Raw genomic sequence first — 72,089 nt, 5'->3', positions numbered from 1 at the left:
TTTTAGTAAAAGTATGTTGTTTATTAACAATCGGTATTCGAAACGATAAAGTTATTGTAAGCTTAACAATATAATCAATAATATAATACAAAGACCTGAATCGAAGTTTGTCGTTTGTGACCAGACCAGTTGCACTAGGCGTCAGCGACTCGTGAAAGGAATCTGAGTATTATCAATAGAAGAATTTTTAAGTTGAACAACGTACTTGGATTGAAATTTAATTGTTAAAGTATGAGAAGAGGTGTGCAGGGTGTACAACTAAATGGCTCGGGGGTTCATGGGTATAAGCTAAAGAAAAATAATAATTCTAATGTAAATTCTAAGTGTCCACAGAAACTTGGCTCATGCCGACACTTGGCTTTAAGGAAAATTCGTGTCAACGAGAACCTTGGCTCAAGTCTACACTTTGTTCTAAGGAAAATTCTAAGTGTCGACAGGAACCTTAGCTTATATCAGCACTTTGCTCTTAGGCAAATTTTATTTGTCAACAGGAACCTTGTCTTATGTCAACACTTAGCTTTTGTCAACACATGGAATGGGAGCCAAAAATGTTTCCAAGGCAAAATCCAAAACTTATGTCAATACTTATAATCCTCTGCATCAACTTTATTGATTATATTAGTTTGTTTTACTTGGCTCTCAATTGGCCACATATCTCTAATTTAATTTGAAGTCTATACATAGCAACAGAAGCAATCAGTTGTTCTGTTTTTCATCTTTTCCAACGATGTTTCGAAGAAAAATATATATGTTGCCCAATAAAGATACAATTGTATAAATGTTTCGAATAAGTAATAAAATATAACAGCTTTTTATATTTCTGATAAAAACTGTTACAAAATCCACTCAAGAAATACTGATGTTCTTGAGAGCTGCTAGGTCGAATGATCCTCGAGTGTTTTTTACTAAGTGATGACCTAAACTGTGTTTATATACTATACAGCTACAAAAAATTAATTTAAGATATGCATTATCAAAAACTAACTGAAATTGATACTTATCTTAAACTAAGCAGATAAAGTCCTATTACTCAGACGTAACAGATATATGCTCCACATTATAAGGAACATAACAAATCCTCTAATGCTGACTGTCTTCAAATACTGATGACATGCCAAATCCTGACGGTACATCAGATCCTGATGGCATCCGAACAACCAGATCCTGAGCTTCTTCTGATAATTAAGAATTCAATATGTAACAATCTCCCCCAATTTATGCATAATGCAATGAAGCATAAATTCTGATCTCAATGATGCCAAAACCAATCTACAAAATGTAGAATGAGTAAAGCTTACTTCGGTATCTTCAGATAACTGATAGTTGTTCCAAGAAAGTTCTTCAATCTTTCTTCCTCCTTGTCTCGTAGGACTTTAACAAGCTTTTTCTTCAACTCTCTCTTCTCTTTAGTGTCTTCTCCAAGCTGATAGATAGCTGATCTTAACTTAGAAATTGAGATTTTACTTATTTTAAGATCACCAATCAACATGACGCTCAAACTTACATCTTCATGATCGGGACTGAAGGATAACTGAGGACTGTTGAGAAAAACTTGTAGCATAATCACCTTTTGTCATGACTCTTCTTCTGATTATCATAGAAGACCAGTTTCTGGTGACTTTGTTCTCAACTCTAAGAAGATAGTGAATATATTTCAATTCTGTCACAATCTTCATTAAGAGTTGCTGCAATATAAAGCTTTTTACTTTACCATTCCTGAAAAAGTACAAAATCTCTTCTCTGACATCATTATCATTTATCTTTCTATGAACAATCTTCACAGCTTCAACTTTCTCAAGGTGTGAAGGAGAAATTCTTTCACCAAGATTTTCTGTCAGAGTATCTGTATCTAACAGATCAGATTCTAAGATCTCCATATTGGAATGACTAATGCCTCCTCTGGTTCGAGATTTGAAAAATTTTAGTTTTTCATTGTATACCACCCAAGAAGGCTTCTTGATGGACTTATCAACATCTTCCTGTTCTGAGATAGAATCTCCTAACCCACCTGACATAAATTCAACATGCTTGAACCCTTTAGAATAATTGAATACATGGATGTCTTTCCATCTTCTATTCTTCTTGCCGAGAGGAGCATAGTTTGAAGAAAAATCATCAGTCTTCCCTTTTGCTTTATGCCAGAGCTCCCTCTTTGATTTTAAACTCTCTGCAAATATTCTTTGCATGCTTGATCAGTTTTCCTTCTATCAATCTTTTTTCTTTCATCAGCCTCTAAAATATGATGAGTGATTACCAGAGAAGGAGCTGACTCATTTAATGCTTTTATCACTTTTTCATCAGAGTTAAAATCAGTTATCAGGTTCACAACATCATGATCTGCTTTTACCTCAGGATTTGTGTCTGCATCAGGAGTTACATTCTGATTTGCTGTATCAGCTTGATCAATGTCAGTGGCTGATCTTTTCTTTCTTGGTATAATCAACTCTTTTGGAATCTGAACTTCTTTATCTTCCTCATTTCCTTGTACAGGAACATAACCTTCTCTGGATAAAAAATTCAGAAAAGTAGAGTTGAATGCAGTCACTTGACTTGATTTAGAAGTTCTTCCTCCTCTTCCTCTTCCTCTTCCTCTTCCTCTTACAGCATAATTGCTTCTTCAGGTGTTAGATCAGGAAATTCTTCAGTTATATACCCAAGAGCACTCCTAGCATTCTTTTGCTCAAACTTCTTATCTTTGTAATACAAGACAATCTCTTCACATGTTTCCTTATGCCTATAAGGAAAGAACAACCCTTTAGCATCTGCTAAATTAGAGATTGTAATGTCATCATCCTCAAGAGCACCAGCAGTAGTCTTGTGCTTGGCTTTATAAGCACCAGTAGACTTCCTTTGTCCTGAAGGATCATTCTTCTTGGAATGTTGAAGTTGTTGAGCAGCAGAAGCAATTTGAACATCTGTAACTGGATTATTCTTATCATCATCATCATCATCAATATCTTTATCCTTTGTCTGAATAGAATCTGGTGTACATTTTGTAGCAACTATCTTCTCCCCCTTTTTGGCATCAATATTTGAAAGAAGAGAAAACAGAGCATCCAGTTTGTCACCTAAAGAAGAAACCTTGTCTTCTAAGGAGGAAAGTCTAGAGGCCATGCTGTCTTGAGATTTAACAACATCTATGATGGTATTTTTCACACTTTTGATTTCAGCTGAGTTAGGTGTGTGAAGTAAAATTTCATCAATTTTCTCCTTGACATTAGCATGAGACTCCTTCATTTCATCAAGATCAGAGTGAATGCCTTTAACAGAATTAGTTGTAGCCTTAAGATGCATCAATTGCATACTTAAGCTGAGCTGAATCAGAATCGTCGTCATCACTATCATTATCAGAATCAGACAAACCATCAGAAAAATGTGCAGAATCAGGCAGAATTGCCTTGCCTTTATTCAGATTCTTTGCAAGAGATGCCTATGACTGATGATATCCTGAAACAGAAACAAGGTAACACCTAAATCTCTTTGTTCTTTTCAAGTGATCTCATCACTTCTCACACAATGTATTACTTTTAAGAGTAATATTATTTTCACAGAAGAACCTTTATAATTAAAGAAAACTTATAAGATTCTTGTCTCAAAGCTACCTCTCCTTTTACCAGTACAAGAGACTGCCACTCAAATTTTTAATATGATATTTTCACACACTCTCACGAAAGGCTCAATCACACATTTAGCAAAGAAATAAGAGATGGATGAGAAGAGTTGTATGCTTGTCATATAAATAGAGATGACCTCAAATTAGAGACTATTTATAATCATACAAACATGAGAATATATGAGAAGTTAGCAATACCTGAAGGTGAGTCCTCAAGTGGAAGTGATGAAAGTAGAGGAACAAACAACACATCAGGATGCTTTTTCAAACTAGCAACCAGTAATGGATCATCAATTGTAGCTAGTATAGTTGAATGATGATTCTCAGTAGGAGCTGTTGCAATATCGGGATTTGATCTGTCAAGAGAATGTGAAAGACCATAATCAGTAATTTGAACTAATGGTTCTTGTGGAGTCTGAGACATGTGAGCTGCTTCAGTAATGCTTGGTGAAGGTTATTGTGTGATCTTCTTAAAAATAGGATCATTTATGATTGCATCCACCTTTGACAGTATCTCCTGATGAGTTTGCTTTTCCTGTAGTAGTTGAATAGAGGTAGCAAAAAGGCCACTCTGAGCAATATTAACAATAATCTGTGCAGCCTTATTGTCTGCATCTTCCCTTTGAGAAGATGGTTCTTGTGTGACTGGATGTGTTGTAGTTGCTAAATCCCTTTGAGACATAGGTTCTTGTGTACTAACATCCTTGTCAATAGGCTGAGTCTTCTTCTTCTTTCTGATGTATCCAACTACTTCTGCACTTTTTCTTTTCAACTGGCTCTTTGCAGTTTTCTTGTGTTCAGCAGTTGCTTCAATTACTGGAAGCTTGTCAAGTACAGCACTAGCATCAGTAGTTGACTCCTTGGTTCCAGTAGTGTCAATCAATTCATCAGGATTTTGATCAATGGACTTCTTGATTTTTGACAGGGACCCTATTGGCATCTGATCATCTGATTCAGAATCTTCTTGTATGATCAGTCTTTTTTTCCTGATTGGAAAGCAGTCTTCTTCTTTCTTCTCACTCTCACTCAGTGAGACTTGTTTAGCTTTCTGTCCAGATGTGACAGATTTCTTAAACAGCCTTTTCTTTGTTACAACCGATGTCTTTTGAGAGACAGCAGGGGAGGCTAATTTAGAGGCTTGTTGTGTTTGTTGTTTGGAAGAAGAAATGCTTGGGTTAGAAACAAGATGGGTGATTTCTTGAGTCTTAGCATCAGGAACTGTGACAGAGGTTCCAGCATTAAGATTTGCAGGCACTTGTGTAGGAGTAGGTCTATTTCTTAACAGAAATTGCCTGACCTCTCTAGGAAGAAAGGGTGGTCCTGAAAATTTGTTATTTTCATCCCTTTTAATTTGATTAGTGATTGCTTTTTCAGAAATTTGAGAAACATGGAGTAATTCATCATCATCAAATATAGCATTAGGGCATAGAAAATTGAAAATCAGTTGCAAAAACCTAGTATACCCTATTACTCCTGATGCATCTGCTCTCCTAGAAATTATGAACTGTAATATAGTATTACCATAATCAAAATTACCAGAGTTAAGAAGAGAGTACCCAATTCTCAGGGAAGTGGATGGAAGAACATCAAAGTTTGTTGTCTTATTCAAGAAACACCTACTGATGCAGTCAAAGAAAAAGTTCCACTCTCTTTTAAGTTTAGTTCTAACCAGTTTTCCAATGGTTGTGATTTCTCCTTGATAGCCTAAAGTCCTTAGCATATCAAACAGCTGCTCGTTGATATGAGTATCAGGATCACCATCAAGAGCATGCAATCTCAAGGCTTGAAGTAATATGTCAGCATCAACTTCATATCTTTGGTCCTTATACTCAAAGGAAAAGCCAATATGTGTTGAATTTACCACAGCTGTGTTCCAGACCTGCATGACAACCCTATATGACACCTGAACAGGATTTGTGAGAGCATACCCAATTGGACATAGAATGAGAAAATCCTGAATATCATGAAAAGATGATGGTAGCTGCTGATGTATAAGCAGAGCTAAGTAATTGTTAGTGCCAAATGTATTTCCATGAATGATTGTGGTTTGACTGAAGAGTGGTGAAACTTTATACATTGTCATGATGTGAATAGCTTGTGAGAGAGAGTAAGTGTGAGATGTGCACGGTGAAACTATGTGTATGATGAATTGTGTCATAGAATTTCTTCTTGTTTTAAAACTTCACTATTCAGAAATAGGTATAACACACTTGTATGAAGAAGGTAACTTAGCGAATTTGACTTTGAACAGGAAATAATTACTGAGTAATTGAGTTTGACGGTGGAGTAAATTGCGGAAGTAAATACAAAATACATACAGTTATATCAAGACACAACCGTAGAAATTTGTTTATCTGATAATCCACCATTAATCATTAATTAAGTGAGACACTTAATTGCAACAGTAAAACTTACTCAGAGATTGATTAACACTAATAATCTGAATTAGAACGTGATGACCTGTCGTCAGGATTTGAGACCTTTCTTTTGTCAGGATTTGACTAACTTAGGATATGTCGATTCAAATTCAACATTTGTTTGTCAGAGCATCACAAATTATTAGCAACCATAATTTTAATCAAAACATTCATCAAGAAATACAATTCAAGTAGATGAAGTAAAAATTAACAGGCTTCAACAAGAACATTCACAAGCATATAATACGAGATAAGCATAGACTAAATCTTGCAATCAAAAGAAATTTTATTGATATATCAAAAGAGTACATTTCATGAAATTCATAGATTACATGTAAAAGATTACAAGATAATCCTAGTCTAAGATAGTGAATATCAACATCCTTGGTCTAAGAAGGAAGGCTATCGATTAGTTCCTCCTGCTGTTGAGAACTAGCACTACAAGACGGATGATCCGTTCTTGCTGAAGAAGAGCCTCTCTCCGTTCTTCTTCCAAGCGATCAAGATGGAGTTGATAGTCCATCTCAAAGAACAAGAGATTTGTCTGAATCTCTTGTGGAACCAAGTTCCATATCTCATCGGGAATGGCAGTGACGTGCCATTCCTGCTCCCAGTCATTACAACTGAACTCGATGTTGAAGTTTTCATAGTTCATAAACATGTTTACAAGAACCATTTTTTCGAAGGAAGAAAATAGTGAGGAATAAGAGAGAGATAATAGTTTTGTGTGAGAATTGAAGATGATATGACTGAGATGAAATGACGGTTAAATAGCCAAAGGAATATCAAGGGACTAGAGGACTGATTAATTATTAAGTGTAGAGTCAACTTAATGATTTAACCAAAAGATTTCTTTTTTTAAAAGGCGCGTCTCCTTAGACTGATGTGTAATGATGACAGTGATATATTTATTCGGACATGCACAATTAGTAAATAAATTCACTTAATTTATCATGCATATAAAATAGAATACATCAAATATTTCTGGCTTAATATCTAAAAACACAGCATTTAGGACATATCAGGATTTGATCAATATACATCAGGATTTGATCAAATATAAATTGAAATAAAAATTTACTTGTCCCAATTAACCATACCAAGTTCATTCACAAGCTTTGTAAATGTTGCTTCAGGTAATGGCTTTGTGAAGATATCAGCCAGCTGCTGATCAGTGGGAACAAAATGAAGCTCTATGGTTCCTTCAATGACATGCTCTCTTATGAAGTGATATCTGATACTGATGTGCTTTGTAAGAGAGTGTTGAACCAGATTTCCTGTCATAGAAATAGCACTTTGATTATCACGATAGATAGGAATTTTTGAGAATGATAATCCATAGTCCATGAGTTGATTTCTCATTCATAACAACTGAGCACAGCAACACCCAGCTGCAATATATTTAGCCTCAGCAGTTGAAGTAAAAATAAATTTCTGCTTCTTGCTGAACCATGAGACTAATCTGCCTCCCAAGAACTGACATCTTCCTGATGTACTATTCCTGTCTATTTTGCATCCAGCAAAATCAGCATATGAATAACCACATAATGCAAAAACAGCTTCCCTTGCATACCAAAGTCCAAGTGAAACAGTACCCTTGAGGTATCTAAAAATTTTCTTTATTGCAATCAGATGTGGCTCCATTGGTTTTTCCTGAAATCTTGCACACAAACAAGTGGCAAATATAATGTCTAGCTTGCTAGCAGTTAGGTATAATAGAGCACCAATCATACCTCTGTAAGATGTGACATCAACTGCTGTACCTTCATTTGGATCAAGTTTTGTAGCAGTTGCCATAGGAGTACTTGCAGTTGCACTTTACTGCATATTAAACCTCTTCAGTAGATTTCTTGTGTACTTGGACTGATTGATATAGATGCCATTACCAGTCTGTTTAATCTGCAAGCCTAGGAAGTAGCTCATCTCTCCCATCATACTCATTTGATAACTTGATTGCATCAACTTTGAAAACTTATCACACCGTGTTTGATTAGTTGATCCAAAAATGATATCATCCACATAAATTTAAACTAAAAGCAAATCTTTACCTTTATTCAGATAAAATAGAGTCTTATCTATTGTACCTCTTTTGAATCCACTTTCAAGTAAAAACTGAGCAAGGGTTTCATACCATGCTCTAGGTGCTTGCTTCAGTCTATAGAGTGCTTTATCAAGTCTGTAAACATAGTCAGGATGTTTGGGATCCAAAAATGCTAGTGGTTGTTCAATATAGACTTCTTCTTCAAGCTCTCCATTGAGAAATGCACTATAGACATCCATCTGGAATACCTTGAACTTCTTGTAAGCAGCATATGCCAAGAAGATTCTGATTGCTTCCAACCTAGCAACAGGAGAAAATGTCTCATCATAGTCAATACCTTCCTATTGGGAATATCCTTTAGCCACCAACCTTGCTTTATTTCTGATGATTGTTCCATCAGAATCAGTCTTGTTTCTAAAGACCCACTTTGTGCCCACAATTGACCTGTTCTTAGGTCTAGGCACCAGCTTCCACACTTCATTTCTTTCAAATTCATTCAATTCTTCTTGCATAGCCATGACCCAATCTGCATCCTTGAGTGCATCTTCTACCTTCTTTGGCTCTTCTTTTGAAAGTAGATTGTGATATAAACATTCATTCTGAGTTGCACTTCTTGTCTTTACACCATCATCAAGATTTCCAATGATCAGATCAGGAGTATGATCTTTAGTCCATTTTATGGCACTGGGAAGTGTCCTTCTAGATGCTCCCCCTGAATTGTATGCCTCTTCAAATGCATTTAAGGCTCCCCCTAAATCTGTTATGTTATCTCCTGATGAGATATTGGGACTTGAATCATTTCCATCTGATGTTGAATCAACATTGGATTCTGAGATATTAGATTGAGAAGATTCTTGAGATGATTCTTCAGTGTTAGTACCATCAGCTGACCCTTGTTGTTGCTCCCCCTCAATATGTGCAGGATCATTAGTACAGTGATTATCTTCAGAATCTGAAGGAGTGTCAGGATTTGGATCATCAGGATTTGACAGTTTATTAGAGTTTGATCCAGATTCCAACAATGCATTTTCATTTGCAAAGATTAAGCTTTCATGAGTGTCTTTTTCAAAACCAGGAATCTTCTTATCATCGAAAGATACATTTATGGAGACTACTACAGTGTATGTTCTCAGATTGAACACTCTGTATACTTTTGATGGTGAGTATCCAACAAAGATTCATTCATCAGCCTTTAATTCAAACTTTCCAAGCTGATCAGTATGAGTTCTCAAAATAAAGCACTTACATCCAAATGCATGAAGATGTTTGAGACTGGGCTTTTTTTCTTTTAGCATTTGATAAGGAGTAACACCATGTCTGTTTATCAGAGTGATATTCTGAGTATAACATGTTATGTTTACTGCTTCAGCCCAAAAGTAAGTGGGTAGTTTAGCTTCTTCTAGCAGAGTTCAGCCAGCTTCAATCAAGGTTCTGTTCTTCCTCTCAACAACACCATTTAGCTGAGGTGTACCAGGAGTTGAGAATTGTTGCTCTATGCCTTTGTACTTGCATAATTCCTCCATCTTTGAGTTCTTGAATTCAGTACCATTATCACTTCTCAGGATTTTCACTTTGTAAGTAGATCAATTTTCAATTTGCCTTATGTGGTCCAGAAGAATTTCTGGAGTTTCATCCTTCCTGTGTAGAAAATATACCCATGTATATCTAGTGAAATCATCAACAATTACAAGTGTGTACCTTTCTTGTTGATGGACATTATGTTTACTGGTCCAAAAAGGTCCAGGTGCAGTATGTGATATGGCTCAGAGATAGAGAATTCTGTTTTGCTTTTGAAAGATACTCTTCTTTGTTTAGGACCGCGCAATTACCTTGCAGAACTATTTTTTGCAAGCATCACAAAGTCCATCACTTAAGTATAGCATGTTTGGAAATCCTCTTACAAGCTCCTTCTTGTCAAGTTCATTGATTGAATTGAAGTTGAGATGTGAGAGCTTCTTATGCCAGTTCCAGCTCTTATCTACTGATGCCTTAGAGATAAGGCAAGTAGCTTCCTTTTCAAGACTTTGATGTAGCCTTGCTTCATAAATGTTACCATGTCTGTATCCTATCAAGACAATTTTCTTTGACTTGTTATGAACAACTTCACAGTGTGAGTCATAGAATACCACATGATAACCTATGTCAGTGATTTGACTGATGCTCAGAAGATTATGCTTCAGTCCATCCACCAGAGCTACATTCTCTATTGCTACCTTTCCAATTACCAAGTTGCCATATCCCAGAGTATGTCCTACATTTTCATCTCCATAAGATACATCTGGGCCAGCCTTCTTCTCAAATTCTGACAACAGGGATTTATTTCCAATCATGTGTCATGAACATCCACTATCCAAGACAAGTGTATTTTTCTTGTTACCCTGCAATCAGAAGAATAATTAATTAGAAGGATTTTTAAGGACCCATACTTGTTGGGCCCTTTTTTTGGACAACTTAAGACTTTGTGTGTCAGGAGTACTTTTGACGGTTTTTCCCTTGTCAGTATTTGTCTTGTCAGAAGCAAATTTAGTAAAACCAACAGAATTAAGCACACAAGCAATTTTATTAAACTTAGGCAAAAGTTCATAGTAATTGTGATACAACTTGTGATAAGAACTACAAGTTTAAATCGAATGCCAACTACTACCACAATGAAAATAAGGATTTTGTGGTTTATAAAATACTGATCTACCCCTAACATCAGACTCAGGAATAACAGTTTTCTTTTTCTTATTCCTCCTGCAATCAATAGCAAGATGATTAGTCCTAGGAGGATTGGGAACAACCTTATAATTTGAATCCTTAGAAATACCTTGCTTACCATTCCTGTTTCTTTAGGACTTTTTGCTTGAGGTTTATCAGTAGCCTCAGATATTTTCTTTTTCAATTGTCTTGCTGCCAAAAGTCCTATGTTATTTTCCTTCTTAACAGACATAATGGTTTCCTTGATTTCCTTTCTTAGAGTTTTATCACTTACCATTTTTTCTTGTGATACAGATGTTGAACCCTTTTTAAAAGTGGATTTGGATTCATTAGCTTCTGAAGAGATAAACTTAACAGGAGTTTTAAGAGTGATTTTATTTTCAGTCTCAACATCCTTAACTCCATTTTTTAGCCTAAGCATTCTTTCCAGTTTTTCTTTGAGATTATCTCATGAACCTTTTTGCCTGAAACAGTCCAGGATTTAAGAGTTTTTCTCTCATTTTCTAGATCCTTTTCTAACATACTGTATCTAGCCTCAAGAATCTTAACTGAATGTTTAGCTCTCTCACATTCTTTCTTCAAATCTATCTGATTTATTAAGTCAGACTCTAACTGTTCATTCCTAGACTTCAGGATCTCAATTTCAGTTATAAGTCTATCATTTTCTAGAGTATTATTCTTAAAATTACCATGCAAAGATTTAAGAATAGATTTCAATTCAGATATGTTTTCAGTATCAAAAGAGAAGAAATGAGTTTGTACCTTAGGCTCAGATGCAGCAGGATCATCAAGACTGGCCATCAATGCATAGCATGTGTCTTCATCTTCAGAATCAGAGGATTCCACCCAATTCTTCCTTGATGTGATCAGGGCTTTGTTCTTCCCTTTATCATGCTTTGTTTTCTTGCACTCTGAGGCAAAGTGACCAGGTTTATCACAGTTGTATCACTTGATCTTTGTCATGTCTACCTTCCCAGCTTTAGAGTCTTTTCCATCTTTTCTCCCAGTTGACTTCCTTTCACCTCCAGTGAACTTTTTCCTGAAGCTTTTGTTGTTCCTAGACTTCCTGAATTGCATTCTCTTGAAGCCCTTAACCAGCAATGTGGCCATTTGCATGACATCAGAATTTGTCATGTTCTCATCAGTTCCAGAATCAGTATTATCATCAGGATTTGATGATGAATCATCAGTATCTGATTATGGCAAATTGTTCTTCTTTTTTGTAGCTCCAGTAGACTTTTCTCTTGAAGCTTTATCATTCACTTTCAAAGCAACAGATTTCCCTTTGTTGCTTTTCCTCTCTCTCCTTTGCTGAACTTCCAAATCATGAGTTTTCAGCATGCCATAGAATTCATCTAGAGTAATTACTTCCAGATCATACTGATGTCGTATGATTGAAGTCTGAGTCTCTCATTCTTCACTCAAGGCTCTTAGAAACTTAGTGTTTGAATCCTCTCGATCATACACCTTTCCCACCAAAGACAGATTGTTTAGCAGGGTCAAAAATTTGTCATATATGTCAGTGAGTCTTTTATCAGGCTTGGCCTCAAAGTGTTCATATTCTTGAATCAGAACAGCCCTTCTGTTCTTCTTGATGGCCATGGTTCCTTGACATTGAGTTTCAAGAGCATCCCAGATCTATTTGGCAGTCTTGTAGGCTATAACCCTGTTTGACATCATAGAATCAAGGCTGTTATGCAAAATGTTTCTTACCTTTGCATATTTCTGCACAACTACTTTCTCTTCTGGTGTCCATTATGTCTTCTCCTTCAGTTGATAATGTTCAGCAACCGTAGGAGTTGCAGGCACCAGTTTTGTTGGCATGAAGGGTCCATCATTGATTACGTCTAGATAATCTGGATCTGTAGCTTCCAGGTACATGAGCATCTTCACCTTCCATGTTAGATATTCAGTCTTTTTGAGAATGGGAAGTTTAATGCTTTCATACTTGTTCAGAGACATGTTTAGATCGTTTCTGATTATAAATTTATCAGTGTGCTCTGATACCAATTGTTTCCCAGTAAAGATACAATTGTTTAAGGGGGGTTGGATATAATTGTATAAATGTTTCAAATAATTAATAAAATATAACAGCTTTTTATATTTCTGATAAAAACTGTTACAAAATCCTCTCAAGAAATACTGATGTTCTTGAGAGCTGCTAGGTCGAATGATCCTCGAGTGTTTTTTACTAAGTGATGACCTAAACTGTGTTTATATACTACACAGCTACAACAAATTAAATTTAAGATATGCATTATCAAAAACTAACTGAAAATGATACATATCTTAAAGTAAACAGATAAAGTCCTATAACTCAGACGTAACATGAAAAGGAATATGTCCTAAGTCCAATCATGTATAAGGATTTAGGAATAACTTTTATGTAATCTGTTTTGATTTCATTGATATTAATAAAAGACTTGTTTTGTTTTTATTACGGGCTTTATCTATTTAAGTGTTTAAATAAGATATACCATAGTTTAGAGTAAAGCTTTTTATGGATTATGATGAGATCATAATAGTGAGACCTAAAAAGATGATAACTCTAAACTTAAATAGTTCCTGGTCATAGGATTACTAACTGGTAATTAATAATCCGCAAAGATCGGTACATACTATGCTTGCTTCATTATGAAGGATGTCTGTTCTCATAGACATTTGTGTGGTGACACTATAGCTAGTATGTAGGTGCTTATTATAGAATAAGTTCACTGAACATGACTCGCTCAGCTGAACAACTGATGGAGTTCACTCACGTGTCAGCAGTTGTTCGCTTAGTGATAGTTGTACAAGTATCCTTAGACTTGAGGTCATCATAGTCATCTTGTGTACACTGAACTATGCTTTGGTTTAGTTCTTAGTTTCCGGGGACAATTATTAGGGCTCTTCTGGGTATAGGAATTTGTACACGAAGATAGTATATAATCAATAAAGGATCTACCCCTTCCAGTGAAGGAAGCGAATGTTCAAGGCTGATCCACTTATGCTAGTTCAGAAATCTCTGGCCAGAGTGAATGAAATTAGAAAGGAGTTTCTAATTTGCATAGAACTACGCATAATAAATGGTAAGCAAGTGATTGAATTAGATAGGCTTGACACGAGATCCATGCCTTGTATTTAATCGGGACATTGTAGGGTAGAAGGAGTTTATTGTACGGTAACTATTCACTGACAGGTTCTTGGTATTCTAAGCAGTGAATTTATATTATCCGGATAGTCGCGATATGTTGAGAAGCATCACTCACGATGTAGAATAAATGTGATTAATTAATTAATCATATTTAATAAATTAGAGAATTTATATAAATAATGATAAAATAGTTTTATTATTATTTATTTCTACTACCGGCTTAATATTGAACCTACAGGGTCACACCATAAAAAGAGAATGATTTAATGGTGGAGGAATTAATTAATAATGGCTAATAATTATTTATTTATGAAATAAATAATTAATTGACAAATTTAATAATTGATTAAATGAGATTTAATTGATTATAAATTAATTAAGAAAAGTTCTTAATATTATTAATTAAAGGATTTAATTTTTGGAAATTAAATCGAGAGAGAGAATTATTTCTAAAGTGTTTAGAAAAAGGATTAATGATTAAAAGGTGTTTTAATTATTAATGAGAATAATAAATGGGATAATAATAATAATAATAATATTTATGGGAAAATTTCAGCTGAAAATTTTGCCTATAAATACACTATTATAGACCCTATTTTATTCTAACCCACATCGAACCCGAAAACCCAAAAAGTTTGGAAAACTCAATTCTCTCCACCTTCTTCCTCCTCCTTAACATCGTTTTCTTGGTGGATACCGGTGGAGTGCTTCAGACTTGAGGAGCAACTGCTAAGGATCTCTGATCGTTGTCTCCGAATTATTTTAAAAGGTTAGATTCGATCCCTCAAATTTTTATTCACGATTTATATGCTTTTATTTGGATTTTGTGTGTGTAAAAGTGTTTTGCCACGCCCCGCTGCGATTAAAAATCCAACATAACAAATATCTGCTCCATATTATAAGGAACAGAACAAATCCTCTAATGCTGACTGTCTTCAAATACTGATGACATGCGAAATCCTGACGGTACATCAGATCCTGATGATATCCGAACAGCAAGATCTTGAGCTTCTTCTGATCATTAAAGATTCAATATGTAACAATATAGAGCAACAAAGGGGTTTAAACTCATTGTTTTATCCATTAACTTCTCACTAGAGAAGCGTCATAATGCCCGATTTAAATCTTGTATATTCTTAAGGGCGTTATAGTCATTATCCGGTAGTTAAATCCTTACGCAAACAAAAGCTAAATCTTTGTATATGATTTAATTTGTTGATCTTTGTAGTATCCTAAGAACTTTTTGGTTCTTGGATTGTAGCCGGTCGATTTATTCACCGGATTGTAGCAACCCCTCGAGGATTTATATATATATATATATATATATATATATATATATATATATATATATATATATTTCCACGAAATCTTGTGTTCTTCATTTAATGTTCTAAACACTATTCACCTCAAGAATACAGAACCACTAACTGAACACTAAATCATTTACCCGCAAAAGATTTGAAATAATTTTGTAAATTAGTGAGTATCGTATTCAACCTTGATAGGGAATAAAATAAGGCCTGAGTACAACCAGACCCATTTGAGAGGGCCCAAAACCCTGAATATTAATTAATTTCATAATTAATTAATAAGGGATAAGTCAACTGATAAGATGAGTCCTAGAGGGGAAATAAATCCTTGTAGATTGGCCTCCAAGGAACCTCGTGGGATAAGGAATCACCTTCCTACCTCTTAGGACTCCAAAGTCCATTCTAATTCTGAGAGTTGCCCACCAAGTCTCCTAACCCAAGTCCAATTCAAGGACTCCCAACATCTATATAAGGGGCCTCACCCCACAAATCAGAACTACGTTTTTGACTTGATCATTGGCATACAGCAAGGTACGTAGGCATCTTGTTAAGGCTGATCGAGTCACGAAACACAAGAGCAGTAAATCGAGCCTCGAAGTTCAGGTTCCCTAGTAATAAATACAACAATTATTATACCCTAGTTTTTGATCCATAACATTTGGCGCCGTCTGTGAGAAAGCACAACAACAACCATGGCGAGAACACGGAGAGGAAGTAGCGCCCTTGAAGGAGGAACACCAACGGGGACAACCCAAACGATTTCCTCAACCGTGGAGGTACCTCCGCATTCAACCTATACCGCCACCCAAGGAGAAGCCCGGGTAGGGGCAACTGAACCTCAACCTCAAGGGACGATTCCCCCGGCTCCTCAAGGGACGAATCCCCAACTTCAACAGCTACATACACCTGTGAATTCTCGACCCGTTGGGTATGAGTATTCAACTATTGTGACCACTAACCCCCCTTACGGGATGCCCCTTTACCCTGAGGTTTGAGGAAGTGGACATACTGCACGGAGTGAAGCACGGGGGCAAACACCCCCTACATACAAGGTTTGGCTCCTATCCCGGAGGATCAGGAATTTTTTGGTTCTTATACTGAGAGGGACTCCGAATCTTCGGATGATGAAGTGGCCCCAAGAAGGAGACGTGCTGGCAAAGAGCCGATGCCTGATGGTAAATAATGTCCCAGGAGCACCCGAGGGACGAATCTGCAAGAAGTGCAGGAGAGAATCAGGGCTCACGAGGCTGAGATTCAAAGGCTGAAGCGCGACTTGAAGGCGCACTAGGCTCCCAGACCCCCACTACCACCTAGGGGGAGGAATCCTCCTCCAATCATAGACCTGGATGGTCCATCACAAAGAAGGACCGTAGTCCCAAGAGCTAATCCAAGCAACCTTCTCCCCCTTGGAGATCCTGATGATCCTACTCCAACATTCACCGAAGAGATAATGAATGCCCATATCTCAAGGAAGTTCAAGATGCCCACTATCAAAGCTTATGATGGCACTGGAGATCCCGCTAATCATGTCAGGACATTCTCTAATGCACTGTTATTGCAGCCCATGAATGACGCTATTAAGTGTCGGGCCTTTCCTCAAACCCTGTCGGGAATGGCTCAAAGATGGTATAGTCGTTTTCCCCCCGAACTCTATTGGGTCCTTCCGAGAATTAAGTCAGGCTTTTATTAAGCAGTTCATCAGCGGGAGAGTGCATAAGAAAAGTTCAGCATCCCTCATGAGCATTGTGCAGGGAGCGAAGGAATCCTTGAGAGACTACCTGAATCGTTTCACAAAGGAAGCTTAAAATGTCCCGGACCTTTATGACAAGGTAGCTACGATAGCCCTGCAACAGGGAACTAGGGATGAGTTCTTTAAGATGTCCTTGGCCAAGCGCCCCCCCCTGAAAGCATGTTGCAGCTCCAAGATAGGGCCGGGAAGTACATCAAAGTGGAGGAGAGCATGAGGAAGACAATAGTAAGTAACGAGCCCACTGAAGGCAAGAAGCGGAAAACTGATCTGGAATATATCGCTAAGGACAAGTATCCCAGAACTGAGCAAAACCCTGATTCAACCCCAAAGAAGGGAGGACCTGGGAAAAAGTTCACTGAATACGCTAAGCTGAATACTCCTAGAAGCCAGATCTTGATGGAAATCTAGAAAGATCAAGATATTCATTGGCCTAAACCCTTGAAGGCTGATCTTGCCAAGCTAGATAAGAGCAAATATTGTAGATTTCACAAAGATGTTGGTCATGACACCGATGAGTGTAGGCAACTGAAAGATGAAATAGAATTCCTCATTCGGAAAGGAAGATTGAACAAGTACACTGGGGAAGGAAGAGATATGAATAACACTGGGAGAAAGAATTTTGAAGATCGTAGGAGAGACCAAGATGATCAAGGCAAAATCCCCAGCCTAGGGGACCGGTTATAAATACAATCTTTGGAGGACCGCGACCCTGAGGGCTTGTGATAAACACAATATTTGGAGGACCAAGTACTGCTGGATTATCCAGGAACTCCAGGAAAGCATATACCAGAGAGGTTATGCATATTGTTGGGGAAGCCCCGAAGAGGGCCAGGACAGGAGTAACAATGACATTTGATGATTCTGACTTAGAGGGTATAAAATTTCCTCATGATGACCCGCTGGTCATAACACCAATAATAGGGAACAGCCCGTTAAAGAGGGTCCTTGTAGATAATGTTGCTTCAGTGGATATCTTGCTCTATGACACCTTTTTAAGGATGGGTTATAATGATTCTCCATTAATCCCGACCGATATGCCGATATATGGATTTGCGGGAGTGGAGTGCCCCGTGGGAGGGATAATCAAGTTGCCAACAATCATAGGTCAGGAACCAAGACAAGCAACACAAATGTTGGACTTTGTGGTGGTGAAGGATAGTTCAACTTACAACGCTATCACGGGAAGAACGGGGATAAGTGCCTTCAAGGCAGTCCCTTCTTCCTACCATTCAGTTATGAAGTTTCCCACCCGGAATGGGATTGGAGAAGAGAGAGGAGATCAAAAAATGGCTAGAAGTTGTTATGTGGCCTCTCTGAGGGAAGATGGAGTTGGGGGGCAGGTTCTGCCTATTGAAGATCCGGATATCCGAGAGAATGATAAGAAAAGAGGGAAGCTAGAAAAAGACTTGGTTTCGGTTCCTTTAGCCTCCAAGGATCCTGAGAAAGTGACCTTTGTTGGAGCCACACTAGAGGAGCCCCTTAGAGGGAAGTTGGTGAAATTTTTGTAAGAAAATAGTGATGTGTTTGCATGGTCGGCAGCTGATATGCCAGGTATAGACCCAGAACTGATCACTCACAAGCTGAATGTGGATCCAAATCGGAAGACAGGGAAATAAAAGAAAAGAAGTTTTGCTCCAGAGAGGCAGGAAGCTAAAAAACAAGAAGTAGAGAAGCTCTTAGAGGCTGGTTTCATCGAGGAGATAAAATTTCCCGAATGGTTAGCAAACCCTGTGATGGTAAAGAAAGCTAATGGGAAATGGAGGATGTGTGTGGATTTCACTGATTTGAATGATGCATGCCCCAAGGATTGTTTCTCGCTGCCAAGGATAGATACATTGATAGATGCTACCGCTGGACATGAGATGCTGAGCTTCATGGATGAATTCAGTGGATACAATCAGATCAAGATGCACGTACAAGAACAACATCCCAAAGGTATCATTCATCACTGACTTTGGTGTTTATTGTTATCTTGTTATGGAATTTGGTCTCAAGAATGCAGGAGCCACCTATCAAAGGTTGGTGAATAAGATTTTTAAGGATCTTATTGGCAAGACCATGGAAGTTTATATCGATGACATGTTAGTCAAGAGTCTAGTAAAGACTGACCATATAACCCATTTGAGGGAAGCTTTTGAGGTCCTGAGATACCACAAGATGATGTTAAATCCTGCAAAGTGTGCTTTCGGAGTAGGATCTGGAAAGTTTTTAGGATTGATGGTCTCCAAGAGAAGAATCGAGGCCAATCTCGATAAAATAAAGGCAATCCTGGATATGGAGCCACCAAAAACTATTAAAGATGTTCAAAAGCTCACTAGAAGGGTTGTTGCATTGGGGCGATTCATCTCAAAGTCTGGGTACAAGTGTTTGTCGTTCTTCAAGTCCTTGAAGAAGGTTAAGGATTTTGTATGGAGTGAGGAAAGCCAGAAGGCATTCGAGGAATTAAAGAAATATATGGCCCAGGCCCCATTGTTGGCCATGCCAGCTCTGAATGAAGTTTTATATTTGTACTTGGCCATTTCAGAGAGTGCCTTGAGCGCTGTATTGGTTAAGGAGGAACTTAACCAAAATTATTTAATTCCTTGGTAAAATTCTGAGAAGTTTGCTTTAGCCTTGGTAATGGCATCAAGAAAGTTGTGTCCTTACTTTCAGGCTCATCAAGTTAAGGTGCTAACAAATCAGCCCCTGAGAAATATTATTCATAGTCCCCAAGCTAGTGGGAGGCTGATCAAGTGGGAAATAGAGTTGGGAGAATTTGACAACAAGTACAAGCCGCGACGGCTATAAAAGCCCAGGCGTTGGCTGACTTCGTGGTGGAATGTACCATACCCAACCAAGAAGTCAGGGGCAGGAAGATACTATACCTCAAGACAAGGAAGTTGATAAGGGGGACAAAGAAAAGGATGATAAGGAGAAGGAGTATTGGGTTCTCTATTTTGATGGAGCATCAAAAACAAATTCAAGTGGAGCAGGGCTAGTTTTACAAAGCCCCAATAAGTTCTTGATTGAATATGCTATAAAGTTAGACTTTTCAACCACAAACAATGAGGCAGAATATGAAGCTCTAATAGCTGGCCTCGGCCTAGCAGTGACACTAAGAGTCAAGAACTTGAAGGTCTGTGGAGACTAAAAGTTGGTCATATCCCAGGTGAAGGGAGAGTTTGAGGCAAGGGATGATATGATGGCTAAGTATGTCCGCCTAGTAAGAGCTGTGATGACTCAATTCGATGAGTGCCATGTTTAGCACATCCCAAAGGAGGAAAATGCTAAGGCGGATGCATTTTCGAAGTTTGCTTCATCTGAGATAGAGGAAAGTTTAGGATGTGTATACTTCCGCGTTCTGAAGACACGGAGCATTGATGTTAAGCTCGTAGCTCCTATAGGGCCAGGGACATCATGGATAGATCCCATTAAGGCCCACATTCAAACTGGTTGGATGCCAAACGACGTGATTGAAGCACGGAAGCTGGCTGTTCGAGCACTGAGATACTCCTTGATAGACGGGATTTTGTATAAAAGATCTTATGTAGTCCCTTACTTAAGATGTCTCAGATCGATGAGGCATGACTGGCTCTTGAAGAAGTACATGAAGGTATCTGTGGGCAACACTTAGGGGGCAGAGCACTAGCTCATAAGATAACCCATTTAGGATTCTATTGGCCAGAAATGATGGCCGATGCTAAAGAGTATGTGAAGAAGTCTGATCGCTATCAGAAGCATGCACCTGTCATTCGACAACCCCTCGAGATGCTGACCTCCATCAACTCTCCCATCCCCTTTGCCATGTGGGGAATGGATATACTTGGACCTTTCCCTATGGCCACGGCACAAAATAAGTTCCCGATTGTAGCAATTGATTATTTTACTAAGTTGATTGAAGCCAAGCCTTTGGCCAAGATCACTGAAGGGTTTTTAGCACATAAACGCAACGAAAACGTAAATTTAAATCTTAAAAAAAAACCGAAACCCTCCGCAGGATCCATGCGAAAAATAATATTTAATTCGTAGTTCAGTATGTTTACCTTAAGAAGCTTTACGTTAATGGAAAGATGGAAGTCTTTAATAGCGATCCAAGAACGATGAACGAAAATCCCTAGCAGCTGCTTCTCAAGTGTGAAGGACTCCACCGGTATCCACCAAGAGTACAATGTGATGGAGGAGGATGAGGTTGAGAGAATTAGTTGCCTCCCTCTTGTTCTACTTTAGAATTAGGGTTAATTATTTGGGTTTGAGGCAAATAGGGTTTATAATAGTATATTTATAGGCAAAATTTTCAGCTGAAAATTTTCCATAAAATATTATTATTATTAACCCTTTAATTGATTATTCTTATTAACCAATTAACTAATAATTAAAACACCTTTTAATCATTAATCCCTTTTCTAAACACTTTAGAAAAATAATTCTCTCACTTGATTTAATTTCCAAAATTAAATTCTTAATTAATAATATTAAGAATTAATTAAATCTCATTTAATCAATTATTAAATCTGCTAATTAATTATTTATTTCACAAATAAATAATTACCATCCATTATTAATTAATTCCTCCACCATTAAATCATTCTCTTTTATGGTGTGACCCTGTAGGTTCAATATTAAGTCGATAGTAGAAATAAATAATAATAAAACTATTTTATCATTATTTATATAAATTCTCTAATTCATTAAATATGATTAATTAATAAATTAATCATATTTATTCTACATCGTGAGGGATACTTCTCAGCATATCGCGACTATCCGGATAATACGAATTCACTGCTTAGAATACCAAGAACCTATTCAGTGAGTAGTTACCGTACAATCAATTCCTTCTACCCTGCAATGTCAGGATTAAATACAAGGCATGGAACTTGTGTCAAGCCTATCTTATTTAATCATTTGCTTTCCCATTCACTATGCTTAGTTCTATTTAATGTAAATTAGAAACTCCTTTCTAATTTCATTCACTATGGCCAGAGATTCCCGAACTATCATAAGTGGATCAGCATTGAACATTCTCTTCCTTCACTGGAAAGGGTAGATCCTTTATTGATCATACACTATCTTCGTGTACAAATTCCTATACCCAGTAGAGCCCTTATAATTGTCCCTGGAGACTAAGAACTAAACCAAAGCATAGTTCAGTGTACACAAGATGACTATGATGACCTCAAGTCTAAGGATACTTGTACAACTATCACTATGTGAACAACTGCTGACATGTGAGTGAACTCCATCAGTTGTTCAGCTGTGTGAGTCATGTTCAGTGAACTTATTCTATAATAAGCACCTACATACTAGCTATAGTATCACCACACAAATGTCTATGAGAACAGACATCCTTCATAATGAAGCAAGCATAATATGTACCGATCTTTGCGGATTACTAATTACCAGTTAGTAATCCTACGACCAGGAAATATTTAAGTTTAGAATTATCATCTTTTAGGTCTCATTATTATGATCTCATCATAATCCATAAAAAGCTTTACTCTAAACTATGGTATATCTTATTTAAACACTTAAATAGATAAAGCCCGCAATAAAACCAATATAAGTCTTTTATTAATATCAATGAAATTAAAACAGATTACATAAAAGTTATTCCTAAATCATCATACATGATTGGACTTAGGACACATCTCTTTCAATCTCCCACTTGTACTAAAGCCAATCACTCCGGTATCTAATACCCATCTTGTCTTTATGACGATCAAAGTGACTTTGAGAAAGTGGCTTTGTCAGTGGGTCTGCTACGTTGTTATGTGTGTCAACTCTCTTGACATCTCCTCTTTCAATACAATACAAGAAATGTTACCGCGCTCACACTAACCTTTTTGTAGACACATGGTTTATCTATGTTTTTGATAAAATCAAAATCTTTGATTGTCTCATCAAAAACGGATGTTCCATCTAAGCTTACTTTAAACCATATATGGTTCGCAGCAGCTTACACACCAGGTGTTCATTTCCCTTGGAAAGAAAACCCTCTGGCTGTGCCATATACACTTCCTCTTTAAGTTTCCCACTGAAGAAGGCCATTTTCACGTCCATTTACCAGATCTCATATTCGTAGTAAGCAGCAATCGCAAGCAAAATCCGAATTGATTTTAACAGGGCTACAGGCAAAAAAGTTTCATCAAAGTCAAACCCTTGCCTTTGTCTGAATCCTTTTGCCACGAGCCTGGCCTTATAGGTCTCCACCTGCCCATCTGCTCCAATCTTTCTTTTGTATACCCACTTGCACCCAATAGGCTTAAAACCTCCAGGCGCCTCAACCAGAGTCCATACTTGGTTGGTATACATTGATTCCATTTCGGATTTCATGGCACTATGCCATTTCTCTGAGTCAACACTACTCATAGCCTCATTATAGGTCACAGGGTCGTCATCATCAATGATTGACAACTCATTGTCATTCTCAATGACAAGGCCATAATACCTCTCAGGTTGGCGAGACACTCTCCCTGACCTACGAATGGGCTGTTCCACAGAAGGTTGTTCAGTCTGAACAGGTGTTTCCACTTGATCCGTAGTAGTTTGTGCTTCTTGAACTTCATCAAGTTCAATTTTGATCTCACTGTTTACTTCAAGGATAAACTGCTTTTCCAAGAAGGTAGCATGTATGGAGACAAACACCCGATGATCGGTGTAAAAGTAATACCCTAAAGTCTCTTTAGGATATCCCACAAAATTACATTTTACAGATCTAGATTCCAGCTTATCTGGGTCAACTTTCTTGACATAAGCTGGACATCCCCAAATCTTAACGTTTTTAAGACTCGATTTCCTTTATTTCTGGAGTTTGAGGAACAGATTTGGAAGGCACATTATTCAGTAAATATGCTGAGGTTTCCAATGCATAACCCCACAGGAATACTGGAAGATTCGCATAGGTCATCATGGACCGAACCATGTCTAACAAAGTTCGATTTCTCCTTTCAGATACCCCATTCAACTGTGGAGTATATGGAGGAGTCCACTGGGAGACTATACCATTTTCTTTGAGATAAGCTAGAAACTCTCCATTCAAGTATTCACCACCTCGATCTGATCGAAGAGTTATAATACTATGTTTGGTTTGTTTCTCCACTTCATACTTATATTCTTTGAACTTTTCAAAGGCTTCAGACTTGTGTTTCATCAAATACACATATCTGAATCTAGATCGATCATCCATGAAAGCAATGAAGTATGAAAATCCACCCATGGCTTGCGTAGACATTGGTCCACATACATCTGTGTGTACCAATCCAAGCAAATCTGCAGCCCTCTCTCCATATCCACTAAATGGAGATTTGGTCATTTTACCCAATAGACAAGACTCGCATGTAGGATATGATTTAAAATCAAAGGGTCAAGTAACCCTTCCTTATGCAATGTCCGCAATCTATTTTCACTAATATGACCAAGTCCGCAGTGCCACAAGAAAGTGAGATTTTCATCATCCCTTTTTCTTTTATTAGTATGTTCAATTTGTAGTAAATTATGCTCTACGTCACGTACATACAGACCATTGTTTAAAATACCACTTCCATAAAGAACGTTATCTCTAAGAATTGAACATTTATTATTCTGAATAACAAACGAAAATCCAGCCAAGTCTAACATGGAATAGAAATAATATTCCTCACAATCGAGGGAACAAAATAACAATTATTTAGAACAATAGTCTTTCTCGTAGGTATATGTAAATGAAATGATCCTACAGCTTCAGCAGCAACTCTTGCTCCATTTCCCATCCGTAGAATCACCTCATCTTCTTCAAGAGTCCTACTTCTCCTTAGTCCCTGCAACAAATTGCAAATATGAGAACCACAGGCGGTATCTAATACCCAAGTAGAAATTTGACTTAGTGACATATTAACTTCGATCATGAACATACCTGAATCAGAAGCGGTAGTCTCACTACCCTTCTTCTTCTTCAATTCTGCAAGGTAAACATTGCAGTTCCTCTTCCAGTGCCCCACCTTGTTACAGTGAAAGCAAATAGCTTTGCTCTTGGGGTCTTCAGCTTTTGGTGGAACCGGCTTTTTCTCACTTACTTTCTTCTTCTTGGAAGGGTTCTTCTTTCTTTTCTTAGGATTGGAATCTTCACCAATTAGAAGAACATAACTTTTCTTAGGGGGAAAATTCAATTTCGCAATCTTCAACATGTTGTAGAGTTCAGGCAGGCTGACATCCAGCTTATTCATGTGAAAGTTCACAACAAACTGCGAGAACGAACTCGGAAGTGATTGCAAGACCAAGTCTTGGCTCAGCTCCCCATCCATGGAAAAACCAAGTTGTCCAAGATGTCCAATCAAATTGATCATCTTAAGTACATGGTCATTCACAGATGATCCCTCAGACATCCTACAACCAAACAGTTCCTTCGATATCTCATATCGAGCTGTCCTCCCTGCCACATTATATAACTCTTGTAGATGCATAAGGATAGTGTGAGCATCCATATGCTCATGTTGCTTCTGTAGCTCAATGTTCATGGAAGCTAGCATGATGCATTGAGCAACATTTGCATCATCTATCCACTTACGATACACAACATGTTCATCATTATGTGCATCGCTAGCAGGTTCAGTAGGCTTAGGTGAGTCAAGCACATATTCCAGCTTCTCAACCCTGAGAACAATTCTCAAGTTTCGAAGCCAGTCAGCTAAATTAAGACCAGTCAACTTGTGAGCATCTAGTATACTCCGGAGTGATAGTGTAGAAGACATAACGAATATAGTAAATCTGTAAATGATGAACACATAACAACACTTAGCAAATATTCAATTTCATTTCAAGACACTATATGAATCGGGTCTTTATTCATAAGTGGCTCCCACAAGTTTATCTAATTTATACAACCCCTAAGTGAAAATTAAGCATTCATAATGCTAGTGGGAATAGGGATCCTTCATTCCATCACACAACCTCGGCTATAGCACGAAACGTCATGTGAAGTTCAATAGGCAGCCAACTCTTGTCAATTACATCTTATGTTATTCCCTAATAAAACTTTAGCCTCTTGAATAATTGAGTCACGGCTGTAGCACGACAAACTCAATATTCTAAGTCAAGTCTAACCCAACATTTCGTACAATTGAATCAGTCTCCAACGGCCACGGCTGTAGCACGTAACGACCTTCAGATTCTAATTCAATGTACACATCTCTATGTAATAGACAAGTATTTATTATTTCGAAATCAAAGCCCTCGGTTGTAGCACGAAACGACAATGATTTAAAAATAAGAACCACTTTCTACCATGTTGGAAGGCTATGACCGACACAAGCCCGTTGTGTCATTGGCCAATTACTACTTGATATTATTTAATTTTAGAGGGATTATATTATGTTACAATCATAATCATATTATAAAGAGATTCTTCCTTTTAAATTAAATATTTCAAATCAATAATCGATAATCAGATGATTCCCAGATCGGGGGGAGCATTGTCAAGAGACGTCACTTAATACCCCTTTCTTACAGATAGAAATCTGCTTTTGACAGAATCATCCTTTCTCTCAATATTGAAAATTCATATTTAATTACGTGTTTCATAAACACAATATTATGATTGTATTCATAATATTATTGTTAAGGCAAGAAATGATTCCTATTCTAGATTTTCTAGAGCACGCCTTATATTGATTTAAGTTCACCTAAATCTATCATTGCATGGTAAACATAGGGATATAATTCATATATAAAATTAAATAAACAAGTAAATGTAAAGTGCAATAAAGTAAATGTGTTTGGTTATGGCCCCATCCTATGTGATTTTTATCAAGCTCATGATAAAGATCAAGGTCAATCTAATATGGTGATGGAAATAAATACAACTACTTATTACATAAGTCTTCTTCTTTGTTTAGACTTCTTGTATGCCTCGTCTTCTTCTTTGTATCACCTCCATTGGATAGCCTTCTTGAGTCTTCAATTACATTACATAGATTGAAAGTAAAACTAATCTAATGAACTTACAAGAATAACTCGAGTTACATTCGAGATTTATGATTACAAAGATTGACGACATGCAAGTCGTATTTAAAACCAAAACCAAAACCATTACACTAAGGTCGAAAGGCCATAACCATCCACCATGCTCATACAACACATAAAAGCATGTTAAAACACATAATCTGATCTTAACATATCATATTATCCATGATCTATCATAAAAAAAATGACAAAAATAAGAATCAAATCAGAAAAACAAGAATCACTGTTTACGGGCAGTAAACGACATCAAACGCCTTACCGACGAGTCGTTGATAACATTAGCTATCAGTTTTGTTTAGACGCTCGTTTACCTATGAAATAGGGTATTCGTTTGCGTAAATCGGACACCAGACCGGGATTTCAGCAAATCTGCAGCAGGCAATTCAGAATCCGTATCTAATATGATTCTCATAATTAGAACAAACATAAATCATGTATATATCAGTATATATACAGATTACATAATCATCTTATGATTATACAACTCACATGAATATCATATATTCAAAACCATACATATATAAGCATATTATATCAACATCAAATCATGGCGAATCACGTACATGCTTATATATCGAAAACAGTTAAACACATAAACGAATTAAAAACTTTTTGCAAGTAGCTCTGATGTCATTGAAGGATTTTTAGCACATAAACGCAATGAAAACGTAAATTTAAATCTTAAAAAAACCGAAACCCTCCGCAGGATCCATGTAAAAAATAATATTTAATTCGTAGTTCGGTATGTTTACCTTAAGAAGCTTTACGTTAATGGAAAGATGAAAGCCTTTAATAGCGATCCAAGAATGATGAACGGAAATCCCTAGCAGCTGCTCCTCAAGTGTGAAGCACTCCACCGGTATCCACCAAGAGTACAATGTGATGGAGGAGGATGAGGTTGAGAGAATTAGTTGCCTCCCTCTTGTTCTACTTTAGAATTAGGGTTAATTATTTGGGTTTGAGGCAAATAGGGTTTATAATAGTATATTTATAGGCAAAATTTTCAGCTGAAAATTTTCCATAAAATATTATTATTATTAACCCTTTAATTGATTATTCTTATTAACCAATTAACTAATAATTAAAATACCTTTTAATCATTAATCCCTTTTCTACATACTTTAGAAAAATAATTCTCTCACTTGATTTAATTTCCAAAATTAAATTCTTAATTAATAATATTAAGAATTAATTAAATCTCATTTAATCAATTATTAAATCTGCTAATTAATTATTTATTTCACAAATAAATAATTACCAGCCATTATTAATTAATTCCTCCACCATTAAATCATTCTCTTTTATGGTGTGACCCTGTAGGTTCAATATTAAGCCGGTAGTAGAAATAAATAATAATAAAACTATTTTATCATTATTTATATAAATTCTCTAATTCATTAAATGTGATTAATTAATAAATTAATCATATTTATTCTACATCGTGAGGGATACTTCTCGGTATATCGCGACTATCCGGATAATACGAATTCACTGCTCAGAATACCAAGAACCTATTCAATGAGTAGTTACCGTACAATCTATTCCTTCTACCCTGCAATGTCACGATTAAATACAAGGCATGGAACTTGTGTCAAACCAATCTTATTTAATCATTTGCTTTCCCATTCACTATGCTTAGTTCTATTTAATGTAAATTAGAAACTCCTTTCTAATTTCATTCACTATGGCAGAGATTCCTGAACTAGCATAAGTGGATCAGTATTGAACATTCTCTTCCTTCACTGGAAAGGGTAGATCCTTTATTGATCATACACTATCTTCGTGTACAAATTCCTATACCCAGTAGAGCCCTTATAATTGTCCCTGGACACTAATAACTAAACCAAAGCATAGTTCAGTGTACACAAGATGACTATGATGACCTCAAGTCTAAGGATACTTGTACAACTATCACTATGTGAACAACTGCTGACACGTGAGTGAACTCCATCAGTTGTTCAACTGTGTGAGTCATGTTCAGTGAACTTATTCTATAATAAGCACCTACATACTAGCTATAGTATCACCACACAAATGTCTATGAGAACAGACATCCTTCATAATGAAGCAAGCATAGTATGTACCGATCTTTGCGGATTACTAATTACCAGTTAGTAATCCTACGACCAGGAAATATTTAAGTTTAGAGTTATCATCTTTTAGGTCTCATTATTATGATCTCATCATAATCCATAAAAAGCTTTACTCTAAACTATGGTATATCTTATTTAAACACTTAAATAAATAAAGCCCACAATAAAACCAAAACAAGTCTTTTATTAATATCAATGAAATCAAAACAGATTACATAAAAGTTATTCCTAAATCAGCATACATGATTGGACTTAGAACACATCTCTTTCAATCACAACTAAGCAGGTTACACAATTCCTGTGGGAAAACATCATATGACGTTATGGAATTCCCCGTATCCTGGTTACCGATAATGGAACACAATTCAACAATGAGGAATTCAAGAAGTATTGCGAGGAGAATGAGATTGAGTTACGATTTACCTCCGTAGCTCACCCACAAGCCAATGGGCAAGCGAAGGTGGAAAATCAAATAATCCTGGATGGACTAAAGAAGAGGATCGAGAAGTCGAGTAATAATTGGGTGGATGAAATACTCCCAATACTATGGGCCTATAGGAATACCTGTAGAGTCATGACTGGAGCAACTCCCTTTATTTTAGCATATGGGGCAGAAGTGGTTGTTCCTGTAGAGATATCACATTCATCTCCCAGGATTCAAGCTTTTAATGCTGAGGAAAATGAGGAAGGGCAAAGGTTAGCCCTGGATCTAATTGATGAAGTACGAGACGAGGAACATGCGAAGATAGTGGAATATCAGAAAAAGCTTCGTTCTACTACAACCTAAGGGTTAAGGAAAGGTTTTTTAAGCAAGGTGACTTAGTCCTGAGGAAGGTGGAAGCTTCTGGTGTTGGGCAGAGAGGGAAACTTTCCCCGAATTGGGAAGGGCCATATAAGGTCAAAAGTGTTCAAGGAAGAGGAACCTACAAGCTGGAGACTATGGATGGTTTTGAAGTCCCAAGAACTTGGCATGCACAAAACCTGAAGATTTACTATGTGTAAATTGGTTGAGCACGATTCTCACTTGTCAAGATGACAAGTAAGTTGAAAAGCACCTTGAAGCTTTGCTTGCTTAGGACTACATGTTCTAGTTTTATTTTGAGGTTTATTAAGACTTATGTTAGGGATGAATCCCAACAGTTTTAGAAATTCATAAAGTTTTCAAAATATGTTTAAATTCATGTGGCATGGCAAGTAAACTAAGTGCACGAGATGAAAGCATAAAGTTCGATAAATAAAGATGGTTCAAATAAATAGTACAAAATCTGATAAATTAAGTCTCAAAGACAAAGTAAAATAAATAAGCCACGCAAGGCTAGAAAAGCTCTAAGGAGCAGAGGTGCCCTCAGCATCCATATCATCATCTCCGTCACTCTCGCTGGAAGTCTCAGTAGTCCCGGAGGAGGAAGAGCTATCATCTGCAGCAAGCCTAGAAGATGACTCGGGAGGAGGAGGAAGCGGGTCCTGAGGGATACGATCCGAGACAACCACTCGGGTGCGGAACCTCTGTAGTAAAGCCTCATCATCAGGGCAGACATAGTCCGCTAGGTTAATATTAGGGCAAGCCTCTTTCACGGTCCCAAGGGTCGTGTCCCAACCAGTCCTAAAAAACCCAGGGAACACCGAGTCGTCCCTCACCCTCATAGACTGGGTGAACTCCTCCGAGTCCAAATAGTTATCGGTCGTCTTATCCTTCTCGGCCCTCAGCACAACCAGCTCAGCATTAGACTCTCCGAGCTCCTCTTCCTTACGCTTCAACTTTCACTACTTCCTCTGCTACTTCCTGAGGGCATTGTTAGCTTTGTTCGATGCCCTCTTCCATGATTCAGCTTGCCTCACAACGCCTTGAAAGTAGGCGATAGACTGAAACAAAACAATAAACAAAGATATAAGGCAAGTGAATGCTATAAGTAAAAAAAAGAGAAGAGTAAAATTGTAAGAAAGAGTCGTACCGAGGCCAAGGACTGAGCTCCCATGAGCTTTATCCTCTCCAGGTCGGGAGTAGCTACCACATTAGTGAAATCCTTGGGGGTTACTCCGTGGTAAGACCAATCCCAGGCGTGCTTTGTGGATCCAACCACGGTATCCCCTCGGCGGAATCTCCAAAGAGGCTGAAAAGCGCCCGTAGCAGCAGAGACAGGAGCAACAGCAGAGATAGGGGCACCGTGGGCTTCAGTTCCCTCAGCAGGAACTTCCACCATGGGCTTCTTGTGCTTCCTTAGGAAGCTAGGCTCCGTAGCCTTTTCTCGGGTGTCCAGACCCGCAAGGCGAGCCTTCTTCATCCTCGCGGTCTTCTCGACAACAGGCACATTATCCTCATTAATTTCCTTAGTAGCTGCAAAAACAAGAGAAAAATAAAAATAAGTGGTGTCAATAATGCATGGAAGAAAATAAAAATGAGAAGGGAAGAAAAATACCCTGTTGAGAAACTGAGGATAGCCCCACGTGAATAAGGGAAAACTCCTCTAAAAGAGTCCAACTGATAGTGACACCATCATCCCGAGTGAGCTCATCATAGGTGAATGAATTTGAGGCTACCATCGCTAACCTTCCCAAAGGAAGATCTGAAGAGGGTGCCCCAGTCCCCATTCTCCCACCTTAACCCGACAAAACTACTCCTCCAACGTTGGTTATTATCGGGAATGGAAACACTATTAAAAATATGTTTATACTTGGGCCTTTTTTTAATGTAAACCCAACCACAGATACTCGAAGAACTGTTATAACACTGGAAGATTTTTCTAAAAATTGCTACTGATAAAGGAAAACCTCCCCTAAGACAACAAGCCATGAAATATAAAATGTTCCTCTAGGCGTTTGGAGGAAGCTGACAGGGGTTAATTTGCAAGTCTGCTAAAATGTGGGGAATGAAAGGATGAAAAGGAAACCTAAGCCCAGCATTAAGGGCATCTGTGTAAATGAAAAGAGTGTCTAGTTTCCAGTGGCAAGCACGATCACCACCGCTAACAGGAACTAACCTAAGGGGAGGACGAACGTTATAAAGTGCGTTCATTTTTTCAAAATCTATATTATGCCAGGTGTTGCAATAATCAAATGAATCAAGGTGTGCATTAGAGGGGTACTCGTCCCTTCTAGTGTTAATCATATCTAGTAAAGACATGTAAGAAGAGCGAATTTCAATATCGTTACCTCATTTCGAAGCTGAGGCAATCTTGGCCGCTCTCTCAGCACCCTTGTCAGCCATTAGTGGAGGTAGAAGAAAGCTTGAAACCTTGAAAAAGGGAGGAAGGCCGGAAAAGGCTAGCCGGAAAAGCTTCTAAGGAGAGGAGTGTTGGGAGTGTTTGAGAGGAGAGATGGAGAAATGAGAAATGTGAGAGGAGAAATGAGAAGTGTGAGGAGATCACATTCCCACCTCACTCTTATATAGCCTCTAGGAAGGCAAATTGGGCTTGAAAAAGCCCATTTGAGCTTGAAAAAGCCCATTTGGGCCCAAGAAATAGAAGGATCTAGAAAGATCTGGGAGTTTTTTTTAGTAAAAAACTTGATTTAAATAAATATTTTGGAATTTTGGAAGAATCCAGAAAGAACCTCAGAAATTTCAGTAAATTCTGGAAGTTGGGCTTAGGAGAGAAGGCCCGGCCCAGAAATTACTGGGCTCGGAAGTGTGAAAGCCCAGTGGAGGGGTCCAAGTTAGACATTATGATAAACCCAAAATTTGTTGGGCCAGGGAAAAAATGAAAGCCCAAATATTTGAAGGCCATACAAAACTAAGGCCCAAAAGAAAAGCCCAAAAAAAGGTGGGCCAAAAAATATATAAAAATAAAAATCCTGATCCCATTTTCGACCAGAATTTCTATTGGATTCCTGGTCGAATGGTCGAGGTCGAAAATGCCATCGACCAGGTCTAGAAAAGAGGTTTAAATCGGTCAAAATTATAAAATCCTGACCGAAAGGGGTTAAAATCCTACTCGAAACAAAATATATATGTGGATAAAATCCTGGCTGAAATTCGACCAGGACTCCTGTTCGAACACCCCAGATCGAAAAACAATTCGACCAAGGCTAGAAATGAGGTATAATTCGGTCAAAAACAAAAATCTTGACCGAAAAGATTGTGATCCTGGTCGCCAAGAAAAATAGTAAGGAAAAATCCTGACCGAAATTCGGCCAGGAATCCTGCTCGAATACTCCTCCTCGAAAGCTCCGTCGATCAGGGCAATATGGAGGCTAATTCGACCAGGATCCTGTTCGAACAAGATTCCTGGTCGAACTATATATAAAAAAAAAAAGGGGGAAGAAAAAAGAAAAAAATTCCTGAAAAAATTGCAGAAATAGAGGAATTCCTTAAAAAATTTCTGGAAAATATGAATATTTTCAGAAAATGAGGAATAAATCCAGAAATTAAAGGAAAAATCCCAGAATTAAGGAAAAATTCCATAAATTAAAGGAAAAATCCCAGAATTAAGGGAAAATTCAAGAAATTAAAGGAAAAATCCCAGAATTAAGGGAAAATTCCAGAAGTTAAAGGAAAAAATCCCAGAATTAAGGGAAAATTCCTGGAAATTAAGGAAAAATCCCAGAAATTAAGGGAAAAATCCTGGAAATAAAAGTAACTTCTAAATAATAGGAATAAAGGCAAATCGTTGTAAATGTGTAGGTCGCTCCACATTTTATGCAAAAACGATATCCTGTAAGGGAACAAATGAACTTAACTTCTGCGAAACCTTTTCACGGTTTCCCAGAAGTTGAGGGGCAAATGATAGGGAATAAAATAAGGCCTGAGTATGTAATTAATATGGCATTAATTATATCAGAATTAGTCCAACAACAAGGCCCATTTGATATGGCCCAAAACTCTGAATATTAATTAATTTCGTAATTAATTAATAAGGGATAAGTCAGCTGATAAGATGAGTCCTAGAGGGGAAATAAATCCTTGTAGATTGGCCTCCAAGGAACCTCGTGGGATAAGTAATCAGCTTCCTACCTCTTAGGACTCCAAAGTCCATTCTAATTCTGAGACTTACCCACCAAGTCTCCTAACCCAAGTCCAATTCAAGGACTCCCAACATCTATATAAGGGGCCTCACCCCACAAATCAGAACTACGTTTTTGACTTGATCCTTGGCATACAGCAAGTTACGTAGGCATCTTGTTAAGGCTGATCGAGTCACGAAACACAAGAGCAGTCAAATCGAGCCTCGAAACTCACGTTCCCTAGTAATAAATACAACAATTATTATACCCTAGGTTTTTGATCCATAACAAACCTCTTTTACGATACTTCCGAACCTAACAGAATTCACAAATGGTATAACTTTGTATTTTATGGTATGTTACTCAAAAAGAAGGACTTGACCATGTTTTTAAGTGCACATCACGAAAAATAAACGAACGGGAAATACATGACCGAGATGTAGTATCTGTTTTGTATTCATCCTTTAGGTACATGACACGAATGAGTTACACGAAATATATATATATATATATATATATAATTAAATATTAATATATATTATAAATATGTATATTTATTTATAAAATATGAATATAAAAATAAATATGTATGTATATAATAAATACTTTTAAAATATTGCATAGTTTTATAATATTGTAAGTATAAATGATTTAAATGTATATATTTAATTTAATTTCGTAAATATTTTACCTAAAAATCTAATATTATATTTATTTAATTATGTTTATATTAATATTCAATTTTATCCGAAACACACACGTGAATGACACGAAAACGGAGGTACACAAACACAAAAGTATACCAACCCTGAATGTGACGATTTTGTATTTGACTTTTGAGTACACGACACAAAAAAGTACACAAAAGTATACGAGACGAACGAACTGCCAAGTCTAGTTTTTACAAAGTCATTATCTTTTCAAATTATTAAAATACAGAATTATTGAGATTTAAATTTTGTAGCATCTAAAATGGATTACTTTTACAAAGGGTTAGTTGGATTAATAACCTCGCTGTCAACATTAACAGAAATCAGCCTCCCTCATCTTCTCCTATCCTCGATTAAGATTTGTCTTTTTTCAACTTAATTTAGGGACTTCCACTTGTTTTCTCCGGTGGAAAGTGCAAACCCCTTTATTTTCTTTTATTCTCGTTAATTTTTCTTTCAATAAAACCCAAATTTTTAGGCATTTGCGTGACTATGTTGTTGGAGTGTGTGTTTTATCTCTTCTTTTGGAGTATTTTGATATATTTTTGTTCAGTTATGATTGTGTTTATTTGACGTTGGATCTGTTGATAACGATTTTGTTGATATTTTTGATGATCTGGAAAGCTTTCATCGAATTTGGGACAATAACGACCAAAGTTTGTTAATACTTGAGGGTTTACACTTTCAGCATGTATATAGTTGGTATCCTGCATGTAGGTAGTTGGGGTGCCTTCGAAATGACTATAGTTGATATTCGGCATGTCGATAGTTAAGGTGTCGTTTCTCCAATTTCAGTTTATGCTATTGATATTTCTGAACTGGCTAACAATGATTTTTACGTAATATGATTAATTATGATGTTGCTCTTTACAAGGATGTTGGTGTAGTTTGGATTGTTGGGAATGTCTTTGATTTTATTTTTAGTTACAAATTTTTTTAAATTAAATGTATTAAATGATCGGAAAATAAATTATTTAATTATTTTTAGTATGTTATCTGTTAAATTTTAACCATATTGGTGTTTTGTACCGACTGTATTATGTTTAAATTAATAAAAACACCTGATTAAGGGTTTGTTCGAACTATATTATATTTAAATTAATGAAAAACCGCTTTTTATTCCTAAAAAAAGGATTATTTTGACGATCAGTTTAAGATTGCGTTATTTTGGGAACACGATTAAAACACACGCACACACTTCATTCATCAAGTAAAAACAGAAATGAAGCAAAAGTCAACTAACAAACCGACCGGATCTAGGTGACATACACAAAACACCCAACATAAATAAACGGATTATATACCTGCTGATAAGATGAATAGCATTTAATTTTACCCATCTTTTAAATCCGTCGACATAGCAAAATATATAATATTGTGAATCATACAAAAGGCCAAGGTGGTTGCTTTCAATTTGACTTTTTGATAGTTTGATTGCACCCATCAATTTGTCATTCATAAAGTTTTGATTTTGATTATACCCAGAAGTTTAGAATCATTTTTAAGTAAACCCCTTCAAAGGATTTTTGTTTTGGTGTTGCAAATTGGATAGAAATGTGGAATTCTATGAAAAGATTAGGGTCAGGTACTAGTTCTTGGCTGCAGGAAAAATTCTTTGATCCTCTTCTTGTAGTCCTCCAAAGGTATTTCTTTATCCTTTTCAGAGCGAGCGAGAAAGAGAGAGAGAGAGGGAGGGAGAGAGAGGGAGAGGGTGGGGGGGAGAGAGAGAGAGAGACTGAGTTCATTTCAGTTAATATATTATGACTACATGACTATGATGATTTAATTGTGATGCTCGAGTTCATTTCAGTTAATATATTATGATTACCAAGACTACGATGATATAATTGTGATGCTTTAAGTTTTAAAAAATTATTAGGATCATAGTCACTCAAAAACCTTGCTGATTCTTTTGTATTGTTGTGTATTGTGACTGATGTTGTTAGTTAAATTTGGTAATAAAGTAATGATCTGATTCTACAAGTAAATTCAGTGCAAAAATAAAATGCTAGCTTGAGTTTTGGTATGACTGGTATATTGTTTTTTTCTAGCTTTTTATGAAATGCTTAATATTTTCTTTCTTCGTGTTTAAGAATCGACCACTGTTGGTGAAGAATTTATACTATTTAGCATAGGCTACTGTTAGTAATCAATTTGTTATGTAGATAATATTGGATATATCAGTTATCAGGGTCATCATTTAGAACACTGTTGCATAAGTAGCAATTAGCTAAGAAACTATGAGTTCTGTTTTTCTTTAAATAGTTGATTGAAAATGAACAACTTATGCATTTTGATTGACATGGGATCAATTTTTTTTTTCATTAGGGGTGCTGAACCGAGTGAATTGGCATTTTCAGCCGCTGTTGGCATTACTTTTGGTATATTTCCCATCTGCGGTAAGTTCTTTATTTACGTGTCTAGGATATTTTTTCATGTATGATCGGCATTTTTGTTTAACATCAATAGAGGATCACGACTTTGACCGTAGACCTGTTACCATGGTCGTATTATTCAATCTGATAAATTTTATTGGTAGTTACATATCTGAATTTTGCCCCATGGAAACATTATAGAGATTAGGGAATGGAGTTTGTGCTTATACTAGGAAGTCTTAGGGAGATCAGGGGATAGACTTTGTGTTTTTTGAGTAAGGGACGTTCACTTGGTGGTAAGAGTAAAGAAAATTAGATGATTGTTTTTGCATGGTGGTGATTTGTTTTAACTATAACCAACTGTCCAACTATATAAAGAATCTGAAAATACTTTAATTGGGTGTGCAAAGGGGCCTCTTAACTGAACTTTGACATCTAGTGAAACTGTATGTCTTGGAAAGAGCTAAATAAACCCGAAGTCGGCTGACCCAGATACATCCAACATGGGTTGCCAACAAATGTCAGCTACAGTCCCTCAAAAGATCCCGATGTTGGTGCATTTAAAAGTTTAGTTTATATTATGAACAAATTGTCCCCCATGTTCTAAAGTGGGACTGGGTTGTTGCATTTACTTTCTAGTTCTCTAAATCTTGTCATTAATGAACTTTATATTCTTAATATATAGGGGTAACTGTATTTCTTTGTGGGCTCGCTATTGCGGCACTTGGATCTCGTTGCAATGCTCCAACTGTAATAATGGCTAATTGTATTGCTACTCCAGTTGAGTTAAGGTAAAAATCTGCTATAGTGCTTCTCAAAACTATTGTTTGTGATACTCTAATGACATATTTTGCAGTTTATTGTTCACGTATGATTTATTGTTTTTAACAAGCCAATTCCAGTTAAAGTAGGAAGGTAAAAAAATAAAAATGTCAAAAAGGAATCTTGTTAAATATAGTATTTATATGTCGCACAACAAATATATAGCAAAATTGTACTTCAATGATCTTGTATGCCTCGAAAATGTAGTCAATTTGAGTTGTAAAAGAATAGAATTTATTAAATCGGGAATGATGAACACTGTTTGCACTTGCCACCTGATTTGAAATTATTCCCATTTTTACAATTAAACATCTTGTGCGGCCAACTGACCATCAATGGTGTAATCACTAGGAATCATAATATTAACAAAATTCAACTACATAAATATAAATACTATCACGCACCCTCGTCCCTCTTATTTAGCAAGAGGAGAGGTGGATCCACTAGGATGAAACAGTAGGGATACCTTTGGAAGTAAGTGTCACGATGAATTTGTATGGTTATTAATTAAAAGATGTTTGACAATTTTTTTTTCACTTATCCCATACATAATAATTTGTATTGAAAGACATCCCTATATGCTCGGTTTTGTGTCTAAGACACCACATACAGTGTGACCGGTTGACTATGTGGATCCAGTAGTTTGGTTCGTAGTTTAAAAATTACCATTCTTGAATATGGATTTAAAATTGGAGGCGGGAGCAGGTTTGATGATGAAATTGCAGAGCCCGGGTAACAAAAGTAGAAATGGACATAATCTATGTGTCTTGTACATGTCTGAGAGTAGGACACTTGTAACCATTACAAGTGTACATGAGTTAGATGTGGGAACGTTGCCGTGTTTCACCTATTAGTTTGATGCAGCTAGATCAAATAATGAGTAATTTTTTAGCCAGCAACTTCTTTAATACTATGGAATTCAACATATAAGCCTGTTTAGCTGTTACCTTTTCACCAAGTTTATTGTATTTAATATCGCTTGATTTACATCAGTACATTCCTGTTTTTATTTAACTCCATATGCCGAATTATCTTTCACTAAACTTAGTAAATAAATTTATTGACAAAGCTGCTCTTCATATTATTTCAATGTATATGCACATTGACTTTTGTTAGTTTTAAACTGCATTGCAGTGTTCTATACTATTATTTGTTATAGGAGAGACTAGAAAGTCTGTCTGACACTTGGACTCTGTACAGTTCTCTCATCCCAGTCCGTACAATATAGTCTATATGCAACTTGTGGTTCTATCACTTGTATTATTGTCATGCTGCTTGTTGCATGCATGATCTGTTCTAATAGTTGTTGGTGTTTTATTTAGTTTGATAATACCTTTCTTACGCCTTGGCGAGTTTCTTACTGGTGGTGATCATTTCCCTTTGACATCTGATGCTTTGAAGATGATTTTTAAAGGACAAGCTTCACAAGAGATTTTACAAAGCGTCTTCCGTGCGGTAAGTAAGCTATTTGTTTGTTTAAGTTTTTAGTGCGTTCATGCTTCTGTCCATCCAATTATTACTTTTAGGTATATATGTATGCCTTTTTAAAAAACCATGCTAGGAACTCTGTTGGCTAAGTAACACTTCGATAGGAAAGGAGGTTTAGGATCCAGGTTTAAGTTAAAACATATGAAATATATAACGGGTACGAAAAAATATATAAATATATACCCATATAAATTTTAATTGTTATTATTTTATTAATATAGACTTTAACACCCTGCACATACTAGATTGTTTGATTATTTTCTGAAATTTAAAAGGTTTCTACATTACTGGTAATCAACTAATACAGTGTATTGCGCTGTCTGCACTATCAAATTTTGTTATTGTCAATACATTACTGAAATCTAAGATCACTAGCACTAGTAGTGCACTTATGTTGGAATGTTGAAATTATTAAATCAAATGTGTATCTATTAAATAGTATCTTCTCCTCTGAGGTTCTGGTCGGATACCTTTTTTTAGTCCTAAGTTGTCATGAAGTAGTTGGTTTGAGAAGAAGGATGGGAAGGGGTGGAGAGTAGTTTGACTTGGAAAGAAAAAATTGCCCCCTGTGAAAACTTTTGGTTCTGCAATTGAAATCGAAAAAGCTCTATGAAACCAGGCTTCACTTCAGGGTTTTCAGTTTCTGGTTAAACTTTGTCAGAACCAAAGTAAAAAGTGTCCAACTTCAAAAGAAAACATTGAGTATGGATCCCGTGTGTGTCAGCACTGGTAAAGAAGCCAAACTTGAAGGAGTTGAAGTCGCAGAGATCTAGTGTAGAAGAAATGTGATAGAAAAAGTCTACGGAAATATATTATAAATATATAGCTTTGAGGAAAGTCACATCTGGATTTAAATCACTTCCAATATTCTTTTGAGTCTGTTATATCCAGTTCAATTGTATGACTGAAACATGTCTATCACCGTATTTCAAAATGTTGGACACTCGAGTAAGGTAACTCAAACCATTATATACGACACAGGTTTCCATTGTCTTTTACACTGCTCAGTTAAAGTATCAACTCGGATTCATCCTGATAACACACATACCCGGTACGGATTATTAAAAATTGGAAAGCGTACAAAAAATAAGTAGATTAATTACATAAGATGTAATATTTTGTCAAAGACAAATTATAGCATTTAAATATGTTTTAAAACCACAGTGAGGGACAGTATGATCCACAGGTTCCAGTTGCCTTCTCCTCAGAATTAGTAGAAACTACATCATATAGACCCACCTCAATCTGTATTAATGTTATTTTTTACTTTCCTCCAAGTTACCTGCTGGACTGCTATATAGCATTATAAAGACAACATGATCCATTTGGGATCATCAATTACAATTACCGTGATGGTTTGGATTAGTCTTCACTTTGTGGGATTATTGGATTTTTATATGTTTTCTGTTTTATCCACCATGTTGGTAAACTTTGTAAACCCAAGAATGAAATACTCTTGTCATTTATCAAGTCATAAAAAAACTTACTCTTGTAGTTTGTAATTTTCTTCTAATGTACAGTTTGTTAATATCATCGTCGTTGGCTGACTTTGCAGATGTTGGGGTGGCTTGTTGCTGCACCTATTATCTTGGCAGCACTCTATTTAGTGTTTCTGCCCTGTTTTACGATCATGGTTCGCAGGTACAACAGTGGTCCACCAAGCCCAAGAACACCACTTCTATCTCTCTCAGATGTTAATCTCAAGGTGCGGGATGTATGATAAGCATAACATCTGTCATGCAGATGAAGCATAACATTTGTCATGCAGATGACTAACCTGATTGAGGAGAAAGACATTAATGCTCAGGACTCTCCCTGTATATATAAACTTGTAGTGATCATGTAGAGGATTCAAGCTATATAAGCATGTAATATTGTTGTTGGTTAAGTTCAATGGGAAGGAAACAGGACATGGTTGAATTTTTTTGCTAACAAATATAATATAAGCATAGGATATTTGTAAAAAGCATCAGGTTGCAGGAATTTGTTTACGAGTAACAAGTAACCCAGACGTTAGATTGTTGTCAGATTGTTGATGAGGTATCTTTCCAAGTATTTGGAAAGAATAATGCTAGATCTTTAAATTGTATACAAAAATGATTTACACGCTCAATTTTTTCCGAAAATGGTACAGCACAATTATCGGTTTACATTAGAGGTTCTAGTGCAGTTTTTGAATATTTTTATTTAAATAAAATTTTTACATTTTCGTATAATTTATTTTTTGTTGACTAGTGTGGTACATTTATTTGACGCATATATTTTTTTTTATTTTAATCAGAAAGTTAAACGAATATGATTTTCGTAGCTCACAAAATGCTATCATGGGAGTCAAAGTTGCTGATGCAAGTACTAATGTACTCAGATTCAGCAGGGAAACCTGTTTGCACAATTAAACACCTTGTTCAGATTAAAAAAAATGTTATACCAAGGTCTGTATTGCAACACAAACCCATTCGTGCAAACATTTAATTTATGCCTGTACCAAAATTAATTCCTGTAACGTTTTACCAAGGTCTGCCGAGCATTCTTGTTTGGGGAATATACCCTCCACCCCATAATTACAAGGTCTATCCCACAAATTTACAACCTTCAAATCATTACCGGCTATGAGTTTAAACTGTTTTGTTGCAGTATTCCAAACAATGAACTTATTATCTCTACCAAAAATAAAATCATTTAGCATTTGTAAGGAAATCAAAAAATCCAGAAGACCTCTGGTGACAGAATCTTCTGCATTTACTGTTATATCAGATACAAACTGTACGACTCATCCTTATGCAGCTACTGTTATATCTGGAAATTTAGCATCAGGTTTAACTTCTTCAGCTACCGTACGTGAAATCTAACACTACCTATGGGTCTGTGACTCACATCAATCATCCTTATTACTAATGTTCCTCGTCTGATCATCCATGTTTCTCTCTTGTTAATGATATAATTACAGATCATAACTACCATTATTTTAAACATCTCTCTCTCTCTCTCTGATACGTTTAAATTAGGATTCATTACTGGAAGTCAAGCAAACCAGCTGCAAATAAACTCCCCTAAATCATTTTTCATCACAAGAATTCACATTAAAGAAAACGATGCTACTAGGCCCCGTCCCGTACCATATAAATCATACAGGAATCGTTAAACTTATCTACTCGATTACTATTTAAGCAAAAGAGTAGAGCTCAATGCAAATACAAGTACAATCTGCTTGAATTTGTTTACTACTGCATTTATGCACAATCCATAAATCTAATACTAATAACAATCCAAATTTGTATCTGAATATTAGGACAACAGCTATTTCCTTCTACCTGTTTAGGCTTTCTTCTGCTTTACAGGTGGTGGAAAAATGGCACGGAAAATCCAAGCTGATAGTATGGCCCCGGCGAAGGGACAAATCCAGTAAACATACAAATGCTCCCAGGTATTGTGCTTGTTATTTACGTATGCCCAGCCAAAGGCCTGAATAATTGAAAATTATACAGTGAATTTAAAATCGCTAAAAATTCATAAACTATCTACAAGCTTGCAAGTATAATGATATGATAACAAATATACAACCATAATAGCATATTACTCATAACATTAAATTCATACCGCCATAGATTGAGCAAGTATGTAGAATACATTGACCAAGCAGAAAAAGAAAGTTAAAAAACAATTCTGTAGTGTTAATTCTTTTAAAAAGAAAAAAAAACTAGGAAATCAGTACTAAAAGAAAATGGAAATAACCTGATCTGAAAGAGGTTTAACAACAGAAAAAAAGATGCACAAGGCCCGTTCCAATAAATAAGAAATATGGTAGCACTAAATTCAGTCAAAAGTAATAATAAATTTTGATGCGGATAACAAGAAAGCAGCATGATATCGAGATACACATATTCAGTGCAATAACTATGCAAAATATAGATAACTACTACTTTTGTTCTAGTAGATGACCAGATTGTAAAAAAAAGGAAAGTGTGACTAGTTTGGATACAAGATTACCTTGAGTGTGTATATCTTCTTTTGAAAATTCATTTTCATTAGACACTTTTCTAAGCTGCTAATTAAAAATAGAAAACCAAAGTAGCTACCCCAGATGATAATTTGTATATTATTGGTGTGCATGGATCATAGATGCTACTAAAAAAGAAGCAGTAACACAAAATAAAGATTATACGCATCCATTTTTGTTAGCACATAGTTCAGAGATTGTGTCAATGTGATTGAACATGTTGAAAATTGACTAGTGTAACTCTGGGGATAGTTATTGTTGTTTACCCTTGCGTATAATAAAGAGAAAAAGACTAAGGCACTTACGTTTGCTGGATTCATGGAAGGACCAGTATAGCTGGTGCCAATGACAATTAATGTAACAGTTGACATGGCAAGTAACCAAGTCTTGACAATTGGACTTCTAGGACCCCTTAGAACAATGTACAGCACAGCGAAGGTAATTGTAAAGGTCAACAATGTCTCGGTAAAAGCTCCCGTGTGTATGTCAACTTTTAAGAAAGGACCCTTTAACATGTGTTTATATTGCACAGGCATAACCTCCTTGATTGCCAATGCACCTCCCACTGCTCCAGCTGCCTGTCAAGCATGTCAGAAACAGGTCTTTTAATTAGTTTTCAGAAATAAGTTTTTATAACGAGGAAAAACATACTCCTGTGTATATTTCTAAAAAATAAGAATAAGTCAAACAGGTCTATTTACCATATATGCAGAAGTTCAATTGCATTTTGAAATCATAAAGGAGGCTTTAATTATTACTCATTCCGTCCCGTTTTTCTTGTCCATCAATATAAATACACCTTTATTCAGTCAAATCAAATAGAATGATAATTGCAATAATATAGAACTAGGATATCAATTTTTTCCTTTTATTGACCTTTTACTTACCTTTTATTCACCTTTTATTTTCCATATTTATCATATTGGACAACTGTTTTGGGACAAAGAAAAATGGTAATAGTTTACAATAAAACTGAACGTGGGAGTAATAATTTATTTTAAGGGTGAGTGACAAGAATAACCCATTTTGGGAAGATGAATGACCAAAATAACCAGTTTCAAAAGAGTGGCCAATTTTAGCCGGTAGGATACGCATATGAAAATGTAGTAACCTACAATAGGCATTTTGGATCGGAGTAACCTGCAATACCCATTTCAGATTAAGGTAACTTGAAATATATTACACAGAGTACGCATTAGGCAAGGGAGTATATGGACTCAATATGCAATTGTATAATGCCCATTACCCGACAGCACCACGTGACGAGCAGCAGCTGATTTGATGCTTTGGCAGTTAAACCAGCAGCTGATTTGATGGAGTCATTTTTGTTAAAATTCTTTAAAAATCGGTCATTTTTGTCTCTTTTTTTTTTAGTTTAATTGGGTTTGATCTGTTTGAAGTGAAGGATGAAATAGGCAAAGCCAGCAGACTTAGAGCATAACTTTAAAACTTTGATTAACATGAATCAATGGAGTTTAATATAATCTTTATACACCAAGAGTAAATTAACTCCATCAATTCATCAAACTCTCCTTCAAAATTTGATGGAGTCATCAACGGAGTTCAATTACTATTCACACCAAAACTATCCTATTTTACTCAATTTTAAGGTTTTCAACTCTCTTCAGATTGATTGAAGTATATATATGGCTGCAAAAATGTTGAGGAAAGAAAGTTGATTCATCATAAATAGTAGTTCACTCCGTCAATTTAATCAACGAATCGATGAATGAAAGGCATCGACGAGTGCATATGCTCGAATATACAAATACAAATAAGTAAGAATAATAGTAATAAAAGCATATGGATCGGGGTATCACCTGAGCAGGAAAGCGAAGAGCAGCGGAGAAGAAAGAAACGCCACGAACACCAGCGGCATAAAAGGCAGCAGTAGCAGTAGGATTAAAAGTAGCGCCGCCCAAAATGTCAGCAATAAAACCAAAAACAAACAAGAGAAGAAACACAAGAGTAGTGGTGATGAGCAGAGAGAGAATGCCTTTAATACCCAAAGCAGCGGCGATGACGTAAGTAAGAGGACCCACGGTAGCCACACAGAACACCCACATGAAAGTCAGTACTCCGTCACAGATGGCAGCTTTTATCGCACCCATGATCAACTATGTTTATTTTGTGTGTGTGTTGTGTATCTGGGTTTATATTATACCCAAACAGCACAGCAGTATATTTGAGGTGATTCACCTACCACTAACAAGAAGAGTAGGAAGGTTATTCACCTACCGCTAGTAAGAGGACAAGATTAAGAAACTATCACTTCTGTTTTTTCTCTAAATACCTTTATCACAAGTTGTGCATATAAATCATTATTTTTCACTATAACACTGGTTTCTTCAAATAATATTACAGCTCAGGGAGGATTCAAATTCGGACTCTTGGCTGCCCCGTTATTTCTTATAATTATTATGGACACGATCCACAATTTTCCATGTACAGTAACTTCTTTATTTACGTGTCTATGATATTTTTCCATGTATTAATTGTAGAGTTTGTTTAGTGTATGTTCATGTTAAATACTAAAACTTATAAAATTTGGAGTGTTTTGATTGATGTATTTATTATAAGTGCAGGGTCCACTATCATTAACAAATATTAGTCGATCAAAATAAGCTAAAATTATGGAAATTTCTGCTTAATATGTGTCCATGAGCACACAGCCAAAAAACCCGTTAATTGTATTGCTACTCCAATTGAGTTGAGGTAAAATCTGCTATGCACTTCTCGAAACAATTGTTTGTGATTCTCTAATGATCCTGTATGCCTTGAAAATATAGTAAATTTGAGTTGTAAAAGAATTGAAATTATTAAATCAGGAATGATGAACGCTGTGTTTGCACTTGCCACCTGATTGGAACTTATTCTCATATTTAGAATTAAACATTTTTTGGGACCAACTGACCATCAATTGTGTAATTTATAGGAATGAATCTAAATACTATCACACACCTTAGCAAGAGAAGAGGTGGATCTACTATGCTGTAACAGCAGGGATAACTTTGGAAGTTTATGTCGCAATGAATTTGTATAGTGATTAATTAGAAGGTGTTTGTCAAATTTTCTTTTTTCTCTTTCCCATGCACTGTAATTTGGTTTTGTGCCTAAGAGTCTAAGACACCGCACAGAGTGTGACATGTTGACTGTGTGGATCCAGTAGTCTGGTTCTTAGTTTAAAAAATTAGCATTCTTGAAAATAGATTTAAATTTGGAGGTGGGAGCAGGTTAGATGGTGAAATGATGAGTAATTTTTTAGCCACCAACTTCTTTAATACTATGAAATTCAACATTAAGGCTGTTTAGCTGTACCTTTTTACCAAGTTTATTGTATTAAATATCGCATGAATTACTATCAGTATATTCCTGTTTTTTATTTAACTACAAATGCCTAACTATCTTTCACTAAACTTGGTAAATAAATTTATTGACAAAGCTACTCCTCAGATCATTTCAATGTATATGCACATAGAATGTTGATAACTTTAAACTGCATTGCAGTGTTTAGGAAAGGAGGTCTAGGATCCGGGTCTAAGTTAAAAAAACACATGAAATGTCAATCAAATTAATTAGGAAACACGTTTTCCTATTAATTAATGAAAATGTTGCTTGGGCTTGGATACGGAGTGTTGAACAGAACATGGATCTAAGTTTTAGATGCCGAAGTTTGGTTTTAAAAAAAATTGGCGGCACAGGAACCTGTCCCATATTGGACAAAGGTAAGTGCCTTGCAATCAGTTTGCATCATATGATGAATAGTATTTTATTGGCTTAAATCTCACTGAAGTGAGGATGATATATCAAAAATACCCTTCTAGTTATCGGGGTCTCGATGACACCACTCTAGTAGAGAGTAATGACTTCCCCGTTAGTCAAGGACGTTGACTTGACGGGAGACGTTACTTACTTAACGGCAAATCCAGATGGCACCTACATGGCAACAGCTGTTAAGTTACGTGGCTTCCAAATAAGCAAAGCTACGTTTATAACAAAAAAACAAGAAAAATAAACAGTCATAATCGATTAAAAACAAATCTGAGAGAGAGGAGTGTGATTGGAAAATTGGGGGAAAAAACCCTAAGTGAAAAAATCGTCTGAGAGAGTGCAATTGAGGGGCGAATTGGAAGAATATTGTGGGGGGAGTGCGAATACCATCACTTGAAGATCTAATACTGCAATCGAAGGTATGTTCGATTCCCTTAATTGACGAATCCTAGATGTATTGACTTGTATGTATCTGTAAGTATGTTGATATGTGCACATATATACATTTATATGTTATTTTGTGTTTTTTTCAGCATGTTTACTACTCTGTATCTTCACCACCATGGTGATTTTACCCCTCCTCCTACTATTACTTATGTTGGGGGTAAAACCGAGGTCATTACAGAGTTTGATAGTGATTTGATATCCTTTCGTGACCTAGAAGATTTTGCCCAGAAATATGATTATGATGTGAATTCTCTTGTTTATTTTAAGTGTGATGGGTTTAGTTTTAGTGAAGGTATCAGGGTAATATATGATGATGGTTATGTGAGGGATTTAGTTGATTTGTCTAAGCCGTATGGTAGGATTGATTTATATGTAGATCATTTTAACCTTGATGACCTAATTGATGTTCCGCAAACCCCTAAACAATGTAAAATTAAAACTGTAACTGAGGAGAACAATGTGAGTAGAATGATGGAAGAATAAATAGTTGGGGATAATAGTCATAATAGTGATAATGGGGATGATACAGATGATTCTTATGACCCTGAGTACAGACTTGCTAATGATAGTGAGGAATCAGATGATGATGATAGTGTATGCCCTGATAATGTATGTGACAGTGATGATGAGTTGCATACCATTAGGCAAAATGCTATGAACATACCAAACAAGTCCCCTAGTGAAGAGTCTGCTTATGATTCACAAGTTATGAGGTCTCTCTCATCCTCAAGTGAGGATGAGAATGCAAGAATTGGATATGTTGGTCCACCTAATCCCAAGAAAAGAAGAATCTTGAAAAAAAAGGGTAATACTGAAGGGGTACCTAGGTTTGAAGTAGGACAGAAGTTTGTTAACATGGCTGAGTTCAGGGATACTGTTAGGAGGTATGGTGTGCTTGATAGAAGAGGAGTCCAATTCATTACTAATGATGGTAGAAGATGCCAAGTGTCTTGTGAGGCAAACTGTCCCTTCTACATTTGGTGCAGTAGGGACACGGATAGTGAGATTGTAACTGTAAAAACACTGGTTGACACACACTTGTGCACTAAGTCATATAACAACAAAATGGAAAATGTCAAGTATTTGTGTGAAGTTTTTGGGGATAGGATCAGGAAGAACCCTCAATGGTCATGTAAGGAGATGGCTGAAATAATTAAAAATGAACTGGAAATTGAGGTTCCTAGAATTAAAGTGTTGAGGCTAAGAAAAATGGCACTTGAAGGAATTGTTGAGAGTCTTAGGCAACATTATGCTAGAGTGAGGGATTTTGGCCAAGAGGTGTTGTTAAGTAACCCTAAAAATACTGTGAAGATATCAACAACTAGATTGAATCTAGAGGATCCTGTGAAGTTCAAAAGAATCTATGTGTGCTATTATGCTCTCAAGGCTGGTTGGAAAGCAGGCTGTAGACCAGTTATTGTGCTTCCAGGTTCACGTATATTGATTTTGACTAATGTTTGCTACTGTGCTTCCAGGTTCAACACTGGAATATTGAAGAATTTGTTTTGGAGAATTGCATTGTCAACTCACAAGGTTGCACATTTAAGGGCTATGAAAGAACTTGAGAGACACTCAAAGGCGGCACATGCTCTCTTGTCAAAACATGATCCTAAAAAGTGGTGCAAATCCCATTTCCAAACACACTCCCTAGTTGATAACACAAACAATAATATGTCTGAAAGCTTTAATTCATGAATCATAAATGAAAGATAAAACAAGTATGTAACACTCTATAATATGTAATGCACCATGATTGAATGTTATTTCCTAACTACTTGACATTGTCAAGTAACAGGTTCATGCCCTTGTTGACCATGCTCCAAGAGATACATTTCAAACTACTGACAAGAATAAGAAGAAGAAGAAGAAGAAGAAGAAGAAGAAGAAGAGATGAGATGCTGAATAGTGATCTGACCCTATGTCCCAAAATAAAAAAGACTTTGGATATGGTCTGCAGCATGGGATGGAGATAGAAAATTTCAAGTGAAATGTGGAACAAAGGAAGTTACAGTTGATTTGGAGAGGGGCACATGTGATTGTAGGATGTATGACCTAACAGGCATACCATGCCAACATGCCATAGCTGTTATACACTCAAGGAGGCACCAACCACAGGAATATGTGTCTGAATACTATAAAAGGGAGAAATATCTTGAAAGCTACAAGCACTCTCTTGAGGCAATGAAAGGTGAGGAATACTGGGACTTTCACTCAGAAGAAACAATGCTGCCTCCTGACATTCCCAAGAAACTCAGAGGAAGACCAAAGAAAATGAGAAGGAGGGAGGAGTGGGAAGGTGGCACCAGAAGTCAGGCTACACCATCTCAAGGAATTGTCCTACAGAGGTATAGCAACAGAAGAGTGATGCATTGTAGTAATTATAGACAGCCAGGGCATAGAGTCTCCAAGTGTCCAACAAAGAACACAGATACCACACCAGAACAGACAAGAGAAAAAGATGTTGCAACTGAGACAAGAAAGAAGAAAGACACATAGGGTGCACCAGTGAAGAAGAAGGCCAAGGAGGTGGCAAGACAGAAGCTTGCTGTGAGAAGACCTACTAAGGGAATCACAATCAATGAACCACAGACTCAAGGTTCACAAACAGGCTCTAAATATCCAAAAGGCAAAAAGGACACATACAAGGGCAAAGGTAAGCAGTTGGTAGAAGAAGATGAAGGAAGTTTGGATGATGACAGTGATGCTAGTGACAGGGTTGCATAGGAGGTTTGGAAGTTGTTTGAGGATGAGTACTTTCAAGGCAATGAAGGAATTCAGAAAAAGATGAAGTTGGTGACAGAAGTTGAAGCACAAGAAGATGCACATATGGTTGAGCTTGGAGATGATGAGCCCTTGGTCTCTTTCAAGAAAATTCCAAGGAAGAAAATGCCTTTGGTTAAAGGCCAAAATGCTGATGAGTGGTCTAACAGTGGCAAGGATTATGTGAGGTTCAGTGATGAGCTTAGAGGCCCTGTAGGTACAAAGGAAGTTTTCATGCCAACACCTGGCTTGGTGCCTTTCCGACCACCTAGGGCTACATCACCTGCAAACACACCACCTCCTAAACCAGAGCAGAGGCCAAGGGCTGCAGCAGCCCCTAGAAGTTACGGTTTCAGACTCAGCACTGAGTTAAAAAGGTTAAGTGGCTTCAAGAATACTGCAGAAGATCCAATTAACCTAGGGGAATGAATTTTAAGTAGTGTTGCTTTTGGAAGTTTTATTTAAGCCAATTCTCGCTTGAACTTGTTATTGTTAAGACTGATGCAACTTTTGTTTAAGTATTTGGTATCTATTAAGACTGATGTAACTTGTGTTTGTAAGACTTATTTATGATGAATGGTTTCTATTATATAATTTGGTATCTGTTATATTATTTTTCAATTATTATCATGGTGAAAATGACTATCTAATTTGTCCCAAATTATACCAAAAGGTGGTCCATATGACCTTTTCATTGATTACAACCATTACAGATGCATTCAACCATACAATCTATTCAAACCATTACATTCACTACTCCTAACTACCATTACATAGGCATCTTTACTGCCATCATAAACCAACTACTTCATATTCATTACAAATGCAACCACCATCACAGCAAATAGAACACATATCTTGAGTTGTTTTTTCATCTTTTTCTTCTCATCCTCTAACTGACTTCTTGCATCAATCAACACCTTTCTTTTCTCCTTCAAAATCTTCCTTTTTTCAACACTTTCCTCTAAGTCTTCTTGAACAAGTTTTAACTTCTCCTCCAAATAAATTCTCTGGTGGTTCAAGTGAGTTATCACTTCCATTGATCTAGGGCAGAATTCTTCCTCAAACCATTGAAAAAAATGGCATCCTTCACCTTCCTACAATTAATAAATTTTAAACATTATTTACAACAATAAAAAAACACAAAAAAAAATCAAAATATTACCTTTGGTATGACACAAGTATAGAAACGCCTTCCAGGATTTTTTAAAGTCCATGAAACACATGTTCTAGCTCGTCTCCCACAAAAACACATTTTATATTCTTCCTTCTTCACCGACTGCACAGAGGAGGAACTATCCGCACTTCTACCCATGGGGCTTTGATACTTAGACATATGAGTAGCAACTATACTGAAGGAATTAGGGAGAAAACCACAGGATTTTGATTTGTGTTCATTCAACTCTAAGAACCCTAGTTTATATATGTATAAGCATTATGATATAATCGTTGCTATTTAGCCACGTCAACAGACTTTACCGTTACATCCATGCTGTCCAAACCATCTCTGCCACGTCCACTCTCCTGTCAAGTCAACGTCCTTGACTAACGGGGAAGTCATTACTCTCAACTAGAGTGGTGTCATCGAGACCCCGATAACTAGAAGGGTATTTTTGATATGTCACCCTCATTTCAGTGACTACTTTGAGATTTAAGCCGTATTTTATTGCTGCGGAATAAGGTTTATAAAGTGAAAGGAAGTAAATAGTCACAAGTACAGTAATTGAAATATAATTTTGTACTCATATGATATTAGGAATGTATTAAAGTATAGATACCTGCACATATTAGATTGTTTGATTATTTTCTAAAATTTAAAAGGTGTGTACATCAGTGGCAATCAAGTAAAACACTGTAATGTATTGCAGTTTGCAGCTGTCTACACTCTCAAGTTTTGTAACTGTCAATATAGTACTAAAACTTAAGATCATTAGCACTTGCAGTACACTTAGAGCAACTCCAATGACCACCCTATCTATCCTCCTAAGTTAAATTTTAATGAAACTGAGACAAATATCAGCTCCAACAGACTCTTAAGCCCTCCTTAAAATCTGAAAAATACTAAATTTTTCCTCATTATTGAGGATGATGTTTTGCATGCTCAGTGAATTCTATATTATATATATATATATATATATCTTTTGAATACAGTGTTGCTTTAAAGTTTGTAGTTGTGCAGGTGACATTAGGAATAAAAAATAGATTAGAAAGAAATAGGGAAGCATTCGAGGAAGGTTGTTGGAGTCTGTCCGGATATTATAACTTAGGAGCCCATAAATAATATAATTTTTATGAGGAGGTTTTTATGCAACTCTTGGAATTGCTCCTAATAGTTTGACTTGGAAAGAAAAAAATTAACTTGCCTTCTAAAATCCAAAAAGCTCTACGAAACCGGGCTTCACTTCAGGGTTTTGGGTTAAAATGTCAGGACCAAAGTAAAAAGTGTCCCGCTGCAGAAGAAAATTTTGGGTATGGATAAACTAGGATGCCTATAGACATGTTTTTTGCCATGTTATTTATCAATTAAATATAATAAAATTTAAAATATATTTATTATACTAATATATACAATAAACTTGAATTTAAAATTAAAATTAATTAATAGTAACAACCAAATACCATCATAATACTCATTTATATTGATAACTTTTTAGATACTCAGCACTGGTATAGAAGCCAAACTTCAAGGAGTTGAAGTCGCGGTGATCCAGTGTAGAAGAAATTTGATAAAAATTACCGTATTTCATAATGTTGGACACTTGATTAAGGTAACTCAAACCATTATAATTGACATAGGTCTCCATTGTCTACTACACTGCTCAATTAAAGTATTGAAATATGAGAAATTGGATTCATCATGATAACACACATACCTGGTACAGATTACTAAAAAACACGCTAGAGCAGCTGCGGTGCAGGGCACTTGCTCTCTCGGGACACTCAAAATGGTCATGGCCTTCAACTTTTCACTTGACACAACAGTAGAGCATTTGAAAAAAGGGGGCCGTGACCTTTGTACTGGCCCCATCATTTGCTTATTTTTTATTATTTTATTAACATATTTTGTCAAAACTGAAAAAAATTGATATGTACATAAAAGCAGTGTAACGTTATAAATTGTAACGAATATTCTATAACGTAAATGTTAGTAACGGTAATATTTGTATTCCTATATATATATAATTTTCACACTCTTATTATTCATACTCCCCATTTCTAAAAAAAAGATGAATCCAAATAACACTCCTCCTGCAAATTCTCAAAATTCCAACCCTCAATTTCCATATCCATATCCAAATCCCTATTTTCCAAACACACAAAATTTTAATTTTAATTCTCAAACCCCGAATTCTCAATATCAATTTCCACATTCACAAAATTCTCAATTTCCTTCCTCAAAATTCTCCGTATCAATTTTCATTTCCTCCATTTTCAAATCCACAATTTGAAACCCAACAATCACCTACTCAAAATTCTCCGCATTCACAAGTGCCTGCATTTAATAATGTAAATTTTATTGATATTAATGATGATTACGAGGAAACCGAAGATGTTCGAGAAAATACCGGGCAGTGGAAGTGGGTTGAAGATAAACTCTTAATAAGTGCATGGTTAAATGCATCAATTGACCCACTAGTCGGCACTGATAAAAAAGCTGATGCGTTTTGGGACCGAATTCAGCAATATTGTGTAGAAGAAAATCCCGTTGTCATCAAAAGAGGAGTTGTGGCTATAAGAAAAAGGTGGCAAAGGATGAACGAAGGTGCTCAGAAATATGGTGTGTGTTTTGAAAAAGCCCAGAAACAAGTCGGGAGTGATTCAAACTTGATCAACATAATTGATGCAGCTCATTCACTCTACACAACTATATACAAGCAGAAGTCTAACTTTGAACCACATTATTTTCAGCTTCATGCACAACCCAAGTGGAGACCTCTTTCAAGTACTGAAAGTTCGAAAAGAACTAAATTAAGCTCTTCTGAAGCTTACTCATCATCAGGAAATAACGATACACCTACAAGAGAGAATGTTGTTGAATCTCCGGTTCAGCCTATGGGAGTGAAAGCGGCTAAAAATTGAAGACAAGAACATCAGAAGCACTTGATGAGTTGGAAGCATTAAATGTTAGTGCATATATAAAGTTGAAGATAATGGAATCATTAAATGACACCAAGCAAAAAGAAATTGAGACTCGACAAAAAGAGATTGAGGCAAAACAAACTGAGATGGATTTACAAGTTATCTTGGCAGATCCGACTAAAATGAATGATGCTCAGCGGAAAGCTCATTCAAAATTGCTTGAGAAAATTATGGCACGGAGTTAGTGTTTATTTTTCTTTATTTGCAATCTAGCCGTTGGAAGTTGCTGTTTATTTTTCTTTGTTTGTAATGTAGCCGTTGAAGTCTAGTGTTTGTTTTTATCTATTTGTAATCTAGCTATTGGAGTCTAGTGTTTGTTTTTATTTGTTTATAATCTAGCCGTTGGAAACTAGTGTTTGTTTTTATTTGTTTGTAATATAGCCGTTGGAAACTAGTAATTTTCTACGAATATATTCTTTTTTCCTTCTATATAAACAACCTGTATAAGTTATTTGACATTACTTCCATATGGATCAAATATTAGAAAATTTAATTGAAGAATTTATTGATGAGTTTTGCTTCAATGATACTGAAGATAATCGTCATCTCGAACTCTATCAAGAAATTTATGGACAAAGCTCAAGATCCATGTCTCGAAGAAGTATATTCAAAAACTGAGAAGCAAATCATCAACGTCTAGAGAGTGATTACTTTTCACTGAATCCAGTATATCCCGAACAAACATTTCGAAGAAGATTTCGTATGGGAAGGCATGTTTTTCTACGTATCGTGAATGCTATGTCAAATTTTGATCCATACTTTCAACAAAGAGTCGATGCCATGGGAAGAAAAGGTTTATCACCATTACAAAAATGTACTGCAGCAATGCACATGTTGGCGTATGGAATATCCGCCGACGCTGTTGATGACTACGTTCATATTGGAGAGAGTACTGCAGTTGAATGCTTAAAAAAAATTGTCTCAAATGTAATAATGATATTTGAGAGTGAATACTTGCGAAAGCCAAACTCTGATGATGTACAACGTCTATTACAGATGGGTGAGGCTCGTGGTTTTCCTGGTATGATGGGCAGTATAGATTGCATGCATTGGCAATGGAAAAAATTTCCTAAAGCATGGAAGGGAATATTTATGAGTGGTCACAAAAGAGTTGCAACAATTATACTGGAAGCGGTTGCTTCATCTGATCTATGGATATGACATGCATTTTTTGGAGTTGTTGGATCAAATAATGACATAAATGTGTTAGAATGATCACCGGTATTTGATGAAATTCTATAAGGCCGTGCTCCGGAAGTAAATTATACTATCAATGGAAACACTTATAATATGGGATACTACTTACCAGATGAAATATATCCTGAATGGGCAACATTCGTTAAAATGATACCACGTCCGCAAAGTGAGAAAAGAAAATTATTTTCAAAATATCAAGAAAGCCAACGAAAAGACGTCGAACGGGCTTTTGGTGTGTTACAATCTCGTATCACAATTGTATGTGGTCCTGCATTTTTGGGACAAAGCAGATCTTGAAAAATTTTTGAGAGCATGCATCATAATGCATAAAATGATTATTGAAGACGAGAGGGACACTTATGCCACAAAATTTGGTCCTTTACCAATTTATGATGATGCAACAAATGGTTATCGCAACCAAATTTAGGTGAAGAACCATTTATCCCGTATGAAACGTGTGACGGCCTCAACCCCGGGGTCAGGAGTTGACGTCACTAACAATATCAAACTACGAATATAATACAATCAACTCATTTTTATTTCAATATAAACAACTCCTTCACAAGATCTTTTCCAGGTTCAAGTATAATTTAGGTTACACACTTATTACATACCAACTTATTTAAATAACCTGACAATTCTAACTCTCTACAGCAACTCACAGACCACACCTGGTCTGACATAACACACTTAGAGTAGCTCGACACAGGAGGAACTGGAAATTGGCCCTTACCAACACAACAACATCTTCTAGGCATCTGCAATGTAAAAATATATAAAAATATTTACAAGAGTGAGCGATCAATCGCTCAGCAGTACTACTATATGAATATTAATCAAAACAGTTTATGATAAACAATTGTAGGAACATAAATCACAACTCGTTTATAAAACAAGTAAAATAGGTGAAAACAAATGAAAACTGGATATCAATAGCTAGCATGTTCTATAAAACATCTCATTAATTGTGTTGTGTAAATACCAGAGTTCAATTTTAGCATGCTACTTTCATTTTCAAATCTTCCGTTCCATTACAGGAACTATAAAATCATTTGTCCCATTACGGGGACCCAAAACCACTTGTTCCATTACGGGAACCATAAAATCTCGCTCAGATATAAAAGTATTGGATGATCCCTGGTGAGATAGCTGATCAGACTATCTCCATAGGACAACTCTATCTTGGCCATCCTACGAAATTTGTTCCGAAACTCAGAGACTAGCTAGGTCTCTGTCACGCTGGGCTGGTGGTTATAATAGGGGGTGTTAGGTCACACACACACTGTAGAGGGGGTGAATACAGTGTATAGTACAATCAAATCGAACTTTAATAACTCAAGTAACAGAAAATAAACTTTATTGAAACAATAAACTCTGTTACAGTATGGAATTGTTCTCTCTCAGTGATGAGCACATATCACGAGAGCTGCTAGGGTTACAATGAATAATCTTCTCGATTGTGATAATACTTATAGTGTAAACCCTATGTCTGTGTTTATATACTACACAGTTACAAGATAATCGCTAATTGATATGGAATATAATTCTGCTTCCTAAAATATATCAATCAGATATCTTTTCTTCCAAGTATTCTATTCTTCATAGAATTCCTTCTTCATGCATATCTCTTCTTATGTTTGTCTCGATCTTCTTTCCTTTAACCAGCTGACTTCCTTATCTGAACGTCCTTCAGTACTTAAGTTCTGATATCCATCTTCTGATAATTATCTCCTGATAATATAAGTATTGATATCCTTAAGTCCTGACTTCCAGTAAGTACTGATTTATCATGTTTAAGTAAGATCTGAAAACTAAACATAAATCACATTAGCCATGACATTATCAAATATATCTAACAATCTCCCCCAACTTGTAAATTAGCATAATATACAAGTTTAACAGATATTTGATGATGTCAAAAACATTAAGTACAAATGCATGAGAATTTGACTAGATAACTACAACTTACAGTCCTTAAAGCTTTACCAATCTTTAACTTCTAATAATAACTTCAGTCTGTATTCATATCAGAATTTAAGCAGTTGTAGATCTTGACTTAGCTTCATCTTCTGATCTCTCTGATGTCAGGAGTTGTTCTGAGATAGTTCTTCAACAAACATCTCTCAGCATATCTGAGTTCATCAATCATTCTCCTTTTAGCATCTTTAAGTTCTGCAGTATCTTCACCAATTTAAAAGATTGCAGCCCTGAGATCATTAATTCTAGCTTTTCTTATGTCCTGATCCAGTCTGATCAAATATGCCTTGTCAGACTCAAGATTGAATTCCACAGCCCTATAACCCAGAAAGGTAGTTATAATCTTGGCAGTGTTGGGCTTCATCTCAACTATATCACCCTTGTGATCTCTGTACTTTGGAAGATATGTGCTGTCAGGCTTAACAGAATAAAGCCTTTTCTGTCTCTGAATCTGATTCTTCAAATAGTTTGCAGCACTTTCTGTTATTTTGTCATTCACTTGAAGTAAGAATAATACATGCTCCAGTTCTTCAAAATACTTCAGTGGAATGGCATTTTCCCTTATATGATAAACCCTACCATCTGTCATGAAGTACAACAAGATGTGTTCTTTCAAGTAGGTATGGTAAACCATTTGTACAGATTCCAGTTGATTCAATCTCTCAGGAGTTGCTCCAATACCTGGTTCACTTAAGGAAGTTGGATCATTGGTAATGTTCTGTATTCTTCTTTCATCAGCACTTCCCAATCCAGTTTTATCTCTTGCTTCCTTTCCAGTAACCACTCTTGCTTCAAAACCACTTGCAGCAGTCTTCAAAGGTTGAGTCTGTTTAGCTTTAGTGAATCCTGGTAGGAGTGTCTTTGATTTTTCAGAACTAACTATTTCTTGACTCTGAACAACTTGAGCCATGTCAGAGGTTGTCTTAAAAACTTTTCTTGAAGTCAGAGCAAGATCAGCATCTTCATCAGTAATTTCTTCATTCACTAGAGGCACATAAACCTTGATAGGTTCACCAACTTTCTCTTTGCCCTTGGACCTTGGATCTATCTGCAGTTGTAATTTAGCCATGGTTGCTTCAGGATTTGTCCTTTCCTTTATCACAATGCCTTTGAGTGTTGGAAGTTTCTTTTTACCAGAAGCTTCAGATTTAGATTTGACTTTTTTCTGATTTAAGTCTGGCTTCTTCTTCCATTAGACTCTCTAAGTCCATTCCTGGATTTTCCTGAAGAAATAACTATCTTGATATTTCTTCATCAAGATCTAAAAGTTCATCAGAACTTATCCTTTTACTAGTAGCCGAAGTAATTCTTTTTCCAGCATCAGAACTTGTCATGTGACTTGTGATTTCAGCTTTTCTTGATGAGAAACCTCTACCTTGACTATGACCTCCACCCATTTCATAGTTTTCTTGGTCATCTTTTTCATTATCCTTCCCCTTCAGTGTCTTATCAGTTTTGCATTTGGACTTAATTACTTTCTCCCCCTTTTTGGCATCAGCAGGTAAGAGAAGAGAGACAAGCAATTCCACTGAAGCTTGGATTTCATCAAGTTGAGATTGCTGAGAAGCTTGATTTTTCAAAATGTCATCAATCTGAGATTATTGTTTCTCTTGAGTCTTCTCAATATAAGCAACTCTGTCAAAGGTAGGTTGCAAGAATTTTTTCTTGTCAAGTTTCTGAACTTGTTCTTGCTTGATTAATTCTTCCTGAATTTTATGTAACTCTGCATGAGTAGTGGAATGAAGACCTTGTATATGTTTAGTACTCAATGCAGTGACTCGAAGCTGTGTTTTGAAATCATCAGTAATTAACATCTCATCAGCTTTTATCAAGTGCTTCTCTTGTAACAAATTTCTTAATTAATTCACTTTTGTGAACAGTTGGCTGAGGTGCATGTCCTGAAGGACCTGCTTCATCAGCATCTGCATTTGGAGCAGCATCACCAGTATCATCAGCATTTGTAGCATCAGAACTTACAGAATCAGCATCTTCTGATAAAACAACAGTATGAGAAGCAATTGAGGCTTCAACATCATCCTCTAAGTGCTGATCTGGTTCCAAGTTCTGATCAACAACCATATTCTGATGCTCACCTATATTCTGATCATCATCATCTAGATGCAAAGAAGGTGTAGTAGATAATTCTGGAGTTTGAGTAGCATCAGTAACAGGTGTGTTGATGGATTAATTATTATTGGAGCTTCTAAGTAAAGTACCCCAGGCACAACCAGGTTCTGAATATCAATTTCAACACTTGTGCCTGGATCAACAGGAGATACAGTCTTTTGAACAGGAGACACATATGGTGTGTTGGCCTTTTCTGTAGCAGCTTCATGAGTTGGAGTCAATGGAGAAGCAGTGGCTTCGGCAAATTCTGGTCCTTGTGAGATCAGAGATTCCTGATCCCCTTCCTTAGCTGCTGCTTCCTCATCATCTGAAACTGGCCTTTTAGCTCTCTATTTCTTGTATCTCTTTGAAGGTGGGGATTCCTTGGGAGTTCCAGCAGAAATCATTCTTCTAAGCCTTTTGAGAAGCTTAGATCCCCCAATTCCAGAATCCTTCTGAGAAGGAACTTTCTCAGCTTCTTTGACAACAGGTTCTGATGTAGAAACCTGTTCCTCACTATCAGACTCATCTCTCAAAACAATCTTCCTTCTCTTCTGAGGTGTATGAGGAACAGCCTTTGTCCTCTTAGGCTTGGAAGATGAAAGCTTCATAGTAGGTGCTGAGGATGAAGGTTGAGTTGTCTGTGAAGTTGAGAGATATGATTTGAGATATGTTCTGAGGGATGGTTGATGTATAGATGGATGAGTGGTATGTTCTGATGGTTGTTGTGGTGTTTGGGAGGTGGTGGTAGGTTGGACATCAGGATAAACAGATCTATAGGTTTGAGGATCAGCATTTACCAAGATCTGTTTTACAGACTGAGGAATCTGTAAAGGTCTAACCACCTTCTTCTTAAGGTCAGCATTTACCAAGTCATTAAAGGCTCGTTTTGCAATTTTGAATGGTGGAGTTAAGTCAGTGGTAGATTGGGGTTCATCAGCACAACAGAAATTATATATAAGCTGATAGAATCTAGCAAAGTAGACAACATTCATATCCTCTGTCATCCTATCCCCAATAAAACCTATCACAGCATTTGCAAAATTATAATAAGTTTGGTTAATGATAGCATACCCGATGTGCTGACTCATTATAGTAATGACATCAAAGTTTGAACACTTATTCTCAAAAGCTTTAGTAATGCAGTCGAAGAAGAAGCTCCATTCCTTTCTGATATGAGCCCGTTTCAACTGCCCAAGCTTAGCCAAACTTTGCTCATACCCCAAACTGGCCATTAACTCTTGTAGAGCTGATTCCTTCGGTGTTGAAAAAGTACAACCTTCTGGTAAATGTAAGGCCTTGCGAATTGTACCAGGAGTTACCACATGTGTAGAATCATCCACTTCGAAAACAATAATGAGAGTACCATGTGTACCACCATTATCAAAGTGCCCAGTCCGCCAAAACGTCAGAACTTGTTGGCTTGAAAAGACTGAAGGCTGGGTCAATGCATACCCAATTTCACTGTGTGCAAGAAGATCTTGCACAAAATGCAACTCAGACGGAGCTTCAGCATGATCGAGAATTGCAGCATAGTTATTTGGAACGAACTTAGCTCCATCAATGATCAAATCCTTAGGTGCCATGAGAAAAATTGAAAATTAAGAGTTGCCTGTTAGGTGTTTGAGAAAATGTCTGTATGAAAAACCACGTCAGGAGATGAAAGAGAGTAAAAGCAAAGAAAGAGAGATAAAGTGTAAAAGTAAATAAAAGATTGGAAAATCTTCTCTCTGTCTTACTTATACTTGGAAAAAAATATAACCGTTGGACACCTGTCAGACATGCAGTAATAATGAATAGTTAATGGGCACGGGAAAACAGTAATCATTACTTACCCACTTGCAGTTTTTCAAGGAAAAACCGTTCCACTTACCCAGCAATTCCATTAATCGAGGTAAATCAGTTTTAATTCAAAATTGAAACTATTCCCACTTATTCAATTATTTTTCACTGCAACACCAATATTCTGAGAAGTAATTCAAATATGAGAATGACAAAAATTAAATCAACTAAACAAATACTGATATTTTAAGATCGGAACTTAATTTAAATCAAAAATGAAATGGTCATCAGAATATGAATATATATCAGGATTTATCAGTGCATTTAAATTACAAACATCTCAGAGACAAAAACTTGCAAAAAGTAGAAATTCCATTAATATATTAAGAGAATACATTCATGAAATTTAAATTACATCAGAACTTTACAAGATTGTCCTAAGCTTCTAAACCTAACATCAACAGCCTTTGTCCTAGCTCAAGAAGCAGGGCAAGGCTGACGATGAAGAAAAATAGGAAGAAGAAAATAAATTATTTCTTCTTCCTACTCTCTACAAAAAGAATAGCGAGTCTGATGATTCGCTCTTGCTGGCGGAGAGCTTCCAGCCTTTCCTCCTCCAATCGCTCCAGATGGCGATGGTAGTCTAGCTAAAAGAACAGGAGGTGGGTGAGAACCTCCTGGGGAACCGAGTCCCAAATCTCATTAGGAATGGCAGTGACGTGCCATTCCTGCTGCCATGCCTCACAGCTCAGCTCCATGTTGAAGGTCTCATAGTTTAAAAATATATTATAGTTAACCATGATGTTGTGTATATGAGGGAAAAAGAGAGTGAGTTTGTGAGAAAAGAATTGATGTATAGGCTGATGTGAAGTGTTGGTTTATATAGGCAAGAGAATGCCAATAGACGCAAGGAAATTTAATGCTGACAGGTAGAAATAATTCTACCTCATCTCCCTAGACTGGGAAGACGAAAAACAGTCATTGGAAGTGTAAGACAGGGTTTAATGCGCACAAGTAACAAAGAAAAATTACTGTGCATGTACATGTTTTACTAACCCTAATTAGATTGACTGTTAATATTCTACCCAAATATATCCTGATTTAAAATGAGAATGTTTTTAGATTTTATCCACAAATAAGTCAAGTAAAGGATCGGAATTTAATATCAGAACTTAGTCTTATATCAAAATTTAACAGTTATCAGAACATGATTTCTTAACTCAAAAAATGAATGCCTATCTTTGTAATTCTTCACACAAATTCTGATATAGATTCTTCAGAACTTAATTATCAGAACGTTCAACAAAACTTGTCCTCAGAATTTATGCAATGTGACACATAAACTGTTCATCTAAAATAAAATAGATCACCACAGTAATTTTCGTCATTCATATGGAGTGTTTAGTGTGTGCATTAAGCTAAATACCAGACAAAGAGTAAAGTCTGATTCACTTCAGTACATCTTAGAAATAAGGCATAACTAAAACTTTACTAAAAATATGTCATTATTCTGAAGCCTACTATTGAATGAGTTCATGCTTGAGTCCACCTCAACTGTTTTGTGCTAATTTTGTGCATCTTTTTAAATTCCATTTTACAGTGGCTTCTCAGTGTAAGTGAGTCACGACTGCTTATCAGAATTTATGCTATTATCAGAGTATTTCTCCAATAATCATAGAGTGTGAAAATCACTAAGAAAATATTTTGCTTTTCTGATGCATATTAATTAACCAGCAATGCACTTGGGTCGTCCCTTCCACATTTTTACTCTAGACCTCAAAGGAGTACCTGATTTTATTTCTTTTTCTTTTTCCTTTTTCTTTTGATGAGTGAGGTTTATCAGCACTTAGTTCATTCAACAGATTTACTAGCATCAGAACTTAATAGATGAGAAGCATTATTCTAGTTTGTGACTTAGTAATAAGATATACAAAGTAAACTCAACTAAGCTCAATATCAGAATTTGCTTGTGTCAATAGATTTCCACAGAAATAATTACTTCTAACATGGGATCTCTAGTTTATTGAAGACTACTAGGTCAGCATCTAGCATAGGTATCCTCATAGGATAAAATAGTTACTTAAATAGACATATCACTATCAGAGTTAAGAAAGTCACATCAGACACCAGTCAGTAATTAAGCAATTTACAATTAAGCATAGAATACACATAGAGAGTAATTTCTGTAAATACTGATCATAAAGTCTGATGCATCAGAACAAAACTAAGCAGATTTAGAGAAAGAACCTGAAACCATTCCAAGTTCATTTACTAATCTTGTAAAAGTAGCTTCACACAGTGGTTTTATGAAGATATCTGCTAGTTGTTGATCTATTGGAACAAAGTGCAATTCCACTGTACCTTCATCCACATGTTCCCTTATGAAGTGGTACCTGATGCTGATGTGCTTTGTCATTGAGTGTTGAATTGGATTACCTGTCATAGCAATAGCACTTTGATTATCACAGTAAATAGGGATTTTGAAATATGTTAACCCATAATCCAGTAACTGATTCTTCATCCAAAGAATCTGTGCACAACAGCTTCCTGCAGCAATGTACTCTGCTTCTGCAGTTGATGTGGAAATTGACTTTTGTTTCTTGCTAAACCAAGAAACCAATCTGCCTCCAAGAAATTGGCAGCTTTCACTTGTGCTTTTCCTGTCAATTTTGCAACCTGCAAAATCTGCATCTGAGTAACCTATTAGTTTAAAATCTGATTCTCTGGGATACCACAATCCCAGATCAGCTGTTCCCTTAAGATACTTAAAAATTCTTTTCACAGCTGTTAAGTGAGGTTCTCTTGGATCTGCTTGAAATCTTGTACAAAGACAGGTAACATATATGATATCAGGTCTACTAGCACTTAGATAAAGTAGTAAGCCAATCATACCTCTGTAATCAGTAATATCTACTGATTTACCAGTATCCTTGTCCAGTTTTGTTGCAGTGGCCATGGGAGTGGATGCACTTAAACAATCTTGCATTCCAAATTTCTTCAGCAAATTTCTGGTGTACTTAGTTTGACAAATAAAAGTGCCTTCTTCATTCTGCTTGACTTGAAGGCCCATAAAATAGCTAAGTTCCCCCATCATACTCATTTGATATCTTGACTGCATCAGTTTGGAAAACTTCTTGCAAAGTCTATCATTTGTAGAACCAAAGATGATATCATCAACATATATCTGGACCAGAAGTAAGTCCTTTCCATGGTTGAGGTAGAACAGTGTTTTGTCTATAGTTCCTCTGTTAAATCCACTTTCCAGAAGAAACTGAGCTAAAGTCTCATACCATGCTCTTGGAGCTTGCTTAAGTCCATAAAGTGCTTTATCAAGCCTGTAGACATAATCTGGATATTTGGAATCTACAAATCCTGGAGGTTGTTCAACATATATCTTCCTCCAATTCTCCATTGAGAAAAACACTTTTCACATCCATTTGAAAGACAGTAAACTTTTTGTGAGCAGCATAAGCCAAAAATATCCTTATGGCTTCCAATCTAGCAACTGGTGCAAATGTTTCATCATAATCAATTCCCTCCTGTTGAGAATATCCTTTTGCAACTAGCCTTGCCTTATTCCTTGTAATTATGCCATCACTATCAGTTTTATTTTTGAATACCCATTTTGTACCAACAACAGATCTGTTCTTTGGTCTTGGCACTAGGGTCCAGACTTTGTTTCTTTCAAATGCATTTAACTCTTCCTGCATTGCTTGCACCCAATCAGCATCTTGAAGAGCTTCTTCCACTTTCTTTGGCTCAGTCTGAGAAAGAAAAGAATTGTAAAGACATTGACTTGAAGTAGCTGTTCTAGTTCTGACACCTGCATTAGGATTTCCAATTATCAAATCAGGTGTATGTGATTTAGTCCACTTCCTTGCAGATGGAAGGTTTTCTCTAGAACTGGATGCTCCCCCATGATCCATGCTGTCTTCATTTACATTTTCTGATACACCCCCTGAAACTATGCTCTCTGAGTTGGATTCTTCAGAATTTAGATTTTCAGAACTATCAGTACTTGGCTAATCAGAACTTGACGAATCAGAACTTGAAGAGCCAGATGTATGTTCTGATACTTCTTGAGATGTGGTTATATCTTGAGTATGCTCCCCCTGCATAGGTGCATCTTCCTTTGGCGTAGTCACCACAGTTTCAATAACATCATAGTTTAATCCATCAGAGTTTGCTGTATCAGGATTTGGATTGCCAGGATTTCCAGTATCAGAATTTGAGTCTTCATTTTCAAATCTCAGCTGATCATGATCAATAAAATCTTCAAGTCCAGTAATCTTCTTATCATCATAAGAGACATTGATAGATTCCATGACCACTTTTGTTCTGAAGTTATAGACTCTGAAGGCTTTTGTGAAAAGTGGATATCCAATAAAGATTCCTTCATCAGCTTTTAGATCAAATTTGGATAGCTGTTCAGGGTGAGTCTTAAGAACAAAACACTTACATCCAAATACATGAAAATACTTCAGATTTGGCTTCTTTTTCTTCACCATCTCATATGGTGTCTTTCCATGCTTGTTAATTAGTGTTGCATTCTGAGTAAAACAAGCAGTCTGCACAGCTTCAGCCCAGAAATAGGTTGGAAGCTTTGCTTCATCAAGCATTGTACGTGCAGCTTCAATGAGAGTTCTATTCTTCCTTTCAACAACTCCATTTTGCTGTGGAGTTCCAGGAGCAGAAAATTCCTGCTTAATTCCATGGTTTTTGTAGAACTCTTCCATTATCAAATTCTTGAACTCAATACCATTATCACTCCTTATTATTTTCACAGAATCTTTGACCAATTTATCCAGTTGCCTGACATGATCAATCAAGATAGATGCAGTTTCACTTTTAGTGTGCAAGAAGTACACCCATGTGTATCTGGTGAACTCATCCACTATGACCATAGCATATTTCTTATTTGCAATATCATGACATTTACTGGACCAAATAGATCAACATGTAGTAGGTGATAAGGCTCAAGAATTGATGATTCAGTCTTGCTCTTGAATGAAGATTTCCTTTGTTTGGCCTTCTGACAAGAATCACAAAGGCCATCAGGAGCAAATACTGACTTTGGCAGTCCTCTCACAAGATCTTTCTTGACTAACTCATTTATATTGTTGAAATTTAAATGAGAGAGTTTCTTGTGCCAATTCCAGATTTCTTCAATTGATGCTCTACTCATCAGACAGATTGCAGAACCATCAGTACTTGTTGAAAGCTTGGCTTCATAGATGTTACCACGCCTGTATCCTTTCAGAACAACTTTGCCTGTAGATTTACTTACAACTTCACAGTGTTCTTCAAAGAAATCTACATGATAACCTATGTCACAGATTTGACTAACACTTAGCAGATTGTGTTTAAGTCCTGAGACTAGTGCTACTTCCTTAATGATGACATTCCCAAGATTGATATTGCCATATCCCAATGTTTTTCCAATGTTGCCATCTCCATAAGAAACACTTGGCCCAGCCTTCTCCACAAAGTCTGATAGCAGGGCTTTATTTCCAGTCATATGTCCTGAACATCCACTGTCCAGAACTAGGATGTTTTTCCTGTTGCCCTGCAATCACAGAGACCCCTAAAGATTAGTTTTAAGGACCCATACATGCTTGGATTCTTTGGCCTTATTAAGTTTGTTAACATTTGCAGCGGATTTAGCAACAGAGTTTATGTTAACATTTTTCTTATCAGAATTTACACTATCAGACTTTGAATCAGAACTTACACTAGAAGGAACAATGGTAACTTTCTTTAAAGAAGGTTTTATTTGATAATAATCACAGTACAAACTATGATATTCCTTACAAGTATAAATGGAATGCCATAAACTACCACAATGAAAATAAGGATTTGTGGCTTATATCTAACATAATGACTCTTAACTCCTGACTTTGAAGGTAATGAGTTTATGTTCTTATTCTTCCTGCAAAAAGAAGCCAGATGGTTAGAACTTCCATAGTTATGACACGTTTTCCTAGGAGCTTTAGGAACAGGCTTATAATCATTGCTTTTATTCACACCTTCCTTTCCATTCCTATTTTTCCTAGGTGATTTTACCTTGTTTGCATTCTTAACATCTTTCAGCTTATGCTTAAGTTATTTCTTTGTCATTAAGCCTACGTTTACTTCAGTTGTCTTTTCCTGTTTTAGTTTGTTAGAAGTTAATTCCTTTTTAACTTCTGATTTCTCATTATCAGACTTTACAGCTACAAACTTAACAGGTTTTAACTTTGGCTTTTGTTTAACAACTACAGGCTTAATATCTATAGTTCCTTTATCATTCTTATCCTCTCCATAACCTAAGCCCTCTTTCCAGTTTTCACTACTTAACAAATTCTGAGTTGTTCTGCCAGAGTTAGTCCAAGTCCTGATAATCTCTCTTTCCTTTTCTAACTCAGTTTTTAGAGATTCATTCATTTTTAGCACTTCATCCCTAACATAAAAAGCATCATCTCTATCTTTCTGAGTTTGATGGAACATAACTAACTCCTTTTCTAAAAAATCATTTCTTTTCTTAAAAGCCAGGTTTTCAGAAGTTAATCTTTCACATGTTAAAGTTTGATCTCTATAACTAATAAAATGGTTTTAAGATATTTTCTCAACTCATTAATATCATTAGTATGAAAAGCATAAGTAGTTTGAGGTACCTTTGATTCAGCAGCTTCAGAACTGCTTTCAGCACTTGCCTTATCAGCATTTGCCATCAAGGCATAATTCTCCTCACTTTCAGAATCTGAGGTGTCTGTCCAGCTTTTTTTCTTTGTGACAAGAGCCTTGCCTTTGTCACTCTTCACTTTCTTGCAATCAGGAGATATGTGGCATTTCTCACCACAGTTGTAGCATTTGACATTTGTATAATCTCCTCTGTCAGACTATCCTCCTCTGCTCTCAGATTTTCTGAAATTCTTCTTATCAGAACTTGTGCCTTTCCTGGAAAACTTCTTTCCCTTCCTGAACTTCCTGTATGCAATCTTTGTGATCCCTTTCACCATAAGAGCACACAGCTTCATCACCTCTTCATCGGCATCTGTCTCAGGCAAGCTTTCATATTCTGAGTCATCATCACTTTCAGAACTTGATGACTCAGTATTAGACTTTGTGAAAAGGGTTTTACCCTTGTCTTTCCTTGAGGTAGCTGCTTTGGGGGATTCTTCTTCAGCCTTAAGAGCAACTGTCCTTGACTTTCCTCCTTTCCTCTTGCTTCTTTGTTCCATCTCAAGTTCATGAGTCTTGAGCATTCCATAAATTTTATCAAGAGTTGTTTCATCAAGATTATAGTTGTCTCTTATTGTTGTTGCCTTCAAATCCCAGCATTCAGGAAGAGCTAACAGGAATTTAAGGTTTGAATCTTTAAGATCATACTCCTTATTAACCAGTGACAAATCATTCAAGAGTTTGACAAATCTATCATATAAATCTGTCAATGACTCATTAGCCTTTGAGTCAAAGTGTTCATACTCTTGAGTGAGTATTGTCTTCATGTTCTTCTTAATCGTATCAGTTCCCTGACATCTTGTTTCCAGGGCATCCCATATCTCCTTTGCAGTCTTGCAGTTTATTATCCTGTTTGACATTACATTATGAATGGCACTATGCAGTAAGTGTCGTACCTTAGCATCCTTAGCAATTGATGCGATATCTTCAGCAGTGTAATCACTCTTCTCCTTTGGTACAGTCTTTGCTGCTTCACCTGCAACTGCAACAGCGAGCTTGGTTGGTTTGTGAGGCCCTTCCTTGATTCTATCAAGATATTCTGGATCTGTAGCTTCTAGAAACATGGTCATACTCACCTTCCATATGGCATATTCAGATGGTCTCAATATGGGAACTCTGATAGTCTCATATCGGCTTTGAATTTGTGTCTTTGGAGGTTCTACAGTTTTGGTGGGCTTAGTTGGAGTTTCTGTTTCAGACATGATTGTGTTTGGATCTTAAACTGTTTGTGCGTTAATAGATAGGCTCTGATACCACTTGTTAGGTCACACACACACTGTAGAGGGGGTGAATACAGTGTATAGTACAATCAAATCGAACTTTAATAACTTAAGTAACAGAAAACAAACTTTATTGAAATAATAAACTATGTTACAGTATGGAACTGTTCTCTCTCAGTGATGAACAAATATCACGAGAGCTGCTAGGGTTACAATGAATAATCTTCTCGATTGTGATAACACTTATAGTGTAAACCCTATGTCTGTGTTTATATACTACACAGTTACAAGATAATCGCTAATTGATATGGAATATAATTCTGCTTCCTAAAATATATCAATCAGATATCTTTTCTTCCAAGTATTCTATTCTTCATAGAATTCATTCTTCATGCATATCTCTTCTTATGTTTATCTCGATCTTCTTTCCTTTAACCAGCTGCCTTCCTTATCTGAACGTCCTTCAGTACTTAAGTTCTGATATCCATCTTCTGATAATTATCTCCTGATAATATATGTACTGATATCCTTAAGTCCTGACTTCCAGTAAGTACTGATTTATCCTGTTTAAGTAAGATCTGAAAACTAAATATAAATCACATTAGCCATGACATTATCAAATATATCTAACAGGGTGCGCAACCACTTCGCCTCTAACACTATCTTCCTGGCCGTTACGGGCCCTTGCACACGCTCATCCAATTATCTGACCAACTTTTCCAGTTTTCCAAATCACTTACCTATCTCTTTTTAAACAATTTCATCACAGCACACTTTCCAAAACATTTTCATTTTATTCAAAGTTTAGAGATAGGTACTTTCAGAAGTTACTTTCCCCCCAAAACACAAGTTAACAAAAAAATTTGAACACAGGGGATACGTAACTTAAAACGTTTTGTTCCACTACGAGAATAAAATAACAGTATATTCGTATATGCTGAACCATGAAGATATGGTCAGGGGTACTTGCCTCAATAAGCTTTAACAACTATTACTGCTTGGCTTTGCACCTACCGGGATGCTAGGGATTTTGATTGGAATCTACAGGAATCGAAATACCCTGAATTAGTCATCCGAATATGCTTGACTATCCTCGCTAACCGTCTACCCGTAAGTTAACAAAACCCGACTCGTAACATACTAAATATTATAATACATGTATCAATTAGGGTTCATGTCCTCGAAAGTCGGTTTGGTGTTTATTTTCAGAATATATATATATTTGTCCTTTTACGAAATTAGGGTTATTGGTTTTGGCAAAATATTTCATCACAACACATAATCAGGTTTAGTATAAAGTATTTATATATATTCATTTGGTGTCCCAATAATTACGGGATATGCCCCCGTATTTCCGTAGTTTGATTCCCCGGAAATCGGGAAGCAACTCCTCTATTTATCGGGCTAACCCGTCGAACATCTCGACGTCAAATCAACAACAACACATTCACCAAAAATCCAATTTTACAAGTCCCATTCGTCGATTCAACCAACAATGTCGATCCACAAACTCTCAATTACCAATTAAATACAGTTATTAGGAATTATTCCTGTTTTTATATATTAATCCGTATATTATAATTTTATTGGTATTTTTATTTTTATTAAATCGTAGGACTTATAAATATTCATCACTGTCCACCGTCGGCTCGCCGAGGCTCATCGCCAGCGGCGATAAAAATTTGCGGGTTCCCGTATAATCGGGTTTCCAACGCGAACCTTCACCGATTTTTTATATAATTTCCGTTCAAGATACATTTATTTCATAAAAAGATTATCAATTTAATCCCCTGCCAAACTATCAATAATTCCAGTCAGTTCTATATACAGAATTGGAGCCAAGCCAAACAACGGAAACAGCACACGTGGATAGGCACAACAACCCAGCACAGCATCGCACACACACACACAAAACACACGCACCACACATACATACGCACAAAACGAATACACACACACAATACATAATTTACACACACACACACACCTCAGTCGCCTTGCCGGAAATCAAAGCGGCGGCAACCAGATTGAGAGGAACAGCCAGCACAACACAAGCTCCCACGCCACTGATTGATACACACATAAACGTGTATGTGTATATATATACAGTAACGAACAAACATATAATTGAACTAATTAAACAAAAAGAAACAAAATAACAGCCGAAATAACTCACCATAGAGAGGGAGAAATCGGAAAGAAAGAGCGGTAAGGGAGAGTGAAGAGAGATATGAAAGAAATTGAAGTGAGATTGAGAGAGGAAAGAGGACTGTCGAGAAGAGAGGAGAGATCGATTGTGAGAGAGAGTGGAGAGACTGTGAATTGAGAAGGGAAGAAACGGTTTATACCCGATTAAATTTTCCCCCTTTATTTTATTATTATTTTACTGTATAATCCCGCGACTAATGTATTGTCTAACCCGCATTTTAATTTTTATTGATACAATACGCGGATAAAATAAATTAAAATAACTCTAAATAAACTTCGAAATTCCCGAATCAAATAAAATTAACAAAATAAAATTTTCGTAAATTCTAAAACAATTTCTGAAACGGAATTTATTCCTACTTTTATCAATTAAACGGATCGACGCGCGGGTGAAAAAAA

The 72,089-nt window shown here is 36.4% G+C and overlaps 3 protein-coding genes across 3 annotated transcripts; 2 read left to right on the top strand and 1 right to left on the bottom strand.

The window, feature by feature from the left end:
• Nucleotides 1-35,903: 35,903 nt before the first annotated feature.
• On the top strand, nt 35,904-41,289 carry LOC141673076 (uncharacterized). The gene is made up of 5 exons (XM_074479811.1): nt 35,904-36,323; nt 37,009-37,079; nt 37,741-37,846; nt 39,200-39,332; nt 40,921-41,289. Exons 1-5 carry the CDS (start codon nt 36,235-36,237, stop codon nt 41,083-41,085), a joined length of 564 nt encoding a protein of 187 aa, XP_074335912.1. The 5' UTR covers nt 35,904-36,234; the 3' UTR covers nt 41,086-41,289.
• Nucleotides 41,290-42,492: 1,203 nt separating this feature from the next.
• LOC141672613 (aquaporin SIP1-1-like) lies at nt 42,493-45,680 on the bottom strand. Its single transcript, XM_074479260.1, has 3 exons — nt 45,183-45,680; nt 43,668-43,940; nt 42,493-42,827 (listed from the first exon to the last, which is right to left on the bottom strand). Exons 1-3 carry the CDS (start codon nt 45,471-45,473, stop codon nt 42,681-42,683), a joined length of 711 nt encoding a protein of 236 aa, XP_074335361.1. The 5' UTR covers nt 45,474-45,680; the 3' UTR covers nt 42,493-42,680.
• A 9,502-nt stretch (nt 45,681-55,182) lies between these two features.
• Nucleotides 55,183-55,641, top strand: LOC141673406 (uncharacterized). The gene has a single exon (XM_074480151.1). The coding sequence runs from the start codon at nt 55,183-55,185 to the stop codon at nt 55,639-55,641; it is 459 nt and encodes a 152-aa protein (XP_074336252.1).
• Nucleotides 55,642-72,089: the final 16,448 nt, after the last annotated feature.

The sequence above is a fragment of the Apium graveolens genome, chromosome 7 (genome assembly GCF_009905375.1).
Source record: "Apium graveolens cultivar Ventura chromosome 7, ASM990537v1, whole genome shotgun sequence".
Lineage (NCBI taxonomy): Eukaryota > Viridiplantae > Streptophyta > Magnoliopsida > Apiales > Apiaceae > Apium > Apium graveolens.
Note: the sequence above shows the minus strand (reverse complement) of the source record. Positions and strands in the feature narration are given on the sequence as shown.

Coding starts and splice junctions, on each gene's coding strand:
- LOC141673076 (XM_074479811.1), top strand. CDS start 36,235: ATGTGGAATTCTATGAAAAGATTAGGGTCAGGTACTAGTTCTTGGCTG. Junction 37,080..37,740: donor TGGTATATTTCCCATCTGCG/GTAAGTTCTTTA, acceptor CTTAATATATAG/GGGTAACTGTATTTCTTTGT. Junction 39,333..40,920: donor TACAAAGCGTCTTCCGTGCG/GTAAGTAAGCTA, acceptor CTGACTTTGCAG/ATGTTGGGGTGGCTTGTTGC.
- LOC141672613 (XM_074479260.1), bottom strand. CDS start 45,473: ATGGGTGCGATAAAAGCTGCCATCTGTGACGGAGTACTGACTTTCATG. Junction 43,941..45,182: donor CTCTTCGCTTTCCTGCTCAG/GTGATACCCCGA, acceptor CATGCTTGACAG/GCAGCTGGAGCAGTGGGAGG. Junction 42,828..43,667: donor CTTCCATGAATCCAGCAAAC/GTAAGTGCCTTA, acceptor TCAATTATTCAG/GCCTTTGGCTGGGCATACGT.
- LOC141673406 (XM_074480151.1), top strand. CDS start 55,183: ATGGGAAGGCATGTTTTTCTACGTATCGTGAATGCTATGTCAAATTTT.